A 71276-nucleotide genomic window follows, 5' to 3' on the forward strand; every position below is an offset into this window, starting at 1 on the left:
GAGTGAATGACTGATGGCACATCCACCTGGTCAGGCCATGGAGTGTAAAGCCAGGCTGGGATTCATCCATTGCAGCTAATCCCAACATTACAGCCCTGGGGTTGTGTTTCCCAGAACCCCTCTGACTGTGACTCTAAGTTGGTGGTTGGGCTTAATTCCACACAGTCCTACAAAGCCATGTGAGGCAAATATTTTATCCTCCTGGGATTCATGGCTATTCTTTTAAAGGAAATGTTCAAAATGAATCATAGAATCATTTAGGTTGGAAAAGACCTCCAAGATCATTGAGTGCAACCCTCGACCTTTTCTATTTTTTCTCAGTTTAGAAGACTCCTGTGGTGGTAACAGTCATGAATTTGTGTCATGTGGTGCTGGGGGAACTCTCTCCAAGTTTTAATTCCTTGAAAACATTTGGGATTTTTTTTTGAAAGAAGTTTTGTACTGTGATGGTTGCCATTAAGGACTTCGCCCCATAAGAACCCAGATCAATAAAGGCAGAAAACAAAGTAAACTCAAAAGACGTGACCTTTAACAAATATTATGGTATGAGGTAGGCTCAGAATATTAATATCTGAGATCATTAATAATAAAAAGGAGCAAATACCTCATTTAATTAGGAAAGACCTTGGAAGATTGAAAAGGACACAGGTGAATGAACAGAAGAACTAATGATCTGAGTTTCTGATAGGCAAATCAGAAAACCTCTTTTCAATGGAAAGATGGAAATCCAGATACCATAAGTTTTCAAAACACAAAAGATCAAACCATGGGCTATAAACCCATGTAAGTGGGTTTATAGTATGAGGTAGACTGTGTCCTGAGCCACTTTTGTGGCCAACAACCTCCTGCTGACAGTTTTGACAAAGAGGTTTTGCCACCCACTGCCTTCCTAAGCCATCCCACCCTGTCACCACTCCTGTGGCTTGGTGGGAGCTGCCACGAAGTGCCTTTCCCAGGTAAGGATTACTTTTTGCCTGCCTAGAAAATCTGCTGCTAAAGATGTGAAGGGCAAATCCTGGCTCATCATGGTGAAGAAGGTCGATGTCCATCCACCCTCTCCAAACTCCCCTGCACTGCTGGGTGAGCCTGGCTTCCCCAGCCCTCAAAAAGTGGCCAGGCCTTTGTACCCAGTGTGAGGTGAGAGAGAGTTAATTATTACTTTCTAGAACAAAATGCGAGACCCAGAGGTGAGGTTTTACTGTCTGGGATAAATCAATACATGGAATTTATCTTGGTAACATCAGAGAGGGCTGGCAGTCAACACAGCTCTCCACAGCAACAGCCAGAGAGGGGTCAGCAAAGGCTGGAGGACCCCAGCTGAGACATCCTGACTTCCCAATGACCCTCGGTCCTGCTGCCTCTGCTCCTTCTTTAGTGTCCCCCTTGAAACATTTCTGGCTGCATCCCCATCCTTCCCACCACCTCAGCACATTACCCGTAACTCCAATGGGCATCACCTCCAATGGTGCCTCTCTCCCATTTCTGGGCTGTGAGTCAACACATGCTGAGGATATCACAGATGTGCAGCTGATTGTCCTGCTGCTGATTTGGCCCTCACTGTTTTTCATTAATTAACCCCCCAAACCTATGAGGATTTGATACTTGCTTAATCCAGGGCTTAAATGCCAGTGCTGAGTTAGGGCACAGCATGGGGGGGTGCTCAGCAGGGAGGAGGAAGGGGAAGCTGAAGGGCAGGAGAGTATGTTTAGAAGGGACTTTCTGCTTCCATTTCCTCACTGCTGGTATGGATCCTGATACAAGCAGCTGTGTCAACCTTTTAATTATAATAAAAAAATATATATACATATTATATTATATGTAATATACATATTATATGTATATATATATTACATATTTATTTATACATATATATGTATATTATTCAAAAATATTTTCTCAGTTGTGCCTTAGGCAGGATTTCAGCCTGCTAAACCCAGCTGCAGTGAGCAGGGGGTTGATCAGAGCCAGCCCAAACCCACCACCTTGCCCTGCAAGCACTGTGTGCCAGCTGAGCAGAGCAAAAGGCAGGAGGGCAGCAGAGCTGCTTCTTCTCTTCCCCTCTGTGGAGGTGTGTGCAGGACAGCAGTGCCCCAGTGCTGGTCACACCCTCACAGTGGCTGTGAGAGGTCCCCATGTGTGGCAGGCTTCCTTGGAGAGGGACTCAACAGTTTTAAATAAAACCAACTCCTTCCCAGCACAGCTCATGACAAAGAATCCCAGAATCATGGAAAGATTTGAGCTGGAAGGGATCATAAAAGATTACCTAGTCCAAACCCCACAATAAGCTGGGACATTCTCAACTAGGGCAGGTTGCTCAGGGCCCTGTCCCACCTGGCCTTGAATGTTTCTGAGAATAGGGCATCCACCCCCTTTCTTGGCAACCTGTGCCAGGGTTTTACCACCTTCATTGCAAAAAACTTCTTCCTTATATCTAATGCAAATTGACCCTCTTTTAGTTTAAAACAATTGTCATTACCCTTGTCCTATCAATGGGGACACTGCCAGTAGCTGACATTCAATTAAATATTGTATGCAAAGCCGACAACAAATTACAAATGAGCAGGCAGATTTTGAAGCTCTTCTCACTTCTCAGGAGCAGTCCCTAATTGCACAGAGCTTTGCAAAGCACTTTGCTTCCCCTTCCTATTCCAACGTGTTTACTTGGTCTCCATCATGCTGTGCTCCCACGTTTTGCTCCAGGCAGCAGGTAGGAGAGGTAGGAGGCAGCCAAGAATTTCTCCAGGGACACTTTATGGTTGGATTCTGCCAGGTGCCAGCTCTGAAACACCAGGCAGTTTGCACTCAGGCTTAGGAATACAGTGAGGACAATGATGTGCTCTTTGTACTGCACGATGCTATTTTTAAAAGTCCTGCCCCTAAGCTGAGACACAAACCCTTTGTTATGGCTCAGAAGAGACACTGTGTTCTCATGGATCCTTCCTCTTTCTTAAATTAACTATTTTTAAATTCTCAATGTGGTCCCTTTTTGTTAGCAAAAGCGCAAAAGGTTATCTCCAAACTATGGTCTAAACGTAGGTATGTGTGCTTACATATGTATGTCAATATACATATTTTTTGATGCATCACTTCAACTTTTCATGAAAGACTGAGATGCAAATAATATTCCTGAGGAAATCAGAATAGAAGCATTGGACCCAGCGATCCAGCTTTAAACAAACTGTGCAGCTCTGAGCATGCATACAATTATGCATATAAATACAAATAAATGACTTCCCAGTAATGAAGATGTTAATCACAGCGATTTCTTTGCAGTGCAATAACTCTATGCAAATAATCTTGAAATTTGCCTGAACACCTGTCAGCTCAATTGCTTTGACACTGTGTGCAACAAGGCAGTTTATTCATGGTGCCTTTGCAAGTCTGGGAATGAGCAGTTGTGAAGCACCTGAGACTGATTTCCTCATGGCACTGCACATGTGGATGCCTTTAAATCCAGTTTGACTAAGGGGCAAAGGAGAAATTTCCTTGGAAAGTCTAATGCTGTGGCTTTTCTGGCTCTGCTAAGGATGGAAAGCCAGAGCTTTTCATTGGAAAAGACACATCTGAGTGATGGAAAGCTATGGAAAATGTGATTCATGATGAGGTTTAAATGTTGCAGCTGGAAAGTTTGGCTGGGTGTGGAGAACAAGATGATCCAACCACCAAGAGAGGAGAGATAAAATCACCCAGAGTATTTTTCCCAAACACTTATTTGGCTGTGAATTCAAAATCAGCAGTTCTGGGTTAATGTTTAATTACTGACTATCTATAAGGAAAGGCTCCTTCTCTGGTATATCTGCATTCAGTGGAGAAACACACACCTGAAAAATCATACAAAATTTGACCTGGGATATTCTGGCTTCCCTTCCCAGTTCCAGGTTTGATATGAAATGCCCAGCCAGAGGCAGATGGCTGCACCATGGCAGCAACCTCTCACTTCCCCTGCAGCTCGTTCGTACTTTGGCCCAAGTGTCAGGTGAATGATTTCCCAAATTCCCATTCCTTTCCCACACAGATTTTTTACAGCTGCTGAGCACACAGAACTCAATCCTTGCTGTTTGAACATCCTCCACCCCAGCAGCAGCACCAGGGCTCTCACCCAGACACCACAGGCTTTGCCTTTGGAGGACGTTGGCAAGAAACAGCTTTACTCACATAAAAGGAAACCATTTCACACCCAGCGACCACTAAACCAAGGAAATCCTTGCCACAAGATCTGTCAGTGATGAAAATTCTGAAGGGGTTTAAGAAGAGATTAGGCCAGTTCATAGAGGGTAGGGCTCTCAGGAGCTCTGGGGCCCTCAGGCCTGGTCACCTCAGCCTCTGCTTCAGGAAATCCTTCCATCACTTATGGCAATGGAAATAATAGAAGAGAAAGGATCATCCTCACCCTGCCCTGTTTTTTAGTGGTGCTGTTGGAAAGTTATACTGGGCTATGGACATTTTTGTCCAGACCCAGTGTAGGTATTTTTCTGGGGTTGCCAGATGGAACCCTGTGCCCGAGCTGGTTGTGTGTGGCTGTTGGAAGCCGTGGTGAGGAGACATCAGGCTGATTTTATGGTTCATGGCTGATTTTATGGGGCATTTTACAATTGTTTGATGCTGGCACAATTTACTGGTTCAGGGCAATATCATTTCACCCAATACATACAGGAGTTTCCATTTTATAACACTGCCCAACAGTGTTATCAGGGAGCTGCTCCTGCCACACCTTAACCAAGTCAAATGTCTGGCACCACCACAAAAACCCCAAATCTTTTAAGTCATGAGGTTGTTTCAATATTTTCTTTATCTTTTTTCAGTCTTTGGCCATTGGCACTGACGGTGTTGAAACATTGTGAGTGAACTGCTCAGTGGTTTTGGCTCCCAAACTGCTACAGCTCTGGGGGAAGATGAGCTTTCAGAAAGATGTCTCTGTGCTGTGATGCACTGCCTTGGTCTCCCTTTCTGTTTCTGGGGAATGTGACCATGCTACAGACCCTTGTAGCCAGCCACAGGGTATTCCTGGTTTTCTGAGCCTACCCCTCTGATTTTGCCTTGCCCCAGGGTTCAGTGCAGCCTGTTCTTTCACTGACTTCTTTGTCCAGACTGCTGGGTTGGGAGATAAGAGCCTCAGAGTTTCTGCCCAGTGGTCCTCACAGCTTCTCATTTTCATCACCTTCATCTCCTTTCTGGCAGGTTTAGCTACTCAGAAATGCCATTGCCATAGTTAGTCCTGGCTTGAGGCAGGAGGTGGAACAAATGGTCTCTCCCTTTCCTTCAGTCTGCACTATCATCCTTCCTATTTAGGTTTCATGGTTGGGGTGCTGGGTTATCCCTTGCAGTGGAGAGCTGAATTTAAAGTAAGCACTATGTGATAGTCCTCCCTGCCTTTGGATCCACCAGCATCCAGTGAAGTGCAGGTGATTCTGGAAGTGCTTTCCCCTTCCTCCTCTTCTCAAAGGCCATAAGGCTGCTTTAGGCTTCAGGTCTGACCCTCATCAAGTAACTGTGCCATCAGGCTGTTGGCGGTGTACAAAGCAGGGGGGTTCTTGCTTCAGCAACTGTCCTGGTGGAGCCAGCTGAGGGCTGTGCAGAGTTACAGGCTGGTGCTAAGGCTGCCGACTCTGTGGCTGCTGGAAACACCTCCAGCAAGCTTCCCCTCAGAAACAAGGAGACCAAACCCAGCCAGGCTGGAGTCTAAGGCAGCATAGTGGAAAAAACTGTTTTCAAATTCAGCTCATTAAATTCCCAGCACATATGTATGCTCCAGCACAGCTGGGCTTAACAAAACCATAAATTTAGACCATCTGATATCTGGCCATAAAAAATGATGAATTGATGACTGAATGAATTATTTTGCTCTTTTATCCTATCTGGATGCTGATCTACATTAACAAAACCACTCGGTGCAACTTTTCTAAATTGTTTTTAAATTGACCTAATTAAGAAGTAAGAGTACATAATGGAGATGTAGTTAATCCAATTTAACCCTTCCTTAAATCAATTACACTAGAATTCAGTAATTTGCAGTCAGAAGCTAAAACAATTTAAGAAAGAGTTGGGATGGGTTAAGAACCCGTGTAGTGCAGGAGAACACACTGGTTCAAACCACCCATGGCTATAGCTGCAAATATCACCTGAGCTTCCCATCTGAGTTAGTCCAGATTCAGCTCACCTCATTTCTTCTGCTGCTCTTTCTTAACCACTAAAGGGGCCTTTAGCACTTTAATAAAGGGTTTGCTTTTCTCTTCTCCCTGAAAGGAGAGAAGGTGTATCAACTTTTTTATCATTTTAAGCAATGCTGCCATCCCTGACTAGTAATTAGTGTTGTTAAAGATAATCAGTAAAGCCAAAATTATCATTACATGGCAGTGATTGGGCTAGATAGGAGAGTGCCCTCCAAACCACCAAGACATCATTAATTAGGGTTTAATAAGTACATTTGCTGAGGAATGCATGTGACTTACAGAAGATTAGGTTGAAGGGATGGGGAAATCCTTGTTGTGTTGCTCTACCCCTCTGGAAGTGGCAACTCCATCACTCATTGCCTCCTTGTTCCTTTGATGAATTGAATTCTTCTCCAACTGGTCCATAAAGGCACCACCTCCAGCTCCCTCCTGGCCTCTTTCCAGCCAAGTATCAACTCTCTCTTCCAGAAATCAGGAAGCTAAACATAAACCAAAATGAGAGGGAGAAGTAGAAAAGCAAGCAAGAATTTACTAAGAAGCCAAACAAGATAAAGCCCCAGGAGAAACAGAAACAGGCAATGAGTGAAGAGGAGATGGGAACAGTCACTGGACCACTCCACAGAGACACCAAACAGACAAGTGTCTGCTGCTGCTCTGGGCAGGAAAGCACCTGGGCAGAAACCACAGCCAGCACAAGCTCCAGACCATGCCCGTGGTGATGAACCAGTGGTATGGCAGGCAGAGCATCTCCAGGTACAGAGAGGAAACCTCAGCCTTGTGAAACCAGGGGGAAAAGGTCACCTGGGAGACAGCATTAAGGGAGGACAGGAGTCAGCAGAGCCTTTTACAGACCCAGCACTGTTAAAAAGATGAGGGTATGTGTCTGTTTGTGCTGTTATCAGAAGCAGTGCCAGGTCACTGTGCAGTCAGCCAAACAAGGTCCTGCTACTGAGAAAATAGATTCTGGTGAAGATTTTTTGTTCATGAACAAAGAGAACTGAGGGACAAAAAGGCGGCAGTGAGTCACTGCTGCTGTGGAAGTCCCAGAAATGGTGGCTGGGAAAGGGGGATTTAAGGAGCAAGGTGTTCACTGCAAGTCTGGTTGCTCAATACACCTGGCTGGAAGCCAAAGCATGGAAAGAGAAAGTAAACACTTTCTGCTTCACCTATGTGCTGCATCCGTTGTACAGTGTGACACACCAAGCAGGCTGAAGGCCAACAGAAGGCACGTCCAGAAAGCTGCTGGAAGCAGGGCCAGGCGTGCACGGTGGTCTGAGCAGAGCTGGGTACACTGTGCAGGCTGGCAAACCTGATTAATGTAGGAGACACTCACATGGCAGTCAAACCAAAGGGATGCTGCCAAGCTGTGAGGAGAAAGTAAATCACGTCAGGAAGGTGAGATTCTTTGTTCCAGTTGTATACTGAAATCTCCTCATACATTCTTCCAGTGCCTGCAGAAACAAAAAAGTTGCTGTAGATGAGTCAAAAGTGAACACCAGAGAACTGCATGTGACCTACCTCACAGGTCTGAACAAAGTAAACTCCATCCTTAAAGATGAGGCTTATTTCTGAATTATTTTTACTGCCACAGAAGCCACAATAACTGTTGGGGAACAACTGTATTTCAAAAGGACCACCACTGATGCCTAGGGATGCCACAACTTGCCCTCAAAATAGGGAACAGAGAAGGATCTGGCCATCTGTATGCAGAGCATCAGGTAAAAGCAAGTGTGAAACAATGACATGATTGTTGGTATTAGATGACAAGCCGGTCTCCCAGCTAAGTCTTGTTGTTGCAGATGTTTTTGGCAGTGTCATTTTAAGCAGACAGCCAGAGGAGCAAGGCACTGGTTTGTCTCAATTTGCTACAGGATGGCTGGAGAAATATCACTTAAAGGGACATGTGCATTACCATTTTTAGTGTGCCACTGATGATAATGGGTCATTAAATTTTTAAGATTTGTTGTTTTTTTTTTCCTTAGATGACCTCTGTTTAATGAAAACCAGTGGCAGATTTACTGCAAAACAAGCTGTAGTCATTAGAAGTTTAAAAGAAAATAGAGTTGCTCTCAGGTGCTAAACCAAGACTATACCAACATCCATTGACTTTACCCAGCCCTTCTGGAGGTTTACGAAGCTGGTGGTGAGAAGTTTTCATGGTTTGAGACTTCTGGGACTTCAATGGAAGTTCTCTTTGTCCCAGCTTCATCCCCAGTGAAGAATGGGATGACACAAGCAATATCAAACCATGTTATTTGCAAAGATAGGAAGCACCAAGGGTGCTTAAACTGAATTAGGTATCTTCATCAGATCTTTTATAAGAGTTGCTGCTGTATTAAAACTCCAGTTTTTTTAGAAGGGTTAAGTAAAGGTGGCTGATAAGTAAACTGAGCTCTGTCTTCTTACCACTAATTAAATGGTAGCAATATTGATTGAAAGAAAGTCAAATACCTCGTTTTCCAAGAGAGTTATCCACCTTACTCTTCATATCTTTCACCAGAAGCAAGGAACACCTTCCCAAACACAGGGTAAGTCATCAGCAGTATATAGATATGAACATAATTACTAGAGAATACAATTACATTATGAGTGACCTTTATAAATCTAATCTAATTTAAATAGCCATATTCCATGGCTTTTCTGTGTGGTTTGCAAACTGGTGACTCCCTATGAACTCAGATTAATTTTTATATCTCTGCTTGCTGCTGCTGCTGAAGAAAGGCTGTGATGAGGTGACTCACTGTCACACTCATGCACAAGCCATCTGAAACATCACATTTTTCATCTCTAGTTCTGCAGAGCCCTGTTCCTGTAATGACTTGTTTAATGAGCTTTTTTTTTTTTTTTTTCCCCCAGTTTTCCATTCTAGTCTTTTAATACTGTTCAATCTTGCTCAAGGCTTAAGACAAGGTCTGTGTATCTGCTTGCCTGACCTTGTTTATCTGAAATTTGATGCTGGTTTTTCTTGAGGTTTATCTGACCCACCCTCCAGGCCTCCCACAGAGATGTGGATATTTGAGCCAGGCGTTCTGGGCTTCCTTTGGCAGCAGCCAAGAGAAATAGGCATGGTTAAGGTGGGATTGATTCTCCTTCATGTAGCAAGGTCTGCAGCAGGGTGATAAGACCCCACACTATTATTAGGATCATACGTGTTGCATCAAACATCTCCTAAAATCAAGGGGGACATTTGCAATGAATTTTATAAAGTCTTTTCATTACTGGCTGTGGTGGACATGTTTGTCAACATAACCACAGCAAGTGCAGTCTGTTGAGAGACAGCAAATGCTCTGGGAGTGTGTCCCACCAATATTTCACTCAAAGTAATTCACAGAAAACATCCTTTCATTTAAAGACTGAGCATGGCCCCTATGGCCATGGTGGTGGTAAATGTCTTCAGTGCCTGCTGTTCATTAGGGAACAGAAAATTAGGATAAAAAGCAATTCTGGATTTCCCCTGAAGCCACTTCAGCCTTGTGCTTGTTAATGCATTGCTTTTCTGTAATGCTTGTAAACTAGTAAACTTCAGAACAGTAAGTTTTTAATAGTGACATAAGTGCACTTCCATTTGGGGAGGGAAATAAACTATAACGATGTCAGGATGTTTATACTAAAATATTTGTGGCTTTCCTGGTAAGATGCCTCTGTGAAAGAAAACCTCATGCAAACAGAAAAGTTCATACCCCTAATTAAAGCAGTAATAATCTTTACAAGGGATTATAACACCAAAGGCCAGACTGACATCCCTAAAGTCCTACTGATAAAGCTTGCTGCCTGCTGCCTTGCTTTCAGCTGTGCCAGAAAACCTCCTGACAAGTGAACTGGAAGCACTTTCAGAGGCACGGCCGCAGTGTCATTGAGCTGCTCTGGCGCCCGCTGTGCTGCGGTAGCGGCACCACTGCAGCGACGCTGCCATGCCTTAGCTCTGCTCTGCTTGAAGTGTTAAACACCATCCTAGGCCTACAAAAGGGATTCTTCATAAAAACTAACTTTAGGGCTAAGAAAGGACTCACTGGTCTCTAATCAGAGGAATGAAAGAAGCCTGTAAAAGGGCATTTTAGCAAACAGTATATCTTTTGCATTAATTGCAAAATTTTGCAATTTAAATGCATAATTTTGCATTTCCCATACATTTTGGAAAGACTTCTCTTTCTGCTACCATTCTCAGCAAACAGATTCCTGGCCAGTTAAAATCTCAGCTCAAAATAAAAAGGGCTTGGGTTGACCTCAGGTTGCATCCCAGAGAAGGAAATTTCTTGGCTCAGCTCAGAGTGCCACGGAAGGAAGCGCTGCAGGCACTGCTGGAGAGAGGGGAACTGCTGTTTGGATAGAAGGGATAATGGGCTAAAAGGAAATATAGCAGGGAAACAGCAATGCTGGTGGAGGAAATGATACTGCAGCACAGCTGGGGGGAAAGGAAAAGCCAGGAAAAGCTCTGGTCCCTCTGTCACACCTGGTGCTGCAATGCAGGGCAGGGATGGGCAGCCCTTGGGGTACATTAGGGACTCTGTGACATCCCTCTGTATCTGCAAGGCAGAGAGCTCTCAGCAAAGCAAGGCAATGTCAACTGCTGCCACATTCACCTGCTCCAGAGTACGTCAGTCCATGCTAAGTATTCCCCATGATCCTGTACAACTGGTGTCCTGTAGTTGACAGCTCATGGAGATCACATGTGCTACTATGCAAGGCGTAAAAATAATATTCAAGAGAGATGAATGACAGCTTTTTTCTGATAACAAACAATGCAAAAAACAACAAAATGTGTTTCTGTGTTTGTTTTAAAACGCAGCATGCTTCCCACAAATTATTTTGATGGCTTCTCACTCAGCCCAGCCTTGAAAGCAAAGATTAAATCTGCAGTATTTTCTCTTGGTTTGGCCACAGATCTGTATTTGCATTGCTGCTTCACTGAGGCAGCATCTAAACACCCAGGACCTCCCAGCCTTTAGCCACAATCTCTCAGCAATAAACCTTGCAGCAGAGAGTGTTCAAAAGCAACACACATTCCAAAGATGATTTTTTAATAGAAATAAAAACAAAAGGGAAATAAGAACAGACAATGAAAATTTAAGTCAAAGTAAAGACAAACAGATGGAACATCCAAAGCAAGGAGAAGGTCCAAAGATGCCTCCAAGCAATCCTGCAACTGGGTTTTCAGGTTACAGGCTTTTGCAGGAAGAATTCTTCATAAATCTATTACAGCATCAAAACCACATAAGTCTGCTTCTCCAGCTGAAATGCCACATCTTAAGCAAGTCATTTGGCAGCAGTGGGAAGGGTAAAACTGGCATGTGTTGGCTCAAGGCACTTGGTTTTGAACTGGCTCACCAGCCTAGCTGGCAAACAACACTCCTCTCATCTTTCAGTGCTGATTTATCCTGGCACAGGCACAACTCTGGCACAACTTCAGTGTTTTTAGCGAGCGAGCATGATTTAACATTTGTACAATTCTAGGAAGAGCAGTTTCATTTCTGCTCTCAGGATAAGATATCTTCCACATGCAGGAAGTGTTGGTGGTCTTACTACAGTGGAGAGGGTGGCGGGTGAGTCCACCCTCTGAAGGGGGATCCTAGAAGCACAGCTGAGCCCCCAGCTGTAAATGCACACCTTGCCTCCTACCTCTGCATTTTTAGGGCAAGACATGGGCACCTACTTGTCCTTGCTGTAACATCTCCCCAGATTTAGGAGAAGAAGTGGATGGACATTCTTTTCCCCAGAACTGTTGAAGCAAAATAATCTGGTTTAACAATGACTTGGAGTGGCCTGTCTTGATAAGTACTGCTTAAAAGCAAACCTGAGCCTGAGAATGGGGGAAAAGAAAGAAATAATAAAGAAGATGTTTTGGACCTGTGCAGAAGATGATCTTGTCATCCATGATCAACACATGATGGCAGACAGGTAGGTCCCAGATCACACGGCCCTTGCTGGAATGCAAACTTTTGCTGGGGCAAGACTTTGAGATAATAGCCTTGTTTTGGGAGAAGAGGGATCACTTATGGGATTTCTATGGCTGATATATGAGAAGTGCCCAGTGCTGCACCAATAACCCCATGCTCTCAGAGCTTGTGTCCTTCCCCTCAGGACACCTCACATCTCCACAGTGTTTGTTTTGATTTGTTTCTCACACTGTCTCCATTTTGCTTGTTCTTTTTCAAGTCTTTTAATTGTTTTGTCCTGCTCTGATTCCTATTATGGCACAGTAAAACCGTGTGCTGTGCAGAGCATGCTATATTTAATTCGTTATGCAGTTCAGAGAAGTAAAAAAACTTTTCAATAACAGATCCTCAGCAGATCCTGAAAACCCTGCATAAACTCTTGACACGGACAGGCACTATTTATTCAACGTAAAACAAAGCAGGACCCTGTCTGCCTGTGGCACATTGTCAAAATACGCTCTTCACGCTTTCTACAGCTGAAAAAAGCCTTGATGGGTTCTGGTAATTGCTCTTGCATCTGTCAGGCAGTGCTAAATCAGCTCTTTCCTCCTCCTCATTATTCCTTTGGGCTTACAGAAAGCAGAGAAAATGCAATACATGTCAACAAAAACAGACACGTTTGGGTGTGTTTGGTTGGTTGGAGGTCAATGGTCACCCTTCAGTGCCTCTCATAAGCAAAAATCCCCTTCTTCCCAAAACAGAGACACAGACTTTAATCTCAGGACATCTCCTGGGACCTGCCCTGCAGATGCACCTGCAGTTCAGCAGCTGTAGCATTGCTGCCCAGTTATGCATGATATATGTTATGCCCAGACAGAGTTTAACCTAGACTTCATATGACATAAAAACACTTTTGAGATAGCATACACTAACACAATCAACAGCTTGCACATCTGCTCAGTTTTCCACATCTTACCACTGCCTGAAAAGAAGTCCTTCCAGCCCTGAAGCAGAGCTAAAAAAGCACTTTCCTCTTTTACAACAGCTTTACATCCACATCAGCGTGCCAGTATTTATGCAGGGCAGCTGTAGCCCCAGTGCAGTTCTCTATTTTATCCAGCCACTGTCTGTGGCAGCTCAGCTGTACTCACAGCAAGCTGCCATTCTGCTCCTCACCCAAGGAAGTACCTTTCGCCTCTGGCTCATCTGGAACACAGCTCAGGCAGCAGAAGTGCTCGTGGAGGCTGCCAACAGGAAAGGACAGGAGGTTTCCTTCAATCACAGCCACTGCAGATCTGGTTCACCTCAAGCAAAGCTGCTGTGAAGATTAGTGATGGTTTTCACACCAGAGCTTTTCAGTTCACAGTAGGCTGAATCAGTGTAGACAATGGTTCTGCCCTGTGAAGTTTGTACCCCAGACTGGCTGTGTTTTGTGTGTCTGACAATGGGGATAGACAAATGCAGGCTTTCCACTACTTGGCTGAAAGATATTAATCTATGACATTTAAATGTACACAGGAAAGGAAAGGATGAAGGTGAAAGGAAGGGATTGCTTGGGAGATCTGATTGCAGCCCTCCTGTGAGGAGGTCATTGAAAAGAAGGAGGCTGTTCTTGGGGTCCATGGTGGGAGGATGAAGAAACAATGGGCATCAGTTGAAACACAAGAGAGTCTGACCAGATATATGGAAAAGCCTTTTTACTGTGACAACAGTCAAGCAGGGGGGCAGCTTGCCCAGGGAGGTTGTGCAAACTCCATCCTTGGATATTTTCAAGTCCCAGCTGGATAAGATCTTGTGGAACTTCATCTGACCTCGGAGCCAACCCTGCCTTAAGGAGATTGGAGAAAAGACCTCCTGAAATCCATTCTAACCCAAATTACCATATGCTTCTAACGTGCCTCATTTCTCTGCAGAGTAGCTTATCTACTAAATGGTAAACAACATGCCTTGAAAGTTTGCTTAACTGATAAAGAATGGCACAAAACAGACTGTGGTCTGTGGTGTGTACATACTTCCTATTCAACAATTCTTTTTTTAGGTCCCTGCTTCATATATACCAAAGGTTACAGAGGATGTACTAAGCAAACAGGATGAACAAAATCACAGTGTTGAAATTTAAACCAGCAGGCGATAAGTGCTTGCATTTCATTCTGAAGAAATCTACTGATTTGCCTAAACTAAATTCAGGAACAAACTGACAAACTGTATCAGTGATTTTTATTGCATTTTAAAGATAACTGCTGCAGAAACTGCACGGGAATTAGTAATGTTCTAGAACAAGAAAGCTGAAATTCTCTTAAATACAGAAGAAAGCTTGCTAAACAAATCTACAGCTCTTTTTACTTGACATTTTAGATTGATTCAGTTTTCTACTTTAATGTGGGCATTTCCAGGAAGGACTGCACCAAGGGAGAAAGAAGGAGAGGAAGGGAGCTAGAAAAGTCTTTTTGGCTCAGGCTGCTATGATTGTATTTAATATTTCTGGAAATGGCAGAACACAGATAGTCTTGTGGCCATGGTTCACTCCCTGGCCAGCCAAGCCACAGAGGAGGAGCTGTGACAACCTCCCAAAGCTGTTTGTCACAGTGGGCTGGATGCTTCTCTCCTCAAAGCCTGCTTCACTGCAGGTGCTCCTCTCTTAGATTTCTTAGAAAAACTCTGAGACATCAACAGTATCATAAAACAATTTAAGATTATTCTTGCTCTCTGTTACTAATGCTTTGTGGCACTAGGAAATTGCTTAATTGAGCATTTAGAAAAGCATTAATATATTTTTCTCTGCAAATGCATTATTAATATATACATTACAATCTCTGCTGTTAAGGCTTTGTACAATTATTAATAGACTTAAAACACTGAACTGCATGAAAACATTTTCTGCTAAGAAAAAGAAACTCAAAAGGACACAAATCATACCTGGTCTAGCATCATTATAAATTAAATATTTATATTGGTACTTCTGCACTCCAACAGTCCTCAGCCACTGTCTGCACCAGTTGAAATGGGAAGTATGAATATTTCTAATCTGTTTCACATTAATTCACAAAGCCAACTTAGATGGTTGAAGAATAACAACCCGCTTTGCATCCACCCCTTTAGACCACTGACTTCTCCACCCTACAATATATTGTTTTTCTCCAGAGCAGCACACTACCTATAACATCACTCCTCCCACGTAGGTTGTATTTAGGATTGCACTAACAACTTGTATTCTCCCGGAAATGAGAAAAGCACTACACCTACAAGAGATAATTTGTTTTTAATGCTTCTGGGAAGAATACATTAAAGATTTTATTGAGATTTTTTTTTTTTTCTCAAAATAGTAGGCAGTGCCAAAAATCCATGTGGGCTTAAATATAGTGCTAAAAGCAGTGAATACAGTGAAAGGCAAAACAAAAAAAGGCAGTAAAAAACCCCTACGCAATTATTTAACAACCAGAAATAGTTTGGGGAGATTATGACAGCTGGATGATCTGGAGTTGGGAGGTAAAAATAATCCTAAATCTATAAAAACTGTTATTGGGTTGGCTGAAAGCTCCACCCAGCCCAGCAGTTTCAGACAGATGTGAGTAGGAAGCCAGAAAGAACTGGGAAAACATGTTCTGTACTTCCCCAAAACGTATTTCCAGCTCCAGTAACTCACAAGCCAAGAACTTGCTGAGTTAGATCAAGAGTCTTTGATGATTTTCCAGTTGCTTTTTAAGCTCATGCAAAGTTTTGATACCCACTATATCCTGAAGCAAAGACTTCTGGCTTAACTATAGACTGAATGAAGCACTATCTCATTTTCTTTGTTTTGAACCTTTCAAGTTCTCATTTCATTTGCTGTAGCTCAGTTCTCATGTCTGATAAGTCAGTGAGCAGCCTGGATCCTGGTCCTTATTTGGATCTCTGAAGATTTTACACAGACTTTGATATTGTCTCTCCTTCCCTGCAGACTGAAGAAACTCAGCTGAGTCAACCATGATCCCTTTCAAAGCCCTCCTACTATTTCTGATAATTGTATTGATTTTTATTTAATCTATTCCAGTTCTACTATACTATTTTTTAACTAGAACTGCACAGGCAATTAAAGATGCAGGTGCAAACAGGGATTGATACAATTGCAGTTTTTTCTCTATTTCTCTCTTAATAAATTTTAACAATAATCTTAACAGTTCTCAGTTTTCATCTTGATCACTGCTGAGCCCTGAGTTGATGTTCTCACAGAACCAGCTTTCACAGCCTCAAGGCCTTTTTTCTCACTGGTAAAAATCAACTCAAAGTTCCTCAGTATATATGTAAAATTCAGGATTTCTTTTTCTCATATGTCAGCCCTTCATATTTATCAGATTTCATTTCATCTGCCATTTTGCCACCGACCCTGTTAGTAGCATAAAATCGTTCAGTTTTTCTCAGTTAGCCCTACCCTGAATAGCTCATTATAAGCAACATATTTTGTAAATCACTACTGGCCTCCATTTCGATCAGTTATTTGTCCAAGTTTCATATCCATTAGCAGCCTTGTTTTTTACTTCCCTTGGGGAGGAATCTTACTGATTGCTTTTGGAAGCCATCACAGACAGTTAATTGAACCTTCATGGTCCATGAGCTTCTTGACTTTTTCAAAGAAAGCTTTCCTGAGACTACTTTGCTTTCAAGAAGCCATAATGACTTTTCCTAATGTGTCACCTTTCTGTGTGGCCACTAAGTTTTTTCTGCTCTTCAGCATAATTTCTACTCATTTGTCCATCAAGGAGATTGGGCTTCCAGGTCTACAGCTTCCATAATCTCCTCTAAAATCCTTTTAAAAATCTGGTGTCACATGAGCAACTCTCCAGACCCCTCTGATGCCAAGGTAACTTTAAGTGAGAGGGCAGAGACAGCAGTTAGTACCTGAACCACTTTGTTTCTGAGCTGCTTGACAGCTCGTGGTTGAACACCATCTGGTCCCAGCAGTTGGCTGCTGCTCACTTGCTAATGTGTTCTTTCATCTTTTATACTTGCACTGTAATCCAAGACATGTTTTCCTAATTATTCCCCTTAAAGATGCTTCCCATTATTGGAGTTCACCCATGCTCATCTATCCCATTCACAAATGCAAAAATAAATTCAGCCTTTCTTTCCTGGCTGTATCTTCTCCAGATGTTTCTTCTGTGTATGAAACAATCTATCTGCCTTACAGAGCTGTCAACTCCAGCAAGCTCCCTGATTGGTTCTAGAAAGTCTTGCTATTATTTCTCATAACTTTTGCAAGCTGACCCTGAAACTTCCTTCTGTATCCTTCTCATAATTTTGTACTTAAGCCATCAGAGGTTACAAGTCCTTTCTTTTACCCCCTTTTAATGAAAGGTGTGTCTTGTTCTATATTGCTCTGCTGTTTTTGAAAAGAAAGCAGAACACTGCTGATTTTTTTTGGTCATGGTGCTACAAGGGTATTGAAACCAAGGATGCTACAGTTCCTGCTACAGCGTGGGTCTTTGTCAAGAATATGACACTCTTTAAGACCAGGGATTGCTTTTCCTCTTCTGGTTTCCCAATGAGCAGTCACAGATACTTTCTAAAATGTTAGCACCAGCTCTACTCCCTCCTGTGACATTTATCCAACTTAATTTCGGTCGGCCTTCATTATTGAAGGCACTTATGATTGTGTTTTCTGCCTCTCAGGCTCTGATCTCCCTGTCTTGTTAGCTGGACTGCACTCCTAGTACTGCATTTTTCCTATTTATTTCTGGGACTTCAATCCACTGAGACCTTATTTATTGACAGAAATACCTGCTAATGGGAGAATCCTCTAAGCTTTCTTTAAAATACAGCATCACTCATCCACCGTCATGCTTTGTCCTGCCTCAAAAATACGATGCATCAAAACTGATTGTTCACTTTTCCTATCAGATTTCAAAATATGAACATAGTGCATATCTTTGCTGCATCTTTGCTGCAGCTGCTTGCAAAGCCTGATTGTCTCCTGGCCAAAGCCCAGTGTGACAGGCCCTGTGACACCCTTGTTCGTGCCTGGCTGTACACTCAGGGTCTTTATTTACATCTGGCTCCATCTGAGAGTCCAAACTAATGAACAGTTGCTTGCAATTATGGAGGAGGACTAAAGATAAGAGCTAATCCTCAATTGTGTCAACAGCTGAAATAACAGAGCAGGGAATATTTTGTTTCTGACTTGTATATGTTTTCTCTTGTTTCATACCAAAAGTGATCAAGGATCTGCCGTGACTACAACTCAAACCATCAAACAGCTGACAAAACAGAGAAGCAATATCTCATCCGCTGTAGAAAACAAGAGGTGTAGTTTACCAGGAACTGTGAAGAAATGACCATTATAAGGATAGAAAACATATCTGTGTTTATCTTGTATAAAATTTGAAAGCATCTAAACTGTCCTGCTTCAGGACGTGCACTCATCTATCCCTTACAGTGAGGGAATATTTATACACTGGTCAGAAAATGGTGGTTGTATTCAGATCTCCTTGGGCAGCAGTTCTCACTGAACCACATCACTCCTTTTGAATTGAGAATGGCATCTCAGCAACAGTTTTATCCCACCTTCTTTAAGGGCAACCTTTTCCCCTGTCTCTCCTGACACGGCCTCTGCAGTGCGTTATGCACTGTACTTCCAGCCCTAATAATCAGCAGCTGCCGTGCCTGGAATCGCTGATTGTTTTGCATCAATCATCTAGGTTAGGGAACTATTTGTAGATACCATAGCAATAAGTCAGATTAAAAAAAAAAAAAAAAAAAATCCTAGCATCACGCAGACTGTAATGACTTAATCCATTTTCCTGCTTCATCAGCTTTCCCTCATCCGGTGCCCATGCTTCCTCGCTTCCTCGCTCCAGTGGTTTTCCAGCTCTTTATTTGGTGTTTCAACTTGTGACTTCCAAGGCCATGGTCAGATGGCTTTGCAAGGTCGTTTCCCTACCCTTGCAAGTCAAGCAGCCGCTTACACGAGTCTACAACTAAACCAGACTTTTGGAGCTTTTTTACACATTCTGTGGCACAAAAACGATGATTCCCTAAAACAGCTGCGGAGAGGCCTGGAAGCACCAACGCGCCAAATCTCCTGGGAGCGTAAGGCACAATAAAACCAGCTCGGACGCTGTAACTTGAGGGGATCGACCTCGTTTTTCCACAGAGAGCGAGTGAAGGCACCGGCAGCGAGATGAGGCGGCGGACATGAGGAGGGGGCAGCGGGGGCGGGCCTCTTGGCTGGGGGAGCTGTCGGGGGAATCTCCAAACCCACGATTTATTGCGGGGTGGGGGGGAAGTGAAGAAAGCGCTTATTTGCAACACCGCCACCGCACAGCAGCGGCGGAGCAGAGCGGAGCGGAGAGGAGCAGGGCGGGGGCCGCGGCCCTCCCGCATCCCCTCAGCGCGGGCGGCGCCCCCGCCCCGCGCGGCGCCGCGCTCGGCCCCCATTGGCTGAGCGCCGCCACGTGCCGCCCCCGCCGCGCGCCGGCCCCGCTACCTGCGGCGGGGCCGCGCCTCAGAGCGCCGAGCGCTGCCCGCAGCGCCCGCTGCACCGCGGGCACCGCAGCGCGGACAGCGCCGGCCGAGGCCGATGCGGCGGCGCGGGGCCTGCGGGCTTGGGCCGGAGCAGTCGGCAGGATGTGCCCCACCGCCAGCGCCGCAGCTTCCAGGTCTCTCCCCTCCCTCCCTTCCAGGCGGGGAACAGCGGGGATGGGGAGGTGGGGGCTGCGAGTTCTGGAGGAGGCGGGCGGTGGGAGTCGTGTTTGCCTTGGGCTGGGGGGAGAGGACGTGTTAGCTGCGGCTGTCTTGAGTTGTTCCCCTGGAATAAAATTTATAGGCTTCTGCTTCTCTGCGGGTTCCGATAGGCGTTTGGTGAGGGATTCTGTCTTTTCATGCTTGGAGTGATGTGAATGCAAACCAGATACGGCTTCTGCTGTTGCTGCCAAAACCTTTCTGTTTGCTTCAGTGCTACTCACGAAAAAGAGGTTCCTTTTTTTTTTCCCCCTTTGTGCTGAGATTTGTGTTGTATTTATTTTCTCTATTTCAGTAAGTAAGATCAAGCTGTAAGGCTGCTGGAGGAGGGATGTTTATTTTGCAGCTCTCTTTAGTTAGGGAAATGATTAGGAAATGTTCTTTAAATTACTCGATGTAAACAGCTCTGCGGTGGAAAATGACTTGTGTTATTCTGGGGAAAAGGGTAGATAAAGATGTATATTCATTATTTCTCTAAAGAAAACTCATTAAGATAAGTGCTCTTTTATGCTTCTGGAGTGGATACATCTTTTTAAACTGCAGTTTACAATGGGACTGTGCAGATTCAGTTTAGAGGGGGTGTTTTCCATGCAGACTGTGTTATTCCATCTGTTGTGCTGCAGTGAGGCTGCAGATCCCTTTTGGATCATGCAGCAGGAAACCTTGAGCTATCTCCCAGGCACTCTGCTAGTCAAACTCTGGGAATTTCTTTTAAGAGGTCAAAATGCAGCTGGAGAGTTAGGTCACAAAAGCATTTTGGTGCATTGTCTGCTTCCATGGAGCTGGTGAGAAATGAGCTCATCCCTTATCTGGTTTCCTGCAACATTTTGAGGTTCAGCACCCTTTCTTCCGTAGAGTTCCAGCAGATTGGCCAAATGATTGATAGGCAGTTAGGAGCAGGATGTAGGAAGACAAAGTGTGGTAGCAGCAGCTTCCTTTTACTGAGGAGAATGGGCTAAAAATGTTCAATTTTGTTTGCTTTGCATCCATCAACTGTGAAACAGGCTGAGACTGCTCCAGAGTTGAAGCATTTGGTGAGCAGGTTGTTTGTTTAGATTAAGAGGCCCTGGAAGACTTCAGTAGTTCCTGAGGTATAATAAAGGCTAAATAACTGAAAAGGACTCAGACCATGATTCAAACTTGCCATGGTGTAATTCTCAAATTCCCTGTGAGTCTGAATGAAACTTGCTCTAACAGAACAGGTTAAAGCATCCCCAGCAGTGCTTCAAAGCCAACTGGACATAGGACTTCAGGATTATGGAGGAGTCTTCCCTGTCACAAGCAGCTCTCACTGATAATGTCATTCATCAATTATTAAAGACTTCCTTAAAACTTGTGTAGTCTGTTATTTTCCATTACTCCTGTGGCAGGACTATTCCTTTGCTGCTCAGGAATCTTTTGCCCGTAGTCCCTCTTTATGTCCACTTTTTCCTGTGTGCTAAGATTATGCTTTTGTTTGAAAGGTTTGGTTTTGGCTTTGCTGTTTACATGTTTGATGTATCTAAGGACAAACTCTCAGTTCTTGTTTTGCAAAGCTGGACAAGCCAAGCTCTCTGTTCCCCTTGGGAGAGGCTCTTCCTTTACCCATCCCATCAGCACTCTCTGCAGCCTGTTAGGTCCTGAAGTCTTATATTCAGAACTTAAGCATTAAAATTGTTTACAGCAATGTTTTTTCCTGTATTGCAATTTAAGTTTTTGCCTTTTCTTTATGGGAGGTTTTTGGCATCTCCTCTCTAGCTTCTGTAAGCTCAAGTGTGATTTTACTATCGTGCCTTGGAATGTTAGATGATAGTGTGGTAAAAATTCTGCTGTACTATTGACATTGTTTGATAATCACCTGGTTTTTTGGTGCTATTCTTTTGCATAATTCAGATGTCATGTGAAACATCTTGGCTGTGTTAAGTCTGCTGTTTCCTTAGCCCAGTAAAGATTAATGCCCTGCCTTTTCAGATAGTTTCTTTTAAGAAAGATTTTTTTCCCCTCAAACTTCCCATCTAAGGGGAAAGACCTAATTTATTTTGGCTTCCTAGCAGGGGCTCAGAAATCTCTTCCTCTTGTGCAAGATGAGCTTGCTCCAGGTGATGTCCTGGTGCACTGTGCTTTCTTCCTTCCCTTCCTGGCTGGTGTGGCTTTCCCTCCAGGTGCTGGAGTGGTGCAGTGCTTCCTCAGGTGTGGGTCTGTGGGCCTGGGGAGGAGGATGAGGCAGGGGAGATGTGCCGAGGAGGGATTTTGGGTAGCACCTGCCTGCTTTTACTCTGCTGCTTACTCACTGTGTGTTTCTGTGGCCTTCAGCAGATGCTGAGGGGTGCCTGACATCAGGCTCTGAGCATCCAGAGCAGGCAGGCCACTGTTCCTTACACCAGTACCACGGAAGGGGAAACTGGGATTTGCTCCAAAAGGAAAAGGGACAGGAGGGTCTAAAAGCTTCCCTTGTAAGAAATAAACTTAAATTTTTAATAGCACACTGTTCATAACAGCAATACTTTTAAGTTACCCATTTCTTCCTGCTTGGCTGGGATACTGGCTTCCTGTGGCTCCTTTGTGAATCAGAAAAATTCCAAATTCAGATGCTGCTTTTGTCACAGGGCATCAGCAGCCTGCTTAAGTGTTGAATCACATCTTGTTGATGTTTCTTGTGTTTATGTTTTATGTTTTTTTGCTCGCTTGAGAGCACCTGAAGGAGGTTTCAGAGAAAAGCCTGCAAAATCTGACTAGAGAAGAGGGTGCTAAGATGTGAAATGAAGAGAATATCCCTGTTTTGAACATTGAGCTGTCATTTAGAACCTCAGTAAGAGTTCTTTCCCCATATTATTATTTGAGCAGGACTGTTTTGATTATTTTGCTAATGTCCAAAAAGCTTCCTGTGAATGATGCCAAGAGGAAGTGATGGTGTTACACTCTGAGTATCTCTAGTAAAGCTGATAATTTGGCTGTATTTGAGCTGATCCCATTTCTTTTGATGTTCTATCTGGATGACCCAAGGCTAACAGGAAATTGTAGCCTAACTCTGTGTATCCTTCCTAAAGGAAAAGACTCAAGTAGACACAATTATGTAAGGTCGTTAAAGACTTTGTGAGTTGCTGGTTGATGTTGCAAAGAGGATGTAGGAGTGACCCATTAAACAATTAGAAGAAAACACAAGTAGAGTGTCACAAGGCAAGGATAGAAAAATCATCATGCCTTGCGGGGTTTCACCCCCGGATTGGGGTGAGCCCAAAAGATGGAAAAGTCCCTCCTCCAACCCGTGCCTTCGAAGAAAGACTCAGTAGTCTTCTGTTGTCTGTTCTCAAGGTTGTTTATTGTTGGTTATCTACAAGATTCTTCTCCCTGAACTGCTGTGGCCCGTTCAGCAGCTCAGACAAAGGCACACTCTGCCTTCCCAGGAGGCTGGTGCCATCTTTTATATCATATATTACGTACTACATGTTTATGCTTTTTCTCCAATACCTACTATCTATATTGAATAGTGACTTTCTACTCTAAACCAATCTGTGAGTGCCAACACCACCAAAGACATGGAGGTTAGGAAGGAGAAAGAAAGAGGACAGGGCACACCCAAGTCCCTCCATCTTAGAACTCCTGACCCCCATGTACAAAACTTGGACCCCTGCGTACAAGGCTTAAAACCCCCCTGTACAGCACTCAGAAATCCTACCCTTTACTTCGTGACTACTTCTACTATGCTATCTAAACTTTTGTGTGTGTGGCTTGTAATTCTTCATACAGAGTTAGTAACTTGCTCCACGGGCTAAGATCCAAACCCCACGTGTGTCTTCGGCTGCATGCCAGGGTCTCAGAGCCCCCTGCCAGCGGCTCTGGCCATCCAGGACACCCAGAGGAGAATCCTGGGTTCCGACATCTCCCCCTTCTCTTTGCACCAAAAGCACATTTTTGACAGCCTTATTCATGGCCTGCCACATGCACTGAAGAATGCATGGCTGAATGAGCAGAAGAATCACAAGCCTTATCAAAATGTAAAACTATCATCTAACAAATTTTCTACAATATCACTGATTCCCACACCCATGCAGAAACCCAAAGTCTGCAATCTTCTGTGGACTGGTGAAGCACAATGGTTGGAATCTTTGTGCAGTCCACATCTGTGTGTCTTCTTCTCCTCTTGTCTTGCTCAGCATTTTCTTACATTTGATAGAGTTTCACATTCTTCACTGAAATCCACTTGTACTTTGTATCTGTTAAAACACAAACAAATCCACGTCCCCGCAGGGACTGGAGTATCCTCTCAAAAACCCAGAAATGGAGAATAGGTCTTGATGTGAAAATGAAACCTTGATCTGTTCTGTTTTGCAAAATTGCATAGAGAAATGCAATACAACAGTAATTAGAAATCAACCAAATAATACAGACTATCAATAACACGTGTGAAATCACACAATTATCAAGCACTACTACATTGGACTGTCATCCCAGAGTCTGCAACAGCTGATGAACCTTAAAACAACAGAAGATTGAAGAAATCATGTCCGGATTCATGTTTCTCCAAGCTTCCTTTCAAAACCAGCTCAGCTGTCATATATGGTCAAATTGCCAAGTCAAAAGGACTTGAATACTTTTTGATGCAGAAAACTTCTGGGTTGATTGTCAATCACTCCACCAAGTAGAGCTAAAGCTTGGCCACAGCTCGAACTCTAATTGGTGAGTATCACTTAACACATTCTAAAACAAGACTCTTAAAAACAACAGTTATGAATAAGAAACCTTAGGATTAGAAATCTTTCACACCATGAGATAACATGATAGGGATTCTTCAAATACAACAAACCTCTTCTTCAGAGATGTGAACTTCGTCACAGTCAGGATTGTGAACCTGGATCTGGACACTGAGAGTGAAAGAAGTGCAGCTGCATGAAAGACTCATTACCTAATACAATATTGAAACTCAAAAACCTAAGAACTTAATGTTACAACTGATTTCTCTGCTGAAGTACCTCTGTAATAATGACTGAAAAAAACCATGAGACTGGCAATCTGGATAGAAAAACCCAAAAAACATGTGAGTAGTTAAGAAATCAAAAAACAGGATCCTAAAGAGACACGTGTCTTGCAGATGATCACAAAAGAGATAAAAGATTATCACACAAAGACATGAAAGCCGGCTGTAAATACAATACCTTAACAATACCTTAACAATACAACAATACCTTAACAATAATTATTATCACAAGACAATCTTTTTAAAGCATTCATATAACATCAACAACCATCATTATTTATCATTATTACTTATAAAAATTAAAAATAACAAAGGTTACAAACTCAATACCAACAATTCCTAGAACTCTGAACCATTGGGAAATCAGCTGATGATCCCACAGACTCTTTACATGATGTTTTGTTTCCCTAGGAAGCATTTTTCACAGTAGAAAAACAATAAAATCCCAAGAAATGACTGATATGAAAATACCTATTTAGAAATTCAACCCTTAAAAAACTTTGTTTGACTGCAACATAGAGCTCTGCACTTATGGCATTGTCCATGTCTTCTGCATCTGAATCATGGTCCTCTGGCAAATACTGTTGCCATCACTTCTGTGGAACCTGCCTGTGAAAGAACTGAACCAATTGCCCCACATAACATCTGCTGCATTTTTTCTGGAGTTGATCCTGTTGAAAAACTGGATAAAACACTGTGAAAATTCTCAGAAGCTTCTCATCCTGCCCTTGGAAAAGTTTCCAGACCTGTTTTTCCCCAAAAGCCTGCCTGGAATTCTGGCTGCTGTGGTTGCCTAGCAACTCTGACAGAGCGGTGCCTTGAAGGACATCTCCGCCCTGACCTTGTCCCGTCTCTGCCTGTGCCCTGCTCTGCTGTCCACTGGGATCCGCTTCCCCTGGCTCCGTGCCAACGTCCACAACCGAGCGCGCGATTCTTGTCCCGTCTGTGCCCGTTTCGCGTCTACAACATGCGAGCTGCCCCTCCCCGACCAGGTAGGGTTTCGCTCCACCGACACGCGCGCGCGCACTGGCGCTGCCGCCCCGAGACGAGCATCTCCGCGGATCTCTGCTCAGTCTCATGAGCTCAGTCCTGCCAGCGGCGCTGCTGCAGTGCGAGAGCTGCCCCCCCCCGCCTGTCGGGCGGCCGTGTCCGCGGCCGCGCGGGCTCTCAGCATGGAGCGCGTCACGGCACCCTGGGAACGCGCAATCGCCGCGTCCGTGCTTCCCGCCGCCGCTGCCTCTCCTGCCGCCGGCACTGCGCATGCGCGCGCCGCGGCCGCAGCTGCCGCCGCCGCCGCGCCCCCGCTGCCGCTGTGGCCCCCCCGCCAGCCTCCGCAACCCCCGCCGCCGCCTGTGCGGGTCCCCCGGGCTGCCGGCTGACCGGTGCCACCTCGGCATGGGTTCTGTGCCAGCCGCCGAAAAGCAGCTCCTTCTCCCGTCCTGCAATCTCTCTGCCCCCCATCCTGCCGTCGCCTCTGTCACAGGCTGCAGTTCTGGGGAACAAGCCACAAAGAAGGCAAAATCCCAGTCCTTCAAGCCGCGCTTTCCCACAACTGGAAGAGGTGCGCCTGGGCACCCTGTAAGTCCTGAAGGTGATAACGATCCCCCCCCCCCCCACCTTTTGGTGAGAGTCAGTTCTGTTCCTCCTAATTTCATAACAGTAAACCCCGTCTGCGGATGGCTAGACAATTCCCTCTCTTGCGGATGGCAAGGAGGCATCCCCCCCCGACTGGGAGTCATTTCTACTGCCTGCTGATAAAAGGTACCCCCGCGGCACTCCGCGAAATTGCCTCCCGCATTACTCTCTCTGGAACCAAAAGTTTCAAGGCCTTGTTTTCTTTCCCTGTTGCTAAATGATAAAGATGTCCATTAATCTCCCTGAGTTGTTCCTGGGAATATGCTTTCCCCATGTTCTTAGTTTTGACTGTTCTCACCAAGAGCTGAATCAACGCAAGGTCGGTCCGGAGATGGTCCTGGTCCCTGTCCAGCAGTTTTTCAGGCGAGGAATTCCAGACGTGCATTTCTGATTTTCTTCCTCTCCGGGCTGCTCTCGAGGTGATTTTGTCTTGGTGATGTTTTTGTTTCGGGCTCTCTGCTCTCTCTCTCTGGAACTTCGGAGTGTGCCTTCTTCCCAGATTGGGTTTGGAGGTCGTCTGATGTTTTTATATCTTTGCCTCAGTCGTGCCCACCCAGGGACGCCAGATGCGGGGTTTCACCCCCGGATTGGGGTGAGCCCAAAAGATGGAAAAGTCCCTCCTCCAACCCGTGCCTTCGAAGAAAGACTCAGTAGTCTTCTGTTGTCTGTTCTCAAGGTTGTTTATTGTTGGTTATCTACAAGATTCTTCTCCCTGAACTGCTGTGGCCCGTTCAGCAGCTCAGACAAAGGCACACTCTGCCTTCCCAGGAGGCTGGTGCCATCTTTTATATCATATATTACGTACTACATGTTTATGCTTTTTCTCCAATACCTACTATCTATATTGAATAGTGACTTTCTACTCTAAACCAATCTGTGAGTGCCAACACCACCAAAGACATGGAGGTTAGGAAGGAGAAAGAAAGAGGACAGGGCACACCCAAGTCCCTCCATCTTAGAACTCCTGACCCCCATGTACAAAACTTGGACCCCTGCGTACAAGGCTTAAAACCCCCCTGTACAGCACTCAGAAATCCTACCCTTTACTTCGTGACTACTTCTACTATGCTATCTAAACTTTTGTGTGTGTGGCTTGTAATTCTTCATACAGAGTTAGTAACTTGCTCCACGGGCTAAGATCCAAACCCCACGTGTGTCTTCGGCTGCATGCCAGGGTCTCAGAGCCCCCTGCCAGCGGCTCTGGCCATCCAGGACACCCAGAGGAGAATCCTGGGTTCCGACAATGCCTCCAGGACACTAAGGTTGCTTTGTGGTATTCCTGGCTCCAGGAAAAATAATTTTCACCTGTCATCCTGTTGGTGCCTTTGAGAGTTTCTGTCAACTGCTGTGAAATTCTCATTTACTCCTTGTTTCACTTTTTACCAATTATATCCAAACAAATAGGGTTCAGTAATAAGCTCTCATTTTCTGAGGAGACAGATCTTGACCAAATGAACTGCAGATCATACAGACAGCATTGTTTTGAATTTTTATTGTCTGATAAAAAGGCCTTTCTGGCCAAAATTCATTTTGTAAGATGTATATTGTGGCTCCTTGTAATCCTATTATAGGCCAAAATTTTTTCTGCTATCACAAATGTATTCTTCAATTAACCAAAACCACTGACTCTGTTCATTAAAGCAGATGCCAAATGCTTTTTTCATTCAGTAGTAATAGGCACTAAGCAGATAATATTCAAGTAAGATTTCTCAAGTGTCTAAATGTCAAAGTGCCAACTTTACTGTGGGATTTATATAGTGGTAGATGAAGAAATAATTGGCAGAAGTCTCTAATTTTTAAATTAACTTCACGTTTTCCTGTGGTGAGATGTCAGTCCCTAATCTGCCGCAGCTCCCTGGATGCTGTCTCATTATGTCTTGTGATAGGAAGTGGTAGGATGTTGATCTCGAAATTATTTGAAGATAAACATCTAAGAGTTTATATTGCTACAAATCATGGCACAAAAGTCTCTCATGCTCTAGCATGTTCCTAGTAAGTCTCCCTCAGATCATTAATATCACTGGAATTTTTCCTCACACTTGTGATTTTAAAGGATTTTCATCATGCACCATTGAACAAAAAATCCTTTAAGAAGGTATTTCAGCATTCATTGTGTCATAGAAGGAGATTTTCCAATCAGACACAGTTCCTTTGGGATAACTTGTCTGTTGTTCTTCTTTCCCCACTTTTTCTGAGTATTTTGTCAATATGGGCAAATGGGAGCATCCAGATGAAAGGCTTTTTACTTTCCTTGTATAGATTTTAAATCCAATTTCAATGTGGGGGCAGGTTGTTAGCTTTCCTGATCTCTTAAACCTGTGTTTAAAATTCAGCTGAAAGATTTTGGTTCATTTCTGCAGAGGTCATTGCAAAGTTAACCTGATGAAGTCCATCGAGATTCTGCGCCTGTGCCAGGGCAATCCCAAGCATGAATCCAGGCTGAACAGGGAATGGATTGGGATTACCCATGAGGAGAAGGACTTGGGGGTGCTGCTGGATGAGAGGCTGGACATGACCTGGTCTTGTGACAGGGCAAGTGGGAATGACTTCAAACTGAGACAGGGCAGGTTTAGACTGGATATTAGGAAGAAGTATTAACACTGTGAGGGTGGTGGGGCCCTGGCACAGGTTGCCCAGAGAAGCTGTGGCTGCCCCATCCCTGGAAGGATGGGTTGGAAGGGGCTTGGAGCAACCTGGGACAGTGGAAGGTGTCCCTGCCCATGGCAAGAGGTTGGAACTGGGTGATCCTGTGATTCCATGAAAGCCAGGCAGTTCTTTACTGCACTGCAGTCTCTGGAGTGCCTCTTGCTAGAGGATGTTCTTTTACTTTCCAGCTTGGTTGTTTTGTAATAACAAATTCTTCATGTCACAAGAGATTATGTTGCCAAATTGTTTTTGTATTAAGAAATACTTTGTGTTTTGGATGGATAAAAATACTTTGGATTGCAGTTGTAAGGCAGCAGTTTAACTGTACAACACTTGTAGCTGTGGAGTCCTTTGTGTTTAGTGGCATGCACAAGTAACTCTCCTTAGCTTCAGCATTTTTTACTTTGCCAGTACCATTTTCCCAACTTACTGTTATTGGGATTAGGCTTGACCCACTATTGGTTTAAGAAGATTTGTCTGTCATGTTTTACATAAACAGATAGAGATTATTTGCAAAATTTCTTGTTTATGATTTATTGTTTCCAATGAAGAGATGATGATGCTTGAAAGCATGGGAAGGATCTGAAGATATCATGCTTTGATAAGGAGACTTGGGAGGGAGAGTCCCTGAGTAGGGACACCTTGGGGGATTTGGGGGCCTCCTATGCCACAGTAGGTAAGCTGGTAAGAAAAAGTGTTTACTCATCAGTTATTTTGTTCTTTCCACTATTAGAATTGATGATTAGCAGTTGTATTCATTATCAAAATTCCCTGAATCGAGATTGGTTTGCCAATTAAAGAGAATTGAACGGATTGTGGGATGGATGCAGGAAGGAATTGGGAGAGTTTTATACTGATTTTTGAATCAATTTTGTAATGATTGTCTTAAAGTAGGACAGAAGCTGAAGAATTTTAAATTTTTTCATATTCTTTGGTATCATCTGAGAATCTCTGCTTAGTGACTGGCTTTGAAGCATAAACCAAAAAATTACCAACTAATTAGTCATTCCTTTCATTCTCCTTTTTAATGTCTCAGCCCTTACATTTTGATTGCTGTGGATTTCAGTCCTGCAGAAGCAAACAAAATCAATCCTAACTGTAGATGTCACCAAACTGTTTTTCATGTTTTGACATAAATTAGTAACATTCTCTTAAAATGTTTTACCCATTTTGAAAACCCTAATTAAAATGAATAAATTGTCTATTTGGTCAATCATGAGGATAGATTGAAATGTGTAATCTTTTCATGGGCCCAACTCCTGCAAGTAGTCACAGACATTAATGTTGGAGTTGTCAGTTTTTTGCCATTTGTTTTTTCCAAATGTGTCCAAAACCAATGTGTAGTTCAAGTTTTCTTAGCTATTATATCTTAACTTCTTGCATGAAGTTTTGTGGTATATCTGCGGGATTTTTTTTGGTCTTGTTTAAAAGCCACAGAACAGGAAATTCATACAGAATTCATTACTGAACAATAACCACATCTCAATGAAAAGTGCCTTGCTCAAGTTTTCTGTGTAAAAACACCTTCTCTGCTTTTCAAATTTGTTTCTCTTTTGAAACAAATGTTGCTTAAAACCAAGTAGCTTCCATCATATCCTTTACTGATTTTGGAAATATGTTCAAGTAATTTACGTGTCTCTGATTTAAGGGAAGAGGCATGAAGTCAGCACGTGGCTTTTGGGTATTTTTGCATTAATTTTAGTTTCTGTTTCAATGCCTGCAGGAGCTCCACCATTCATGATTTGTAATTCCTTTACATAAGTGTGACTTTTGGGTTTCATTTTCTGGGGGCTTTGCCCTGCAAGCTTCTTCATCTTGTTACATGAACTTCAAAGGCTGCTTTGTGCAGCAGGACCTTGCTATTGCCTGCCTTGTCAACCTGGGTGTTCCCACTGCTTCTGGTGGTGCTGTGAGAGGGGAGAGTTCACGTGGAAGCATCACCTGTGTGGGGTTGTGGTTCTGGGGGCTTGATGGGAGTGTGGTGAGGATGCAGGTGTGTGCATCATCCTGCACTCATGTGCAGGCTGTCTGCTCCTGTCCCCGTGCCTGCTGACAGACCTTGGCTTTGTCTTTGGGTCAATCCAGGTGCTGAAATGCATTTTCCAGGGTGTGGCAGTGGTTATGTACAACTTGATACATGCTGCTCTTTAGCTTTTAGCATTCCCACATGAAAAGACTTCCTGAAGGCTTAAATTAATTGCTTCTGAACTACTCCAAGTGTGGAAATGTTGTCTACATAAGAATAACAATGAGACAAAAGTAAATCATGGTGAAAAGAATAACACCGCAGAAAGCTTTGGAGTATATTGGATTAATGGACAATTTAGCCTTAGTAGCAGCTTTGCACAGATCAGTTCAGTAGATGAAACAAATTTAAATCCCTTGAGTCCTCACTAATTACACCATAATGAGTAACTATAGAAGTGTCAATGCAAAATGTGGTCTTAACACCACAACACTACTGAGCTGTTTTGTAGACAAATTCAGACATTTGCATTTATGGCTCTCAAAACAGCTGTAGCAGGGCCCCATCCTGAAAGAATGTAATGGTGTTTGCATGCAACATCTCTTTGGTCCTCCTGGGGTCTTGACTGCTCTGGTTCTCTCTGCAAACTTGGAGATTTTAATTCAGGAAGATGGTGGGAAAGGTGCACTCTAAGGTGTTTGTTACTGCCACCTTGCTCTTTTGGACACTCTTGCACCATTCCAGCCAGTGAAAGGGCTCATTGACTTGAATAAGAGTGCAGGATCTAACCCTGAGTAATTAAAAAAAAATACTGTGCTGGACAGATGCATTTTGACTTGTGTTGGTCTATATATATTGACTTGTTTGAGAAATGAGTCATCTGCCATGATCATGAGTGACAAAAGACAAACTGAAGTGAACTGTTGTAAAGGAAATGAAAAATGACATTGTCACTTGCTTGTTTATATAACAAAAAAAGTCATTGGGCATACTAAGAGTTGGACTTGGAAAGGATGTACTGAGGTGATTCATTAAATTCTCTGTTTCATTGTTTCTTTTTGCACATCCCGGATGAGTGAAGCAGGGAACAACTGGAATTTATTTTGCTCAGAGGCAGCGATCATCTTCTGATAGCACTAGCTATTGCAGTCTTGCATTCCTGTTTTACTCCCTTTCTGTGTTCATCACTCTCCACCTCTTCAGTTCCTTCTTTGTCTTTCAGAATCTCTTGCAGCCTGGTACCAGGTTTGACTGATTCTTTTATGCAAAATCCATTCTGACCTAGGTTCCTATGGACTGTGATCAAGTTACCTCTTTATGTTTACCTGAGAAAGAATTAATACCTGCATTGTTCTCTGGTGAAAATAGGTGAAGCTTGTTTCCTGCTTTTTCATTTTTAAAAAGGTCCCATTTTATGCTTCTCCCCAGCTGTGTTTGTGGAGATCTGTGGGGCTGACAGATGTAATTGCTGCCTTGTTTTTTGTTGTAGCAGCTGTCAGTGGTCACATCCCTGCCGTGAGCCATCGGTGTTGGTGAGTGATCCCATCCCTTTCCCAAACAGTGCTGGGTGCCTCTTGTTTGTGCTGGTGTGAGGCAGTGTCCTCTGAGGGGATCTGGTGGAATGTCCTCTCTGTTCTATATGGAGCAGTCCTGGAGCTTCCACATGGTCTGCAGGCTGTGTTCACTCTCTGCAGCATCCTCTGGTCACAGCTCCTGTTATGTGATCTTGCTCCAGGAACTGGGGCTGCTCCCTGTGTGTCCTCACAGTGTTTCTGTGGATAGCTGTCACCTCTAAGCTGTGTTAGTGTCCAGGTACTGGATGAGAGCTGCTGAGTTGACTTCTGTGTGTAGTGTGGCAGGAGGGATGTGTGTTGTGAAGGTGCCAGTACCAGTCCTGCTGGGTTGGCACTGAATGTCTCAAGGTAGAGCAGTTCAGGTTGGTGGTCCCTAACTGGCCCTGGGATATGGTCCTTGTAACAAATTTTTGGGCATCTTTACCCAGGTGAACTTGAATGATTTGCTGCCAATAGTAGCTGAGAGCAAACTGATGTGGATGACTGGGGTGGTAGTGTCAACACCCAGTTTTGCACCCCAGTGCTGGTTTTATTCAGTGGTATAGATGCAGCCAGTAAAGATGAGGTGTTCCTCTGAGAAAATAAGGAGCTATTAGGGCTTCATAGGTTCCCTGTGACCTACTGTTTTGTCCTGTGTCCTGGTGTCCTGACAGGTTGTGTGGTAGATGAGAGCTGGATTTGATTTCCAGCTTAGCTGCTAGAATTCTGGGGGACTGGGGGATATAACTTACCCCTTAAATTGCAGTTTACCCCTTTTCAAGACAACCATGATGGTAGTGACTTCAGATTTTATTCCAGATCTCAAAGGGGCTGTAACAAAGGCCTGCAAACGGGTGTGACAGTTCAGAGTCTGTGCAATTAGTTAATAGTCAGGTGGGGAATTTGAGGTTCTTAGTGATGCCATAATAACCAAGTTACTTGTTTTTGAGGTAAGTGGTCAAATTTCCTGCTGGCAAAAACCATTGGGGTTTTCCTGCCTTGCTCTGTTTTGTGGGTTGTAATAATTTGCATGTGACCTTGAAAGCATGACTTGACTGTTGCCTGCTCTTCAAAGGGCTTCAGATGCTATTGTTGATCTTTATCTCTCCTTGTCCCACGCTCACAGGGTTTTTTGGCATTTGACCTTCTACTGTGATAATCAGTAATAATTTCTCTCTGTGCAAAGAGACTCACTTTGAGTCATCTTCTGAATTAGATACCCTTGAAATTTCAGCGATCTGGATTTGATATCTGGAGGGGGTACTTCTGTCTCCTCAGCTCCTTCATCCTGGTGTTTAAGAACATCAGTTGTTTGTCCAATGTTTTCAAGTGGCTGTACAGGCTGGTTCAAATGGGTCATATCACTATAACCAATGAAAAGAGGTGGAAAAGAGAACGAGGAAGATCATCCCTAGAGGAAAGCCTTCCCTTAGTCTTGCTCTTTTTTAGAAGTTCTGTGACAGAACTCGTGGCAGGAGAACAGAAGAGGTGAACACCTTTGCAGTGGAGAGCAGAGAGGGTCAAGTACTGCGATCAAAGGAAGGAGCAGGGCTGAAATCCTCCCCTGTGGAGGAGCAGGCTGCACCTTTCCACGGTTGGCTGATCAAAGGGAGTGCTGCTTTGGGTGGGGAGGACAGGAAAAACCCTTGCCTGTGTTCCTTCTCCCTGGGAAAACCAGCAGGCTCATACAGGTGAACTCTTCCTGGGAATTCCATTCTCACATCTTTGGTTACTGGCAGCAGCCTGGGAGAAGATTATGTGCCAGCATGCTTTTTTTTTTTTATTCCCAAAATGAATATTGGAGCATGCTGACATAAATTGTGGGAGCAGCAAGATTGCTTCTTGTCAGCTAAGGATCAGTGCCCTGCCCATCTGTGACAGAGCACTGTGCTGTCCTGCTGGGTTCTCCCATGCTCTGTGCAGGGAGCTGTGCTGTGCTTCCCTGGTGCTAGCACCCTCCTGCTCTTGCAGTGTGCCAGGAAGAAATTCCCTCCACACCCTCTCTGGTGCCTGCTGTTGAAGTTGCTGGCCATGTTGTTGGGGCTGCTGAAGAGGTCAGTGGTAGATTTAGAGCAGTGATGATGAGATACATTTGTTTGGCTTTGGGGAAACCGGGGAGATGATTTGAAACATGGGCTCCTGTTTTGAGGAAGGCTTGTATGAGTTTTGTATGCTGAGAGCATCCTTGAAGCCTAGTGGAGGGGCATAGCACAGGGATTTGGTTTTCAGTCAGGGGTCCTGAATACTGAAGCATATTGTTTAGAGTGTTTGATGGTGACTGATGTAATTGGCAATCGTTAGACTTCAGGCTTATGAAGCATGCAAAGACCTGGCAACATTTTCAGAATCATGTTTTGGTGATGCAGCTGAAATGAGCGATCACAAGGATCACAAGGAGCTCAGGGGCAATTCAGTATTCCTGGCACCATAACTAAGAGTCACAGTCTTCTCTGGGAAACAAAGTTGTCACTCCATGGGTGTCCTGTGAACTTTTCTTCAATTCAGCAAAAGTTATGATCACTTTTCCTTTCTTTTTTACAGCAGTGCTGAGTGACAGTAACTCTGGGAGGCTGAAAAGTGATCATTCACCTCCTGTGCAATGGTGTAGGGTGGCTGCACATGAAGATGAGAAGACCAAGCTGGTTTTTAAAAGGTACTCGCAAGTAAGTGTCATTGTCACAGCTACACAGAGGACAATTGTTCTACCCCTAGCCTGGGCAATTACAAAATGGATGCAGAAATCACAGGCTGTGAATGGAGGGTTGAGCACACAGCTTTCCGTGGGACACTGAAAACATTTTGTGGAGGCCAGGATAGCTTGTTGTAGTACCTGTCTTCCCAAGCCAAAGTGAGATCCTAGTACTTCACTCACAGGTATTTCCAATCTTTTTTGCAGATAAATAACAATTCTGAGGCTTCTGTACAGTCTGGTAACTGAGGGAATGGAAGGCCAGTGGATTTTTAGTGGGTATCCTGGGGAGGTTGTTTTCATGTAGTTATTTTGTTATGAAGATTTCTGGAATGCTATATCAAAATCCTTACTCCATTGTTTATAGCTTGACATCAAATTAGAATTAAAGGGTTTGAGCTTAGATTCAGGACCATATTTTATACCTAAAACATTCACTACTGTGATGCCATGTCATTTTTTAGGTCTTAAAGCTAAAGAACCCAAAGACAAACTGTTACATGCACAGGTGGATATAACCTGAATGTTGCAACCCCAGCTGAATCTGGGGATACTTGATAAACGTAGGGAGGAAAACCAGCCTCATTTGTCAGCTGTGAATCTCCTGCTTTCTGCCTCTTGGCTGATCTCCAGGGGCTGCTGCCTGACATGCTAATGAAGCTCTTAGATCACCTATCAGTGGAAAATGTTAATTTAGTTAAGTGAGATATGAGAACAGTCCTGCTTTTCCAGTGGTCACCTTGTTTGCAGCCTGTACTGCACACTGAGTGCTGGGATTGCATCTGTTAGTTCACATTTTACAAGCTTTTAAAAAAAGAATATTGGAAATTTGTATTAACTTTAGAGTTTCAAGAAGCATTGGGCACTTAATAACGTGTACATTTTTAAAAGACATTTAAACAAATGTCCAATCCTTAGGAAACAATAGGAAATGCAAATCAATAAGAAAGCTCAAACTACATACTTGAGCAACCATCATAACTTTTACCAAATAATGATGTAAATATTCCTCAGATGGGTTTAAACATGAAATGAACTACGTGACTTTTTGGATATCAACAGTGGTATTCTTTAGGAATGAGAAATTAGTAGCTCAAAAATATGAATAGTCTGTGTTCTTCAATTTTAAAGTTGGTTGGACTTTTTCTGCTGCATGTTTTGGGGTGTGAGTACCTAAGGCTTCTCAGCCTGATCATCTGAGTGTTCTGCATTCTGGCCTGCCAGTGAGTTGAAGGTTTTGTTTCAGTGGTGGCCATTGGCCCAAAATCATCCAATTTGAACTTCCAGCCTTTTTTCCAGCTTGCATGTAAATATGTTTTCTAAGATGTGACCTCTAAAGAAAAAAAAGTCACTGTTGGTTTCATTATGTGAGGAGAACTGTTTGACTCATCAGAGATGCATTTAAAATACATGAGGCAGGCATTTTCCTTATCTAGGCATCTATATTTGTTCACACTTTTGTGCAGATAACTTTGAAGAGTTATACAAGACTTGAAGTGAACAAAGCAAAAGGAATTTTTTTTTTAAATTCAAATGCAAGTATTCACATAAAGTTCAACTGTCTTAAATTTGCTTTAAAATATTGATTTAATAGTTGATTGAACATCAGAAAAAAAGATTTTTTTTTCTCTCCTACCCCTCACTGTCCTTTTTGTTTTTAGAATTCTTGCACTGTTTGTGGTTGGAGGGTGCTTCCTTTATATCCTCAAATTACATCTTGACCCTGAGGAATGTGACAGAACAAAAATGCCATATGTGGACCTCGATCGTGTAAGGGTTGGTATTTTTGGCTTTTTTTTCATTTGGCTTAAAAAAAAAGTTACTAATTGACAATACAAGACTTACAGGGCTCTACAACAAAGAACTAAAATGCTGGAATTATCTATTGAGCAGAAGTATATTTTGCTTCGTCTCATGCTGTAAACATTCTGGTTTCTGTTCTTGTAGAATGACAGCAGAAGCACATAGAGAAGCTGAATTTTTAGGGGTAAAATTAGATAAGTGTGGCTTTAAAATTTGAAAGGGACATATCATCATCCCATTTTGTCAGTGCAGATGACACTGGTGATCAGAAGATTGATGCAAATGAAAAGTAACATATTAAAACAAAAGTAACATATTAAACAAAGGGAGTTTTTTGGGGTTTTTTTTTCACCTAAGCCAGTTTCCCAGTCTGCTTTGCCTTGTAGTTGCTCAGATGTTTTTGGAATCACAGGGCAAATGTCCAACAGGGTGCAGCTATTATTTCATTTATTCATTCAAGGTAGCAGCTACTTACTTTAGCTACAGTTTTCCATGCAGCTTTTGAAGAGGTGTAACAGACACTGTTAAAGCCTTTTCTACTTATCCTGTTTGCACTTTACAACAAAAACTTAACCTGCCTTGGGCTGTTACATTTCTGTCTTTGAATGTCTCAATGCTGATAGGCAACTTCCAGCAGAAACCCTCTGTTAAGATAGTCTAATCTTAACATTACTGCACGTGCATCCTCCCACACTTGGCATCATCCTCAGTGCTTATCTTTCTGAACCTCTGTGCTTCCCCTTTTTTCTCACTTGACTTAGTTATTTTTTTCAGTAACATTGTTGATTCTGAAGAACAAACGCATTAAATCAAGCAAACTCAAGGCTTCATGGACTGTATTTATTGCTGTATCTGAAAGTACATTGTGAACTTGTTCAGTCATGCTTTGCCCAGTGTGGTGTTCACGCAGAAACCTTCATAATGGTGGTAGAGGAAGTTCTGTAGGTTAATCTTGGTTAGGAAAAAACCCCAAAAAACCAGCAGCAGAACTTGCCTCCCAGCTCTTTCAGATACACACTATTGTTTCTTAACAGTAGAGGGGAACTAAATTAGCAGTAGATTTGAATCTTGTGTCTTTGATTCCTGTGTTTGCTCATGGGTTTTTTTTTAATTACACTGGAGGAACCTTTGCTTTTCTCTTTTTACATCAGATACCAGCTTGCCACTACAGATTTCTAAAAACTCACACTAATAGTGTTTTGTTCTTATTATGAGCTGGATCAATGTGTAGTTCTGTCTGTCACTTTAATCTTTTTATGCAATATGGAACTGTAGTGTCTTATTTTGGTGACCAGTCTTTGAAAGAAGGCCTGTAACATCCCCACCTGGCATTCCTTTTAGTCATTAGCACTTTAGAAATAGTTATGGAAGAAGTGTTGCTTCATTCTGATGAGTAAGCAAGTCCAGCTGCTGTTGCACAGAGCTTTTATTACCCAATGGATGTGTCTCTGGTGGAATCTCAGAGCAGAACTCGGGGCATGCAGTTGAGCAGAGTGGAATTCCACTTGCTGCTAAATTAGACAGGTAGAAATATGTCTAGGTTTTTTTATTTGGTGTTGCAAATGGTGGTACAAATGGCTCATTTTCACTTAGCATTTCTGCTAGCCTAATATATTCTTTAGAAAACCTCGTGTCTAGATTAAGTGATTGAGTGGAGAGGAATTCCTCTACAGGTTTTCACAGGCTCATATCTACATCTGAGCAAATGCTTCAAAATTGTTATATTTCCACACTGAAGCTTTCTTTATAACACCTGTGTTTGCTGAACTGTTGGTGGTCAGCTGGTGGCCCACGTTTTGAGGACTTTGTGTCTTCCTGCAGCTGGCTTTCCTGGCTGAATCCTGTGTGTTTTGTTTCAGAGGGCACAGCAATTTGCCAGCGCCGTGCTGCAGGAGCAGTGCCGACCTTCCTATGCCAAGAAAGAGATGAGAAAGTTGTTTGCAGAGAAATACAGCATAGACATATCTCCCTTCGTAAGGAAAAATATGAATGAAGATGAAGCTTTATTTAAATATAAACCCCCATTTGGATTTCACAAGTTCTCTGAAAAACTTGAAGATCTCCTTGAACTCTTACCTGAGCACGATTTACCAGAAGATTTGAAGTCAAAGCACTGTAAGCGCTGTGTCGTTGTTGGCAGTGGAGGAATTCTCCATGGATCAGAGCTGGGTCACTTATTGAATCAGTTTGATATTGTTATAAGGTATGTCCTTTCCATTTTAGAACTCCAGCTACTTCTTTATTACTTTGAGCCAGCATTGTTTTTTAAGGGGAAAATACCTCCAACATTGATGCAACTTGTAACACTGTTTCTGAAAGTGCTTTTGAGAAATTTGCTTGGGACTTGGTGGAATTTGAAGTCTTAGGAGGAAAAGAAAATGTCATGTTTACAGGAAAGGGATTCAGTGTCATTATTTGTGGACTTCAGGTAAAAAAATCACATGGGCAGAAACTAGATAGAAACTAGTGACATCACAGACAAGTAGACAGTGCTGGGTTTATCCCTTCACATTTCAGAGCTTTCAAATCTTAAACTTCAGCACTTAAGGACTCGTCTCTGCTTTTTTTCCCCATGGCTAGTTTGGATGCTTATTTGAAAGATTTTTTTATGACAGCTATTTCAAACACAATAAAATTTCATTGGTGTTTCAGTACACAGTTTGCTTACACACTTTATAGCACACTTATCTTCCCTTATCTTTACGAGGTCATTGACTGTTTTCTGTGATTGCCATGATGTCTGACATCTGAATTACATGCTCTGTATTTGTGCCTTCTGAATATTACAGTTTGAACCATCCTGTTTTGAATCATGTAAAGTCACAAATAAAATTGATACCAGCATTTTCTCAACTTGTTTTGTAAACTGAGGCTTGCTCATCTTATCAAGGAAATAATTCATTGAATCAATAGCCCTTATTCAAATGTAAACAAACCTTGTTAGCGTGTGGAGGGGCAGAGAACTGGCATTAGCTGTCCTCTGGAATTAGGGATGGCAGGATGAAGGTGATTTTTCTGTTGATGTAGAAAAGTTTGCAGGACTTGAGCTGTTCTGCAGAACTCAAGCTATCCTGTGGAACTCAGGGAGGGAGATGATGCCATTCTTGTCAGCAGTGTGCCAGCATCTGAAGTTTTTGGTGAGCTGGAAATCATATAAATCCACAGGATGCATTACATTGCATTGGAGGGATAATTTGAGTGATTTTTTATGTGGAATACTTGTGAATGTGTGCATATACAAATATATATGTATGAAAAGAATAACACAGGCAACTTCCTGTGTGTTTTCTTCTTCTTCCTCTTATAAGCCTCTTTGAGTTGACAAAGCAAGAGATATGAAGTTCTGAATGCTGTCTTAAGTCACTTCACTCTTCAAGCTTCTCTTTCCCAAGTTCTGCACTTGTGCCATTTAATCTAGAAATAGAATTGGCTTCCTCCCAAAGATAAATGGGCTGGAAGAGTGCATGAGGCAAGAACATGGGGGTTGTGTGCACTGTAGTCTGTTCTGTTAAAAATCTGTGGGCCAAATAACAAGTTTTTGCTTAGTGTCTGATATTCTAATGGGATTGTAACCTGTTTATTTACTACCCCTCCATTGTGGGTTTGTTTTCCCCCAGGTTAAATGATGCGCCAGTTCAAGGCTACACGGATCATGTTGGTAACAAAACAACAATAAGGATGACTTACCCCGAAGGAGCCCCCCTTTCTGAGCATGAGTATCCTCCTGCAAGCTTGTTTGTGGCTGTCCTGTTTAAAGGAGTTGATTTCAACTGGCTTCAAGCAGTGGTAAAAAATGAAACCTTGGTATGTATGTTACAGTCTCATGTACCTGTATTTTTGTTTGTTTTATTTTCTGACGCTTAAAGAAGCTGATTGATCTGTTACTTCCTGGCTTATCATGCTGAGAATCTTTTATATAACCTTGTGTGGTTTTTTTTTTAGCTCTGTCTCCTAGTTACAGTTGGACCAGCATTTGTGTTGAAGCCCCATGCTGACAGTAACACTGCTTTTTTTTTTGTGGAGATGTTGGTGGTTTGCATCAGGCTACGTGACATACTGAGCGTTTGCTGAAGTGGAATTCATTTCACGTTTGGTTTAAGTGACTTGACCAAGTCTGCAGAGCCCAAAATAGAAATGAGATTTCTGAATGCTTGTCCATTTTTTTAGCAGCTAAAGTCTGTACTGCTACAATGGGCATACATGGAATTAAAGTATAATTGAATATTTGTCTGAGGTTCCTAAATTATTAGGTTGCTTATTTTTCACTAAACATGTAGAGAAGTGCTGAGATTTCTAAGGAACTGATGGAAGGGGTTGATGTTTCCATATTAATGTGAACTGGTGGCTTCCACCTCTTAATCTGCAGGCAGATAATTTCAGCAAGTAAAAGTTACTGAGAGAGATTTAGAAGGCAGCCTGTCAAGTCTTTTAACAGTTTGATCTCTGCTAGTTTAGGTACTCCAAATTCCTTTCTTAATTCTGTGATTTTTACAATGTGAGAAGGTGTGTTTAATCTTGACCATGACTGTCTACTACTACACTGAAAAGTCAGGAAGATGCTTAAGGGACTGGAACATCTCTACCATGAGGAAGGACTGACAGAGCTGAGAGAGTTTAGCCTGGAGAATAAAAGGCTTGGAGGGGATATTATTAATGTACATAAATATCTGAGGGGAGGGTGCAAAGGGGATGGAGCCAGGCTCTTTTTGGTGGTGCCCTGTGATAAGACAAGAGGGAACTTGTTGGGTTAAATATCCATGGACATCTTTCTTAAAATCATCTAGACATGGTCCTGAGCATCTGGCTTGAGGTACCTGCTTGGGCCAGGGGGGTTGGACCTTGTGATCTCCAGAGGCCCTGTCTGACTTCAGTGGCTCTGTGATTCTGTGAGCTGCAACCCTACTTCTTTCAAATAGTCAGCTGTCAGTTGGCTCAGCTCTCTGTGCAAGCACTGGCACTGAAGTAAACTGATGCAGAGCATGGTTGGGAAAACAGGAGCATTGCAACCTGTATTTGATCAGTTCAAGCTGTTGTTCTTTAAAGCTTATTTTAAAAAATACAGGTCTATGTTGGAGCTGGATCAGTTTATCATTTGCTTAATGTTGCCCATTTCATGGAAAGACTTGCAGAATTAGTGTGATGCAGTGTTTCTTCTTCCACTAGCAGGCATCCAACTGACTGCAGTGGCATGAGATCAGTCTGGGTTTCTGAGTCTTGTGTAAACGCTCTTCTGAAGGGTTGCATTTCTCACTAGGTGGATGCTGTCAAACAACAGCTCTTCAGAGCCTGAGCACAATTGTTTTAAATCTGATGCTTGCTTCAGAACGCCTGGTTAATGTTGGTGGGAAACTGCTTCCTTTCCCCATTTCTTTAAATACTGTTGCCTGCTCAGCTGTGCTGGGGTAGCCTGAAGAACCCATGGGTACTGGTGAATATGTTAACTGATAAACACAAAGTGCAGTCAAATATTCAGAATAAACAGCTATTCCCTCTGCTGTCCTCTCTACAATTCCTGATACTTTGAAGGTTTTTCCTCTTTTGGGTCAGTCATTTGATCTGTCCAGTGATATTTCCAAACCGCCTTAGCTGTAAACTGCTAAATTTTTCAAGGTCACTGGTGAATTCTGTAATTGTATGCTGTGTTTGTCTCAGAGTTTCCCTCTGAACTAGATTTTTTTATTTCTCTTAGCCTCTGTGGGAGCGACTCTTCTTTTGGAGGAAGGTTGCTGAGAAAATTCCTTTCACATCAAAGCAGTTTCGGATTCTGAATCCAGTCATTATCAAAGAGACAGCTTTGGACATTTTACAGTTCCCTGAGCCTCGATCAAAATTCTGGGGCTGGGATAAGGTAAGAAGTTTCCTTTCACCAAAAGGAGACAGTAAAATACAAGGTAAACAAAATAAGAAACTGAAAAAAGTTTTGGGTTTTACTTTCTCTGTGCAGTTTCAGAGCTGGTCTCAGGTAGTAGGGAAATTAATGTGCTTTCAAAAGACTCCTGTGTTTTCTCGTGCAAAATCAAAGTAAGATTTCACCTCACCTTTTTAGATGAGGTATTTTCTCTGGGTATGTTGATATGAAATGGCATTCAGATGCAGTGAGACATAAACTCATTCCAGTGTTTAAAAACGTGCATTTGATGTATGTTAAGCCTGTTAAAAACAGCCCTGTTAAGCTAAACCAGCCATCAGCTGTAGCCACATGTCTCCAGCTGCAGGGAGAGCAGAGAGAGCCTGGAAACCAGGGCAGTGTGAAGCAGCCTTCCAGCTGCTGGAATTGCTGTGTGTGCCAGAGAATGCTCAGTAGCAGCTGATGGGCATTTCCTGCCTCCATGTCCTTTACTCCAGCCATGGTACAGAGTGATGAATTGCCTGGTTTAATTATACACTGCAATTCTGTTACTTTAATTGCATGTTTGAGAAATTGAATGTCAGTAGTTTTCTTGAACTACAAAAAATACTGACTAACCACCATCTTTTTACCAAAATGTGAAAGCACTTAAGATTATTGCACAATTACTTGAAGGATCTTCTCACATTTCTTTATCAAAATAACTCATACCAAGCTGAGTATGTTAATGGTATTGTAGTATATTTGCCTCTTTCACAGGTTGTTCAGTGAAAAGTCATATTGTGAAGAATACTGTTAGAGGGCGTGTTGTTGCTCAAGACTTAAATAAGTGTACATCAAGAAATGTCAAGTTTAGCTCTCTGTCAGGGGCTGCTTGAATGTTTGAAGTGAAGGATCACTTGCAGATTAACTGCACAGTGATAGGGCATCTTGCCTTCACAGGAAAAGTATTAGTGTTGACAGCCAAAAGCCAGATACTTAAATTGTATTGGTATTTTGCCCTGGAGTTTTTAGTTTTACTTGATCATTGAATTGATTTTTAGTTGTAGTTTTAATTTATTTCAGTTTTAAATGAGGAGAGGGAATAGACAAAATCATTAAATTGTGTGAAGTGTTTATAAACCTAAAGTAAAGGATAAACACTAAAGTGTTTATAAACCTAAAGTAAATGTTTGAACTGAGACAATTTCACTTTTCTCCCTTTTTAGAATGTACCTACAATTGGGGTCACAGCAGTTGTTCTGGCCACACATCTTTGTGATGAAGTGAGCTTAGCAGGATTTGGATACGACCTGGATCAGCCCAGCACACCTTTGCACTATTACAACAATCTCTGCATGGCTGCCATGAAAGAACAAATTATGCACAATGTGACAGGTGAAACAAAATTCCTGCAAAAACTGATCAAAGAAAAAGTTGTCAAAGACCTCACTGGAGGGATACACTGTGAATTCTGCAGCAAAGACAGCTAGTGACTGACTTGCAGCGTGGATGGGATTTGTTACATTTCCAGAGGTTCAGCTGGATCAACCCTTTCCCTCTCTTCAGTTCTTGAAAGTGTACATGAAATGGACGTGGGATCCCTGCTGCCTTTTTTAATGTCCCCTTCAAGTTGTCAGACTTTTAAATTAATTTTCCTGTGAGACTTTACTTTGCACATTTCTGTGAATAGCTATGTAAATATCTCGTCAATTCAACTTGGAGTTGAAAGACATCCATTGAAAGTATTTAATATTTTAAGTTGTCTGAATAAAAGCAGATTTTTTTGTTTTCAAATGTATATGGAACACACGTGGCTGGCCTGAATTGTCTAACAGAATGTGCAAGAGTTATTTTCTCCTGATCTGCTGTCTTTGTTGATCCAGTTCTTGGTATATTAACTCCTTTTCATGCACGCCATGGAAAGAAAGGCATATGCTTCTCAAGTCATGCATGTCTTGAACTTGAGCGTTGCATTTACTCCTCAAATATTTATATTCTTTTGCTAATACATTTTTTGGGGGGTGAAGGACGAATGTAGGAGGGGAGTTGAAGGAAAAGGAATTGTTGTGGCAACAACTGAGTAGTAAGTACTTTGATGTTCATGATTGATATTAAAACCATTGATGTATTCATGTTTTGGGTTAGAATCCTGCTTTGTGAAGCACATTTGGGCCCAGGGCACTCTAGAAGAGGATTTAGCCAGGGGGAGGCTTTAACCCAAACCAGGTCATTTGTCATTTCCATTCCTGAAGACCTGCCTAAATGTTTCTAACTAGATGATTTGCAGCAGAGTTCAGCTACCCCAATTAAAGAACTGGCATTAATACAAAATCTGCCCCTTTTTAAAAATTTATTTTTTGAGTGACTTGAGAATTGCTGGTTCTATAAAACACTAGTTTGTATCAATCATTTAGCAATTCTAAAATCTATGACTAGGTTACAATTTCCACTGGTTAATTTTATGATCCTTAAGTAATTAATTATAGATATTGTCACCTTAATAGTTTGCAATGCTGATAACCCTTGTGAAGTCCTGTATTGACTATTTAATTGGAGAGGTAGGGTTGTTGGTTTTCCCCAGATCAGTAATTGGGTGAGTGTATAAGTTAAGAAGAAAATCACTTTAAGAAAGTAGCCTAATCTAGTAACAAGGTAGATAACTGCTGAAAACAGCAAATTTAAAAAACAAAAAGAGAAAAGAGAGCTATAGATGTATGTTCTTGGGGGTGGAAATCAGTGCACTGCAAAGGCACTGGGCTGTGCAGATCTGTAAGCAAGTTTTTCTGTTTATATTTTTGTTATTAGTAGAGTATCAGGTGTGACTGTTTGCACTGAGGAATGGTGTTACTCAATCTACAGTATGAGAAAAAAGCTTCCTTTGGCAGTGGAAGCTTGTCAGCAAATCAATCAAAGGTTGGCCTAGAAACATTGTTCTTAGTCACAGACTCTTCACGTGGTGAATGTTCCCACTTCTGTTATGGACAAAGAGGTGAATCAAGTTGTAGTTCCAAATTTTAACAATACTCATGTGGAAATGCAAAATTCGGGGAGTTGTGTTTTGGGTTTTTATTCTGTGGAGAGCAGTTCTAATGAAAGATAATGTTAGCATGGAGGAGCAGCAGGCTGATGCTCACTGTTACACAGAGAGGCAGCAAAAGGACATCAGATCATAACTGAAGAAGGTTGTGGACCTCATCTTTCCTAAGTCCCACATGTCTGCAGGTCCTTTAAAGTCAGTTGTGGGGGCTGAACAAATTTGAAAATCAGGAATTCTTATTTCTGGCACTATCTGTGTTCATAGCAATAATATTAATCTAGCCTCCTCTTCCTTGAAAAGTGTTAATTTTTATATTAGCAATAAAGTTCTAGTCTTTTTCTTGTAAGTATATTATATTATTTAATTTAAAAATATTTCATGTGTGAAGACTTTTATACAAATAGTCCTTTAGTTAATATATTAAAATGTGGTAACTATTTTCTCCTGGTATTTAAACTGGAAGCAGAATATGTTGATTTCATTTAGTATTAATGAAATATTGGACAATTTCAGAATGTGTGTGTTGGGAGGATGTCTTGAATACACCAGAAGTCTGTATTTCTGAGCACGTGGTCCCTCACCACTTCATTTTGTTCAGCAACTTAAAAATAATCAGTTGAATAATGTAAATGCCAATAGCTTTTTGGAGATGCTGTATTTACTGTCAAAATTGCAAATTGTGTGGATGTAGGTTTAGATTTCCCGCCTGTTTTATGGCTTGTGATAAAACCTTGTTCTCCATGGTAGTCTGTGCAGACTGGACACTCCGTGAAATGGCAGCAAAAAGCAATAAACTGATGAAACCACTTTCTATTTATGTATTTGTTGCTCAGTTTGCCATTTGTTCTCCCTCCTTTATTAAGGGTTTTGCATGCCTTGCTGATCCTGTTGAAAGTCTTGATGCAATCCCACATACCCTGAAACAGTTGAGATGGTAGCTGGTAACTTTTTCTCTGTTCATTTATGTCTTTTTAATGCCTGTCAGTGGAATTAGCTGTCTGATGCTGGGAAAAGAGAAATCCTCTCAACACTGACCAAATTGTGGGCTTCCAAGATTTTGAAGTTAATGTGGATGAGAATATTTTGGACTGGGTTATAGCATTGGCCTTAAAATCAGGGGTGTGTTTCCTACAATGGTGTAAACACTGCAGCTTCTGATCTGTGCCTCAGCTTTGCTGGAAGTGAGATAAGAACAAAGCTCTGTGTGTTCTGTTACCATTTCACAGATTTATGCTTTGCAAAGAATCTGCATCCTTTGTAAATGGGCCTTAATAGTGTTTGGTTAAAAAGTCAGCAGAGATTTTGGGAGCTGTGATAAAGCCATTGTGTTCTGCCTTGAATTCCTCTTTGTAACTCTCTTTGTAGGAGCTATCACAGCCAGGGATATGCCTTATCTATTCTGGTGCTGAATGTTTTCATGGTTGCTGTACAGGAAGTTGCACAAGGAGACATGAAGAGCTGGCCTGACTGTGGAGTGGGGAAGTGCCAGAAAGGGCGACTGCAGTCCGTGATGGGTTGGCATCGAAACTGGGTACTGAACTCATGGGGACTGTTGAGATGCTGATAAGGAACTGAAGAGAGTTCAGCCTCTCTCTGCATGGATGTGTGTGGATAGCTCCAGCTCTTGTGCTGCATCTGGAACTCCTGCAGGAAATGGGAGGGCACCAGAGGAGGCAGCTGTGTAGCATGAGTCTGATCCTTTCACCTGTGCAAGGGAGGATGAAGGAAGAGCACCTCTGTTAAGAGCAGCTCAGATGTGATGCTGTGCCTTCCTTCCTCCAGCCTGCCAGCAGCAGATTTTGTATAAATGCTTCATTTTACCAGTTTAGGAAAAGGTTCTGCCCCCAGAGGGTGGCTGGGCGCTGAACAGGCTCCCCAGGGCAGTGGTCACAGCACCAGCCTGGCAGAGCTCAGGGAGTGTTTGGACAATGCTCTCGGGCACAGGGTGTGACTCTTGGGGATGGTGCTGTGCAGGGCCAGGAGCTGGACTGTATGATCCTTCAGGGTCCCTCCCAACTCATCTTGTTCTGTGAGTCTATGAAATGTGTGTACACCCTGGTCAAAAGAGTTTTGAGCCATTTGCCATCAGTCCCACATCTCCTGAGGTGCTGGAAGATAAACAACCCACCCCTAGAGTCTCTAAGGGGCTAATGCCCCTAATGCCTTATGTCTCTTATTGTCCTTTTGAGCTACACAAATGGTGCTTTTCTTGTGACAAGCAGTCCCCTCCTTTCTCTGCCTCTGTGACCATTGTATTTTCCCTAAACAACCCTGTGAGCAGGGACTGAAGCACCCACCCATGTCCCACAGGTGATGTGAATTGCAAATGGGTATGGAGTGTTGCACTTCAACATGTCCCCAGCCAAAATGGGGGTCATTGCAAAACTTCCTGCGTTCTACAGATGTATAATCCTCCCCACCACTCCCTGGGAAGGAGTTGCAGGGGCTCATAGCTCTGTGCTGGTGTTGGACCTGTACATTGCCATGAGGGAATCTTTCTGCTCCAGCTCTACCTGTACTCCTTGCTCTGTACAGCTTATTCCACCTGTGTGCTCAAAGCAACAAAATCCTTAATTTAAAAGAATACAATAAAATGCCTTCCTTGAAGGATGACAAGGGATCTTTTGTGGGGGGCTGCTAGTGTGTGTTCCTCACAAGCTGCACTCTAAACTATCACATGTGATTGACTTTCTCAAGGACATGACAGCATCAGTGGCTGCTCTGATGGTCAAGGTAGGAGGCAGGAGTTAAATCAACTTTGCAGTGACTGCTCCTCTAGTTTATGTGGGTGTAAAATCCAGGAATTGCCAGCACTGGGTTTTCAAGTGGGGAGTGCTTGTTCCAGCCGATTTACCCTTTTCTTCTTGTCCAGGCACTTGTGCATCACCTCTTTGTGGTTTAACAAAAAACCCAAGCACACCTGTGACTGGATCTTGACTGAAATTCTCATGCCTGTCGACACTTGTGTTTTCTGTTCTGTGAACTGGAATTAAAGCTGCTCACTCTTGGAGAGTTGAGCAGGGCTCAACTTCCGTACTTTACCTCCTTTTGGGGTCATCTGCCTGATCATTTGTTTTCACAGCCTCCCTCTCCTGTGCTTGGGCCAAAACCAACTTCTTCCCAAGTTCCTGCATATGCCATAGAGGAGAACAAAGGCTTCTTGTTCAGTGCAGCCACTCCTGCTCCCTCCTCATGGGCAGTGAGGAGCCATGGCCTTTGCAAGGAGGCATTTCCAACTTGCAAGGGAGGGCTTTGGCAGTGGGCAGGCACTGGAGCTGCTCCTGGGAAGGGGCTGCCAAGCCTCAGATAGAATGTGGTGGGAAAGTTGCAGAAAAACCCGTTTTCCACAAGTTGGAGTCATCTCTCTGAAAAGGGGAAATTGGAAATTCAAGCAGCTGTGGCAGCGCTGAGCATCAGACACTTCCCTTCCAGTGATCTTTTTGTTCCTGCTGCATAGCTAAAATAATTCTGTAGCTCAAGGAAGTCTTGAGCCCTAGCTCGGGCCTTCAACATATAAGCCAGTCTGGAGGGAAGCAGAAACACTGCTATTTGCAAATTTCCACCTTTTCCAGCCTTTTTCTACCTCATCTGAGCTTACAAAACCCCAAACAAACCCAATTTGCAGAAGCTAGAATTACTTTCTCACCATCTTAGGCTGAGTTAAGGATGAGATGTGAGGAGCTGGTGGAGCAGATAGAGAAGCTGCAATGGAGTTTTGTACTCAAGTGGTGTGGAGGCACTGGCTGCTGGGTTAAGTGGCTGCAGCAGAGAAACCTGAGCGGTTTCTCAGGACTTGGGGGGACAAGGGATATGGTGGGAAGGAGGTTTGGGATAAGCAGCTGTGGAGAGGCAGGAATATACACACATCTCATTTGACCACTTGAGTGCAGCCTTAGGAGTGTTTGCAGCAGTTCTGTAGCTGCCAGGATCAACTCTCTGTGTCACTGTGTGCTTGGGCGTCTCCTGCTGCTGTAACAGAAATGACCACAAAATTGCTCAACAAAAATTTCTGACCAACTTTTCCTTTCCACTGAGGAGAGCAGAAGCTCATGAAAAGCAGCTGGTGTGGCTTTTCAGGGCTTGGTGTTACTGTACCTATAGGAAAAGATCAGGATATATGTCCTGGGCAGTTTTATGACCCCACTGCTCTGTCCAAGAAAGAAGTGTACGGATTACCACAGTTCATATTGTGCCTTTTTAATGCAAAATCTTCACAAAGAAAGAAGAGCTGGTTCTATCATTGAGTAACAAGATTACCATGAGCATTTTAAGTTTTAGGGCTGGATAGAGTGGTCTGGGGTGATTTTTAAGCAAGGCCTTTCCTATTTATAGAAGGAGATAATTGGGTCAGATCATGGCTTAGCTCAAAACCCCAAGGAATTTTCCTCGGCATGGTCATGAGAGTCTGAACTCTGTCACCATTTCTGCTGCCTGGTTTTATCAGGCTTAGTTTCATTTCTAAGCCTACTCTGTGACCCATCTGGCACCTAACCTGTGCTCTCAGCTCTTCTTAGAAACCTGATTTAGACTGATTTGTGCTAGGCAAGGGACGCAGGTGCAGTTAGACACCCAAATGAGTCCCTCAGCAACTCTCAGGTACCTCGGTCTATCTCTCAGACCATCAAGGGAGATTTTGCCTCAGAAGAAGGAGAATTTGGGACTATTATTAGATACAGGTTTTGCTATGTTCATGCCTACACAGATGAAAGGAACTGAATGTGAGTTTGTAGCTCTGCAGCTGAAACTTCCTGCTGCAATGGGATATCCCCAGCCACTGCTTCTTGAGAAATGTCAATGATTTTAAATACCTGGGTGTGGATTTTCCCAGTTCAGTTGAAGAGAGAACAATTTCTCCAGGCTGAGCCTAGGAATCTTAGACAAAAGAATTCAAACAATTATTATCTCTCTTTCTGTAACCATTTTTTATAGTTACGGTTCTTCACAGCCTACTATTCATAGCTACCACTAATGTGAGATGTTTTCTACTTTGAGATCAATCTGGTCCCACTTAGCAAGTGAGACTATAAAAGCTTGCTACTTCTTGCTAATAAAGGTTCTTCTTGAGCCTTCTGATCCATCTGAAGACCGGAATCTGTCTTTCCATCCCTGACTCAACAGCATCACCCGGGTACCAAAAAGCTGCCCCCGTGCCTGACAGCTTGCAGATAAGAGATGCTGAATTTTACGCGGTAGCATAAAAGCAGATGAGGCGAAATGCCCGTGAAAGTAGCGCCAAGGAGGGCTCCCCTCGGTTAGCAAACGCAGCTTGGGCTCTGCTCCCCGCTGCAGTTTTGGGAGGAGTTTCCCGTCGGCAGCGGGGCCGGGAGCGAGGAGCGGGCGCGCAGCCCCATCTAGCGCCGCTCCCGGCTCTGCCCGGCTGCGGCCGCACCGGCTCCAGGCACCCACACGGCAGAAACCCTCTAAAACAAACGCAGCGCACGGAGGCTGGCGCTGCAATGTAAGCCTGAAGTGAAGAGCATGGGAATGAGCCGCTTTCCTTGCTTAGCACACGAGCGGAGCTCAAGATAAGGGCTTTTATCCCGTGGCTGTGCGGCTCTGGGGAGGGAGCAGTTTTCAGCCCTAGAGGGAGCTTTGCTGCGCGGGTTGTTGGTCCTTCCCTTTCACTGGGAGCTGGGCTGATGCACGGAGGTCTGTCCAGCCTGACACAATCCTCTATGTCACCAGAGAAATTTGGAGGGCAAAAAAACCCCCTGAGATCTCTGAAATCGTGGCTGGGAAGGAGAGTTGGACAAGCAGAGACCAGCTAGTCTGGAGAAGACCATGCAAAGGGTCAATAGCAGAGACAGTGATTACCTTCTTCCCTCTGCATCATTCTGGGGAAAAGACAAGAAGTAACAGACAAAAAAACCAAAAAAGCATTCTGGGAGGTTTAGGTTCAATAAGAAGGTTTTTCTAACAGGGGATTAGAGAAGCATTAGTGTGAATTGTGCTGGGAGGCCTTCCAGCACTGGAAAGTTTGAAGACTGTACTGGATAAGCTCCAGCCAGGACTTTTTCAGCTGCAGCTGATCCCACTGTGGACAGGGGATGGATTTAGCTGCCCTGGGGGAGGAAGGGAGTGTTCTTTCCAGCCTCTCTTTTTGCCCTTTTGATTTAGTTAGTGCATGATATTAGACACTGATACTGGGGCAGTGGTTACTCACCCTTGCTCCTGAGGCATTTTTGGATCTCTCCCTATAGGACATGCTTTGAAAAAGTCATAGAATGGGGGACAGACTCTTCCCTGTGGCTAAAGCTGGGGCAGAGGAGAAGTAATGCAAGTCCTTGATTCAGAAAGAGCTGTGAGCTGTGAGCTGAACCCCACCATGGCTGAAATTACAGCATCTTCTGGACTGATTTAAAATTATTAAAATTATTTTTTCCATCTTGGAAAAAGCACCTTATCAGCTTGAAGAGTTGTTATTTAGTTGGAGATGTGTCTTCAGGTATGTTTGAGCACTGGGGCTGGTACTTCCCTATCTTACTGAGTGGTGATTGGGAGTGTCAGCTTAGAGGAGGAGGTCTGGGGACAAAAGAGGTTCCCCATTGTGCTGAAATAAAGAGAAGGCTCAAAAATTGCAGGAAACCTGCTCTCTGCGCTTCCATTTAATTTCTCTCTCCTCCTGTGAAAATAATGTGTGAAATCTGAAGGAGCCAGTTGGAGCCAAAGGATGTAATCGACCCTGACACTGTAAAACACTTCCCTGTGAAATCCTGCCTGCAGCCTGTCCAGGGAGGCTTTGCTCCGTGGCTCATTGCACTCTCAGCTGGCATTTTGCTTCAGCTGCTCCTTGCACCTGCAGCAGCGGCGGCAGTGGGAGGAGCTGCCAGGGAAACCTGCAGCACAGTGGGGTGGGGTGGCCCGGGGGAGATGTGTTTCAGTCAGCGTACACCTGGTGAAGCCCCCAGGTGAGGGGACGGGTGGGTTCTTTGCAGGCACAAGCTTGCACAGCTGGGAGCTGCGCTGATTGATGCCCCAGCAGGGTGTGAGCTCACCCATCAATATCCACTGCAGCTGCTTCTGCCATGTCTGATGTCCCTGGGGAATCTCTTCCTTGTGTTTGAAGGGCCTCTGCTTTGTCTCTCTAAGTTTTCTGATCACTGTATCAGTGAAGAGAGAAAGAGAAGTAAAACACAACTGGTTAGGAGACTGGCCTGGAAATCCCAAGCATTTTTCCCAAGCTCTGCTTATCTGTGACCCCCCAGTCCAATCCTTGACTCTAAAGGGATTGTATGCATACCACTCCTGCTCTTGTTTTGGGATATACTTGCAAGCATGACTTGTTCTTGGCCCCTTAGCTAGTCTTGTGAGCCTGTTCTGACTCTTATTAGGGGATGCAGCCTGTCCCTGATCCAGCCCATGTGACACTGAAGTCTCCTCCCCCATGCTGGACTGCTTTGCTGGCTGCTGGTGACGGCTGCAGGCTTAGGGCAGTGCAATGACATCTTTTGGGCCCCCACTCCAGCTGACATTTCTTGGAGGTCTCATCCTTTTTAACCCCAAGCACATGTGGGCCAGACAGGGAGAACACCACTCTCTCTGTCCAAACAGTGTTTCCAGATCAGAGCTCTGCTGTCAATTCCCTCTGCAGTCCAAAAAACCACACAGAGTTGCCATAAAATGATCACACCTGGTAGTACAACTTCCTGATGGATCTGTGAAGAGATCCTGATGTTCGGCCCAGCAACTGGCAACCATCGACCTGCAGAGTTCCAAATGAAATACATTCCTGTGCAGCTTTCAGTCCTCTGACAGAGATATTTCCCAGTGTAAAGCTGCCATGAAAATGTGAGCCAAAAACATATCAGTTCTCAACCAATGGTGCTGGGAGCAAGGCTGCAAAATCCAGGAATGAAGCAAATGCACCTGGAGTGGTTTGATTCTGGTTCTTTTTTTCTCCACCTGTACCAGCTGTTAGGCAAGAACTGAATGGTGCTCAATTCATCATCTCAAAAAAGGGCAGTGTGGAAGAAAGGAATGGGAGCATCGCAGGGAGATGTAACGTGCATGTTACCCCAGCAGGTGAAACTGCAAGCCTGCAGTCACCCCCTGTGCTCCCAGCTCCCTGGAAAGAGGGAAGCACACAAGAAAGTGTGTTCTTATACAGAAACAAGGAGGCAAGGAGGAGTGGTGAGGCCCTTTATGCAGCTGCTGTGTCCAGACATTGCTCCAGGAGGACCTGCAGTTCCAGTGCTGCATTCCTGTTGGAGAGCTGATGTGGTGGTTTTTAGGATTTGGTGAAGGGAAGGAGAAATCTTTATGTTTCAGAAGGCTGGTTTATTATATTATGATATATATTACATTAAAAAGACCACACTAAAACTATATTACAAAGAACAGAGAGAAAGATTCATCAGAAGGTGAGACAGGAATAGAAAGGAATGAATAACAAAGTTCTGTGACTCCCAGAGAGTCCGAGAGCTGCTGCCTCCTGGATTGGCCACCAAGCAGAAACATCCCACACTGACCAATGGAGGAAGCACCTGCTGCATTCCACAGCAGCAGATAACAAATTGTTTACACTTGAAGCTGAGGCCTTCTCAGCTTCTCAGGAGAAGAAAATCCTAGCAAAGGGATTTTCATAAAATATCATAACTACAGAGAACCATGCTGGAATACCTCCAGCCTTTGAAGAACACTAGGGGAAGTTTTAAACTGATGGATCTTTTAGCAGGTCAAAATCTGCTTGTTTCTGGTTTTGGTGTTTTCTGTTTTTTGGGGTTTTTTGGTTTTTGGTGGTTTTATTTGTGGGGTTTTTTGAGGTTTTGTTTGTTTGTTTGTTTGTTTTTATTGTTGGGTTATTTGTTGTTGGTTTGTTTGTTTATGTCTTTGGTTTTTGATATCTGTGAGCTCAGGTTGAGTTGGGACTCTTGGGCTGGGTTCCAATTCTAATATGAGAGCAGTTTGCTTTTTGTTGATGTGCCTGCAGGCAGGGATGCCCACAGCAGGCAGCCAGGTCAGAGGGGATGTGGCTGCCACTCAGCATGCTGCCTTTGCTGTAACCTGCACCTGGCTTTCACTTTGTCCTTGAACAAGTCATTGGTAAGTTGAATGACAAGTATTTCTTGCTTTCTTTTCATTAGGTTTACTGAAGAAATGAAGATTATATACTGTGACCTCTGCCTGCTGGTCCCCCAACTAGCTCATGGCCATTTTTAAATAAACTTTACATATGGGGAGAGTTGTTAAAGGTATTACAAGTTCATGAACAATGTAAAAATCTCTGTCTGGGCAGGGAAGAAATAAAGGTAAATAATTTCCCACCCAGTAAATAATTTCCCACCCAGTTTCAGCAGCACTAGATGTGCTGCTTGGTGCAAATCCAGGCTTGCTTAATTCTGCTGCTCACAGACCTTCTAACTTTGGCTTTTGCAGTTTTAGGAGTGAATTTAGGGTTACAGAAGAATAATCCATGGGGTTTCTCAATTTACTAGAAAAGAGGATGCTTGGAATTTCAACAGGGAGTCTTTGCAGGCAAGAGTTCCATCCTCACCAGACAGAACTGACGGATTTGATGACTTCCTTGGTAGCAACGAGCAAGGAATCATTTTAGGGTTAGAAAACACAGCCCAGCCTCATCTCTGGGCTGAGCTGGAAGGAATGGAAGGATCAGCAGAAGTGGGGGTGTGCTCACTAATGCTCTCACTGCTGTGGTTATCCAGCTTGTGCTGCTTCTCCTCCAAAGCTCTTCCTGAAGGGAAATCCTGTGGACAGTTGCACTCTCCTTGGAGAACCTCACTTGTCATTGGCTCTGTTTTTCTTCCAACAGGCAAAGCTTGGTGGACATAAATCAAAAGGAACAAGTGGAGTGTGAAACAGGCCACTCCACTATGTGTATTGGGGGAATATCAGAAAGTCCTTCGCAGCAGCCAGGAGATTCCAGGTTTGGCTGCAGGACTATAGTTCATAAAAGTTGCTGGGATAGTTCTGGTTCTTTTTCCCCCGAGAGAGAGGAAATCTTTTTCTCTGTCTCATTTGCTGCTTCTGCTGATGCCAGATTTCCCTGTGTGAATGCATTTCTTTTCCTTCACACCCTCAGATAGACTTTCCATTGATCGCTGCCCAAGTTTGTGGCCTTTAGATCCTGGAGCTCAGCTCTGAAATAGCCTCCTTCCACATGAAAAGGGGTGAGGAGCTAAAAAACAGTGGCTTTCACTTTTTTATCAATTACAGTGCTTCCCAGGCTATGTGGTTAGAGAAGTGCAGAGCTTAGGAAAAATCCAGGCTGAGGACCTGGCCCCAGCATCAAGGATTTCCTTTCTGAGATGAGCTGTTGCTCTGCTCTCCAAAGTGAGGATCTCCCACTGTTTTATGTGATTGTATTGGGTTTTTTTTTAATGTCACACACCTCATTTAAGGGGCATCTGCACAGAGTTTTCTCATGGAAAGTGCAATCATTTTCTGGAACGTGTTGCTGAGGAGTATTGCTGAATCCAGGCACTTATCAAAATTCAAAGGGAGGTTGGATATTTGTATGGATCACAGCACTAGTCCGGACCCATAAGGGATTATGCTAACAGGTTTTGGAGCAGATCTGAACAGTGCTTTCAGCCCTTAGCTGCTCTCTTGTGCTTAGAGTTTAGGAGGAGGCCCTCATGTTCAAGAGGTTGTAGTCTTTGCCCAGCAGAGCCTTGTGTTGCTTATGAATCAGTCCATCCATCCATCCATCCATCCATCCATCCATCCATCCATCCATCCATCCATCCATCCATCCAATGGTCAGTCTCCAGCAATCCCATACCCATCAGGGTAAAAACACCCAGCTGGTGAGTGCTGTGCAGTGAGTGCTGGTGGCTCCCCGTCACCCAGCTCAAGGTGGCCAGGCTTGAGGGAGCAAGTCAGAGCCAATCTGCTCATTCTCTCTTTTCTTCTGTTTTCCAATTTATGCCTGATTTGCTGCTGCCCAGTCCCATAAAGGGGAAGGGTGATGATGGTGGCGTGTTCCTCTGCTCCTAAAACCATTTACCTGATTTTTATTGCTTTACCAGCTGTCTTCCTTGTGTTTTGAGGGGATGCTCTGCTTTTTTGCAGCCCTGCGTGTTTATCTTGGCTTCCCTCTGGCAACATTTGTTACCAGGATGCCTCCTAAGTGCACCTACATCATCTGTCTGCCTTTTTGGTAATCACAGCCCTGATATATGTGAAATTGTGTCTGGCTGTGTCCTCAGTGCTAGAAAGCACCCACATGCTCTTGCTTGCTGTGCTGTTTAAGTAAGCTTATATTGTGGTCCAAGAGAAGTTTTTACTGGTTTTACACTGCCCAGTGTGTTTGTAATTTATGGGTGCCACAGGTATCTGCATCATCGTGTTTATAATTTATGGGTGCCACAGGTATCTGCATCATTGTGTTTATAATTTATGGGTGCCATAGGTATCTGCATCATCGTGTTTATAATTTATGGGTGCCATAGGTATCTGCATCATCGTGTTTATAATTTATGGGTGCCATAGGTATCTGCACCATCCGAGCAGGCTTTTGTGTGTGGGTGCCTCGGCACCGCGGCACCTCTCCCTGCTCCGGGTCGGGTTTCAGCATCTCTGCGTGCTGCGGGAGGGAGCCCAAGCCCGGCCGAGAGCAGCAGCAGCAGCTTTGCATCCTCCCCCGAGCCCCCCCAGCGCCGCAGCCCGGAGCTGACGCCGCTCAGTCTGTGCGGGACCCGCGGCGCTCCCCGGCAGAGGGCAGTGCCGGACAGACGGAACGACGGACGGACGGACAGAAGGATGGCTAGAAGGATGGATGGATGGATGGATGGATGGATGGATGGATGGATGGATGGATGGATGGATGGATGGATGGATGGATGGATGGATGGATGAGTGGGTGGATGGATGGATGGATGAGTGGGTGGATGGATGGATGGATGAGTGGGTGGATGGATGGATGGATGGATGGATGGATGCCCAACCTAGCTCTTCTCCCTCTTTAGGTGGGATTGGGGCCGGTTCAGCCGGAGCTCAAGCCCCGGGCGGGGCTGGGGGAGGCCGGGCTGGCTCTGTCTCCCGTTTCCACAGCCCGTAAAACCTGAGCTTGGTCTGCGTCTTTGCTAGGATGGGGTGTCGGGGGAGGGAGGGTTTAAATAGATCCCTGCACGATGCTAATCCTTGCACGATTCTTAGGGAGGATTTCTCTTTTTGGTGTAATTTTGAATCAGTGTTTCAGCATGGGCTGGGGGAGAACACAGATGAAATCCCATATTCTGATCGTGGACTTTTGCCTGAACAAGTACACTGAGTGCAGATTGCAGACTGAGACCTTGGGAGATGATACCGAGAGAAAACTGCCACCCTACCATATGCATAAATGTAATAGCATCTTTTTTTTTCTTTGACTAGCCACCTCCTCCTCCTCCCTTTAGATTCCCTGGTCACAGACTCTGTGCCTCAAAGCATTGCACTCAGGCACCACTATGCACCAGCAAAACCTGCGTGTTTTGCTCAGCAACCCACTGATCAGTGAAATTTGAAGCAGGAGAGCTGAAATAAAATGTTCAATATTAACCTATTAAAAATTCCAGGAGGGTCTTTCTACAAATTGACTGTCTCTCTGTTTGCCCTGAATAGGACAGTGTCCTCCTTATACTGCAGCTGCTCTTGTGAGGTCTCAAAAGACATGCAGCTTCAGGCCTGGTTAGCATTTAGATGGGAGACCTCCAAGAGCTTTGGCTGGTTGAGAAACAAGCACTGGAGTTTCAGTAAGTGGCATTTTCCTGTCCTGAGTCATTGTTGAACACGCGCCCGTTCCAGCAGCAGAAGATCTCATTCTTCAGTGCTGTCATTCTGGCACCCAAGAGCTCTCCACAGTTAAAGCCCATCTTGTCAACACCAGATGCACTGAGATACTCTGGGTGTTTGCTAAAGAGGAGAGACACATGTGCAGGACATGGTCCTGGCACCCATCACAGTGTTCAGCAATGGATGGGACCTTGGGATTCAAGAATTGAGCAAAAATTACATTTTTAATACAGCAAGGGTCAGATTAGGTGATACCAGAGGAAGGAACTTTTGAAGGAGGGGCTCAGATCTCCCTGTGCTTTTCCCTGTTGCTTGATAGCATCAAATTGACAGTAGCTGGTCCTGACCCTTCCCTCCAAGGGTTGCTAATAGCAGCCTCACTTCTCTCACCCTGCCTGTTCCTCTTACAGATATATCACTTGCTGTCTTCTGAAAGCAGAACATCTGTCCAGTCTATGCTTCCCCCAGACTCTTCCAGGTGGGAATCATTACTGCTGATTTACACCTGATAATTCAGAGCAGAAGATGGAGAAGATGAGGATGTTCTCCTCAAACAGGAGCAGGACAAACTGCACCTGGAGAGTTTCTTTGCTGGAATGAGCTGGATGTCTGGAGGGAGCCAAGGTCCATAAGCAAAGGGATTCATCTTGATGAGACAAAGGAGTTTTATTGCCAGAAGTTTATTGCATGGAATCTTTCCAGCGACACCCTGAAGGTCACCAGAAGCTTCACACAAATTCACAACTGGTTGCAGGGAACAGTATGGAGCAAGAGTAGGTTATTATTTTAGAGCAAAGCAGCTGTATGACATGGATCTTTCTTTTCTTCCTGTGGTCCTGTGTCATCCTAAGGGCTTACAGCTCCAAGATGGCAGTGTGCTGGCTCTGGGCAGGGTGACATACAGGAGACATCTTGCATACAGCAGGTATGGAGCTGGGTAACTTTCTCTGAAATACATAAAGCAGAGGGGAGGAGAGTGTGATTCTGGTGCTTCCTGCAGGGCTGGGGAGAGCCTGGCCCCTGTGGCCTGATCCTAATCGCTCTGTACTCCAAAAGGTTGCAGTGAACAGAAATTACACTCACCTGCAAAGGCTTCCCACGGGTGGGGACTTACCTGGTGACTGCTGGTGCTTCTGAGAGAGTGCAATATCAGATTCTTTCCATGGGCTATTTGCTGGGTTTTCCATCTTCAGCAGAAACAAGGAGCCAAATAACAGATTTTCCCTGATTTCATCCTCAGACCGATGTGGGTGGAGAGGCTGTATGAATTGCTGAGGACACAGCTGACGTTTTGTGGGGTTCCCAGGAATTTGGCATGGATGCCTTCTGCCAGGGCTGTTTTGTTTTAAAAGCAAATGTGAGCTCTTGGACCTGGCCCTGTGGGATGCTGACACCACCTGGCAGAAGGGCTGTGCTCAGATCAGGGTGACTGTGTGTTTAATTTTGAGCTGGAAGAGGAGAACTATGGTGAGTCCTGGGTCAGTGACAATGAGGTCTGGAGTCCAGATGTGCAAAGCCTGGCAGAACAAGACGGAAGGCTGTTTAGAGAAGAACATTTTGGAAGTCTGGGGGAGTGCACAGTGGGATACTAGATCTCAAATTAAATCTTCAGCCAAAAAGGGAGGAATCTAGCAGCAGTTTTATCAGGCTGGGCTACTGCAGGAATTGCTTTAGTTGCTGGCCAGGAGTGTTGCTGAGAAATTGGATCCTGCAGCAGCCTTATCTAATGGGTCAAGGGAACAGCTTCCAGATTTTGCAAAGTGGTTCCTCTCAGTATGAGGCAGTGGGGCAGTGAGCTGGCTTGGGATTGCTCTGTGAGCTTTTGAAGGTGCCCAGTGTTGAGCAGTGCTTTTGACTGAAGTTTGTGGCTCTCTAGAAGGATCACTGCAGAGACAGCAAAGACACAGTACTGCTTAAAATCTGCAGAACTTCTTTTGGGTTTGAAAGCTGAATTATCCTCATTGGTTTACCCCCATGGATGGGGTTGGTGAGGCACTGGGACTGGTTGTCCAAAGAATTTGTGGATGCCCCATCGCTGGAAGTGTTCAAGGCCAGGTTGGATGGGGCTTGGAGCAACCTGGTCTGGTGGGTGTCATCCGTGTCCGTGGCAGGGGTGTTGCATCTGGTGATCTTTAAGGTCCTTTCTGACTCAAGTCAATCTATGATTCCATTGAAAAAGGGAAGGAGGTTCTGCAGAAAATGATGCTTCTCAGATACAAAATCTCATGCTTCAGTGTTGGTTAGTCACACAGTCAGCTCCTCAGATATGAGTGCTGGTTGAGGTGGTTGGCTGGAGCAGCAGGAAGAATCTCCTGATGCAAGGTTGCCTCTGCACACTTCCCCATCTGTTCCTGTTACTCTTGGCAGGTGTTTAGTGCCTCCTGTGACAAGTCTTGTCATGGCTGCTGTGCCATGGATGAGGGACCCGTTTCCAGAACAAAACCCAAGCACTTTCCAGCACCATGGCTTTCTTTGAGTGCAGTGTGAGAAATGAGCAATGCCAAAATGAACAATGTGAAAATGTGAATAGGCAAACCAGACATTTCTAGTGTGCTTTTCTTTCTGCTCATGCTGCTCTTGGTGTGCCTCACATGGTGAAACCATGCTCATTTTTTAATTGGGTATTTAAATATTTTATTCCATTAAAGCAGGAGTAAAAGGGAAGTAAAAAAACAGTGATACAGAGGAAGACACTGCCCAATAACAGGCAGGAAGGCGCCTTGCGGGTGGGAGCCATGTCTGTACAAATCTCAGGTATTTCCAGGAGTAATCAGCAGCTGGGCAGATTTGAGGGATGTGAATTTTGAATTAAGCACTGAAAGTTTCTGATGTGTGTTTATCAGGTGCTCAGTATCTTTGGTGGATGCAGACTGTGGGAGGAGATGTTCCCTTGGGAAGCTCATCTGGGAGAGATGGTGAAGGGCCTTGAGGGGAAGCCATGTGAGGAGAGGCTGAGGGCACTGGGTCTGTTCAGCCTGGAGGGGACAGAGAGGAGACCTCAGTGCAGTAACAAATTCCTCGAGAGGGGAAGAGGAGGGACAGACACTGATCTCTGCTCTGGGGTGACAGTGACAGGACTGAGAGAATGGTCTGAAGTTGTGTCAGGGGAGGTTTAGGTTGGATATGAGAACAAAAGGTCTTCACCCAGAGGGGGGCTGGGCACTGGAACAGGTTCCAACAGGGCAGTGGTCACAGCACCAGCCTGACAGAGCTCAAGAAGTGTTTGGTCAGTGCTCCCAAGCACATGGTGTGACTCTTGTGTCCTGTGCAGGGCCAGGCACTGGACCCAATGATCCTCATGGGTTCCTTCCATCTCAGCATATTCTATGAGTCTGTGATACTGCCATGGCAGGAATTTTGGATATGACCCCCCATTCAACAGAGAGGACCTGCAATGGGTTTGCTGTGGAGGTTGCAGCTCCTCCCTGGTCTCGAGGTGTTTTCCACAGGTCAGCACTGTCAGATATCTTTGTGTTACAGGGATGTTCATGGAGGAGCTCTTTGGTGTTAAACTGAAGGTTTCAGCTTAGGTTCACCCACTAAATCAGGTCCTTAACTTAGAAGCAGCACCTAAGTTCCCTCTGAAGTCAACAGAGATGAATTGCTGTAGACCTAAGGTTTGAATTGTTGCCACAGGCTGTAAAGAAAATACAGAACAGTGAGACATCATACTAAAAATACAGAGGGATAGGATGACTCCAGTCCCCAGTCCTCAGCCCTCTTGACACTTGTAAAGCCTACTGTTTATCATTTTTGCCCATTTCTTTTTCAAGACTACACCATTAATAATGCTTGTCCCTGCAGGCCTTGGTGAGGCCCTGAATCCCATCTCACAAGGTGTTACACCAACACAGCTTGTTGCCATCCCATTCTTCAGCAGTGGTCAAAGTGCCCCTGTGAATCATGTAAAGGTTTGGATTTGCTGTTGTGGATTGCTGACATCAATGATGATAAACCTTGAGCAAAGCTCCAGCTCCAGGATCTCTGATGGATAGCTGAGCTGGGGACCTGTGCTGAACCTGGCTCTCATGCCACCCTCCCTCCTCCCTCACCCTAGTTCCAGGCCCTGGCTCACTGCAGGGGACCTAGTAAAGAAAAGCGGGGTTTAAAACAGTATCCTCTAGAGAAGCATGGCTTCTGCATGACCAGAGAACCACACCCTGCACCACAGGAGCACAACCCAGCATCTCAGCTCCGCCCTGGGAGCACCTTCCTTTGTTCAAAGCCATTGTATCCTGCCGGGGAGCTCCCAGGAAAGCTTTGGGAGCAGGATTTCAAGAGTGGGTGTTGTGGGGACCTTTCTGCCAGCAGGTGTGGGGCAAAAGGCCAGATGACACCTCAGAGCAGAGCAGGGAATGGGGCAAGCCCTTACAAGGGAATGTACAGTATGCAGGGCACACGCAGGCAGCGTCCAGCAGCCAGTACAGTAGCAGCCTGGAATAGCTTGGCTGGGTAGTCCTGCATGAGGGAAGGGTCCTGAAATAGGGTGATAGCCCTGGTGTTATTTTTGTTGTGCTGGAAACCACAGCCCTGGCATCCTGAGTGGCTGCTGGCTCCCAGGTGGCTGTGCTGGAGCGGGCGCATCCTAATGTGGCAGGTGAGGAAGTCACCTTCCAGCTGGGAGAGGAGAGGGATTCAGAGGCAAATGGATGCTGAGGGGCAGAGATGGAGGAGAGAGGCCCAGGAAGGAATCCCTCCTCCCTTCTTGCCCTGCTGTAGTCACCTTTGTCTCTAAAGTCCATACAACAGAGTAGATGCTTCTGTCAGAGCCACCATCTTGAAATACACCCCTCAAATTGTAAAATACCTCCTAAAGTGACAGTCTCCACAGGGAACTAACCAGTGGCCAACCCAATTTCTGGTTCAGTCAAAAACTGTCCCAAAAGCAATCCTAGGGCTGTAGCCTTAAATCACTTAGGACCACGGAGTTTATGAGGTCTGTAGAAACTTTCTGACCTCAGCGATTCATTTTTAGCCAAAAAAGCTCTGTTTTTTAAATCTCAGCATGAGGCAAACTTTAGCAGGAAAATAGTTCAACACTCAAAAGCAAATTTTGCAGAAAAAAAGGTGTTAAGCCTAAAATTTCATATAGGAAAGTTGGGAGGAAAGCTGTGCCAAGCTCCACGTATGAAGCAGGCTCTGACTTACTGGGTCCTCAAAATAAGTGGCCACTTTTATAAGGTGACAATGATTTCCAGATTGCATGCTCCTGCCTGCTGTGAGTGGGGATGGAGCAGGCCAATTTGCTGTCACTGGGCTCCAAGGTGGATCCCCCTTTCTCACTGCATCTGAAAGACAAGCAGAGCAAAGAAATTGGCTTTGAATTTGAGGGACTTTTGGGTCACCATGTGGTTTTAAGAGTTGTACTTGGAGACATGGCAGTTCTGACTACTGAGGTGCCTGCACAGTGACAGCAATGTGACACATGGTCATAAAGTGGGGAAATATCTCCAGAAGTAGAAGCACATTTAGCTGCAGTGCGTTCTTCTCCCATGCTCCTTTACTTAGGGAATATGAAAAGCATGGAGGGATCACCTCTCTTTGTCCTTCTTGAGAGAGTTCCTTAGGCAGATTTGGGGCTTGCTATCCTCTCTGGGAGAGTCTGGAGAAAGGGATGTCCTTTGGGTGCAGAAGAGATGTTCCCATGCAGGAATATTTGAGGATCTTGTGGCTCCCTGGTGAGCCAGGGGAGGCAGTTCCTGTGTTAGAACAGGGAGCTAAAAAATGAGTGTTTCAGATGAATACTGAGAGAGGAAGAACCTGTAGGGAACTCAGTTTTCACAATATCCCATCTATGAATTCCCCATCTACAGTTCTTGGTATGAAATGTCATGGCTCATTTATTCTTGTCACTACTGTGAGCTGCTGTGAATACTCTCAAATTAAATTACACTTTGTTAAAACACCATCAACACGGGCACAAGAAGAAAAAAATTCATGGGTTTGTCCTGCTCCTCAAAGAATTTAGTTCCTACCTTTGCAACCATTATCCAGATTTCTCTTGCAATTTCTCATCCTCCTTAGAAAGGACAAAATCCCTCCTATGGCACTTCCAGTGAACTTTCTGCCTGGAAACCCCAAAGCTGTGACTTTATTTAGAGCCTGAAGGGGCCAGCTCTGGATTGTGTCAGACAGGATGTCCTGGGACTTGAGGTCTTGAGAAGAATTGATGGATAGGGCAAAAAACAGAAAAAAAAAAAAAGAAAACCAAAAAAGGAAATAAAATGCCATTTTTATTTCCTTTCCCAAAGGTCTCCTTAACACCATTTCATTTTGAAACAAAATGTGCAAGAGCCATGTGCTGGAATTGGAAAATTGTCTCAATTCACAAGTGTGGGGTTAGCTCCTGGCCTCACACATTGTTTTCTCCAGGGCACACAACGAGGAGAATGTCTTTGGGCAACCCAGGAGGGAGAGGACTTTCAAATATTCCATCTTTCTTAAGAGGAGTGGGAGCACGTCCCTGAAGTCTGCAAACCAAGTACATTTATTTTGGAATAAATATTAAGCTAGTCAGACATGGGCTATTGCATGGTGGATTATTGCACAGCTGCAAGAGTGCATTTCTCTATGTTGTCAAAGTGAATAAAATTCAGTTATTTTCCTCTAGATGCAGTTGTAGATGCAGTGGAGCTTTTTGTGGCTCTTTTGGAATCAGGAGAATTACACAAAACAGTTTCTCTCTGATGGTTCCATGTTCACACTCTCTTAAATCTGATGTAATTCCTCACATTACCAGTCTCCAATGGTCAAAAATATCCTAAAAATACTTGTAGATCATGGAATGGAATAAGAACTGGTGGGGTTTTATGTAAAATGATTCTGTGCCTGTGAGAACAGCCATGGACTTTTATTGAAACAATGCATGTAATGAATGCTATGCTTGGTAACAACATCCCCAAGATTGAACCTAAAAGTGTGGAAAAATGTGATAGGGGTGTGGTGGGAAGGGTTTATTTGTCCTCGTTTAGGATGACTGGGGTAATACAGCTGGAGTGGATGTGAAAGATAATGTAGCCTAGAAGTGTTTACAGAATTAATTTGAGTTGCAGCACCTGAGTTAACCTGAGTATGGTTTAGGGATATCAGGGAACCTGTATTTCATATATGTTTATGCATCATGCACAAGCACAAATCTACCTCTGCAATCTCCTTGCAACAGAGTCCTGATGGGCATGAGCCCAAAATTGGTTACAAAAATGGCCAAACTCATGGAAAAATGTATAGTGGGCTTTTTACCCTTACCCATATTTCCAAACATGGACACTCTGATGGGACCTCAGCGTGGTGCTGTTGACACACCTAAAAGACGGGATGCCATCCAGAGGGACCTCCCCAGGCCCTGGGATCTGCACACAGCCCATGGGAGTCTCATGCAGTTTAACAAGGCCAGGTGCTGGTGTTACACCTGAGCCAGGGCAATTCCTGGTATCAATCCAGCTGGGGGATGAACAGACCAAACCCAGCCTTGCCAAGAAGGCCTTGGGAGGGCTGGTGGATGGAAAACTGGACATGAGCTGGGCACGTGCATAGGCAGCCCAGACACCATCCCTGTCCTGGGCTGCATCCAAAGCAGCGTGGGCAGGGTGAGGGAGGGGATTCTGCCCCTCTGCCCCACTCAGGTGAGACCCCACCTGCAGAGCTGTGTCCAGCTCAGGGACCCAGCACAGGAAGGATGTGGAGCTGCTGGAGTGAATCCAGAGGAGGCACCAAGGTGATCAGAGGAATGGAGCACCTCTCCAGTGAGGAAAGGCTGAGAGAATTGGGATTGTCCAGTCTGGAAAAGAGAAGCTTCAGGACCTAAATCCCTTCAGTACCTGAAGGGAACTTACAGGAAGGATGGGACAAGACTTTTGGCAAGGGCATATAGTTACAGAACAAGGGGTAATGGCTTCAAGCTGAAAGAGAGCAGGTTTAGATTAGATATTAGGAAGAAATTCTTTGCTGTGACAGGCAGAAGACACTGGAACAGGCTGCTCAGGGACACAGGAACAGTGTACCCATCCCTGAAGTGTTCACGGCCAGGCTGGATGGGACTCAGAGCAACTTGGTCTAGTGGAAGGTGTCGTGTTCCTGCCCATGACAGGGGGTTTGGAATGAGATGATCTTCAAGGTCTCCTTCCCACCCAAACCATTCAGTGATTCTGTGATGACATTGGGACATCTTAGGTCAAATCTAATATGTGTATCTATGTCTCTGTATTTGCCTGTGTGTCCAGCATATTGACACCTCTGCGTTCATACAAGAATGTGGGATGTAGGAGTAGGAAAGATCACTTGGATGCATGCTGTGACCTTTGGTGTTTCAAACAGCAGTGATGTACAGCCACCCCCACACCCACTCCACATCTTCATTAATTTAGTCAGATCCATCTGACTGAAAACCACTTTTTGTCATGTAGTCCCTACTGGAAGCCTGTTCCAGGCAAGAGCTTCTCAGAGGGTTGTTTTCTCTCTCTAATTTTTTTGCTTAATTTATTCCTGGCCTCTTCATACCCGTTTGTTCCTGTGCCAACATTGTCTTTTAGCTTCAATAGCTCAGCTGCCTCTCTGATGCTTGCCCCAATGTATTTATAGACAGCAACCGTGTCTCCTCTCAGCTTTCGTTCTGGGGCCTGGATGAGCTTTTTCGGCAGATGGCTACCTAGGGAGCAGAGATGTGCAGACACATCTCAGCTGGCCTGACAGTGGCTGGTGCCCATGGCAGCCCCAGGGTGTCAGGGAACAGTGAGCTGAGTGTGGCAGGAGCAGACCCAACAAAGAGCTGCAGGGCAACCTGAGCAGCTGATGTCCCTGCTGGCAGCAGTGCTGGAGTCACACTGCCGTGCCCAAAAGTTGTTGCTAACAACTGAGGAAGAAGCTGTGCTGGTGCTTCAGGAACCATGCACGACCCACTGGTGAGAGTTCCCAAAAACAACTGTTTTACTTTTTCTCTAAGAAGTTAAAGAAGTGGTTCAAGCATGAGACTAAACTGATATTTCCATTCAGAGATGCCTCTTCCTTCCATGTCACTCAGCTGGAGAGGTGGTGCACTCTCTGTCTCCAGATGGCTTTTAAAAGAATGTACTGAAGCCTGTCCCACTCTCTACAGTCTTGGTGGGACACGTGGGTGCAAAAAGAGGCACAAACTGTGGGAACAAGAGGTTTCTGCCCATCTTTTACTTATTCTGGTGTCTACACACAGTTCCTCAGACAGGGTGTGAAGAGATGGAGAGAACGGCTTTGCCACTGATGCGTTAGGTGACCCTGTGACAGCTACTGCACCTCTCATTGCTTTCTCATCACACCTTTGGCCTGTATCCCCCCTGGGGACTGCATACACTCAGCATACAGCCCACAGCACCACAGGGACCCTGCTTTTGGGCTCCCTATGACCTTCTCCAGCAGTGCCAGCAATCGCTTCCTGCGTTGTTTATTGTTCCCCTCTGCCTCTGAACCAGCTGCTCACATTGCAGAATTTACAAGAGCTGATGGTATTCCATAGGAAGGAAGTAGAGCTGCATTTTAGCTTATATTTATGTGGTTCTCCTCCTTCACCTATGCTCAGGGCTTCTGTGAGATCTGTCATCACTCAGCAGAAAGGAAGGAAACAATGAGTCCTTGCCTGAAAGTGATTTTTCTTTCACAGACACTTTGGATGAAAACAGAAATCTTCTTGGGTCTGTTAAAATGGAACTGAATCTGCTGCAGCTGAGGGTGACAGCAGTAATTTGCTTTTCCTGATCCAGCTTGTTTCAGCCACCTGGCTGCCCATCCTGCTGTCTCCTTTTTGGTCTCAAACTGTTCTTCCAGTGCAGAAAATGGAAATCCCAGGAGGAAACTGAAGCTCCCATAAAGCACTGCAGTGTGCATTTCAGGTCTGATGTTTTCCCTGTGGTCAAAAAAAAAAAAAAATTCCATTACAAAAATTATTTATTTTGAGGGAAGGTTAAAACATCAATGGAAATGTGACCATACATGGACAAGAAAATCCACCCTAGTTATGTGCATCCAATGTTTGCTGCCATGTTGTAGGAGTATTGGATGCAATCACTTTGCATGTTATGAGTTGGTTTGAGATTTGTTTGTGCCCTAATACAAAGGCAGTAACGCTATGCGCTTTATTTCAGGATGTATTGGAGAGTTCAGGTGAAGTTCTCACACACAGCTCTAAGAAATATCACAGTAGAGACCAGCTATAGAAAAAGCTTTCACCAGTGCAGAGTTTTTGCTTGGAATAGTACTTGGAGAAGATTATTTCCCTTTTTCATCTGTGTCTCATCTCTTCCTTTGACATCCAATCTGATATCACCACATGATTCTCCACCAGAACAGAACTCTTCAGTTGTGCCTTTCTTGCCCTGACCAGGTTAGCAAACTTTTGTTCACTGACCAATTTTGTGAGATTTATTTTAGTCTCCTTTGGCTGGAGGATGAGCTTCAGGAACATTTTGACATGGGAATGGAGAGCAGGGATTGTTGGAGCTCCGTGCAGCAGAGCCAAAGCCTGGTGGTGTGGACATCCATGTGGGGTAGGACAGATGAGCTCTTCTTCTCCAGTCTGGTGGCATCAACATGAGGACAAGCTGCAGCACTTTAACACATTAGCACCAGTGGGAGCCACTCAAAATGAAATAAAACGATCCTATTTTCCAAACAGCACTCAGCAGGGTCAGATGTTTGTCACAGGGATGGAGAACAAGATGGTTTGGCCTGTGAAGGTCAGGGGACATGCAAGGGGGTGCATGAGGTTGTGAGCTGCAAACACCCACGCTGCTGGGGGCTGCTGCGAGGTGCCCATTGTGGTGCTGTGACTCAGGGGCCGTGTGTGTCACTGCTGGGGCAGAAGGATGTGGCATCAGCTGGGGCGGGCTGAGCACCCCATCCTGCTGGAGCCATATCAGGGATTCCAGGCAGAAAGCAATTTATCATATTGTTGTGCTTACTTTCTCCTGACCTGTGTGATCAAGAGCAAATTGCCCAGGACAAAACAAAAAAAGTGAAAAAATGAAGGGGGATGGAGGTTACAACCTTCCTGCTTGCAAGGGGAGGCTGTAAAATGGCATTTGAGGGAAGCACTGGGTCTCTCCCATTGTGGGGCTGCCTGTGCTCACTCAGATTTTCAGTGTCTGCAAATATGTGCTAGAGGGAGTTGACTGTTGCATTTTTGTCAGCTCCCTCCTCAAAGGCAGAACTTGACATCCTGCTTCTCTTTCCCTCTTATTTGTCTCCTCCCGCCTCCCCTTTTCCCCTGTCCACATGACAGTCATAAAAAGATAATGGAAACAATATGGGAATAGTCCCGGTTAGAGCAGCTTCCTTGTGGATGAGAGCCACGTGCAGTAGCTGGGGAGGCTGTGAGGTCCCTTTGGAAAGCCAGCAAGGGCAGGTCATGGTGTCCTTGTTTCCAAAATCATCAGCGCTGTGCTAGGACTGTACTGGTGGAGGGGAGCTATTTGGATATCAGGCACTGGGCACTGCACTGGTGGGATAGGAAAGCCCAAGACGAGGTTATTATATTTGAACTGGGTTTTGTACTGAAATGCTCTTTAGGGCAAGGCCATCAGAGGGTGATAAAAGCATCCTGAACTCTCTCCTCCTCCCATCGTGGCCATGGGCCTTCCCAGTCCCTGCCAGGCAGGAGCTGCTGGGGATGTGCCTGTTGACTGTAGCCTGGCAGCTGTTTGCAGCCAGGAAGGACAATATGCTGATTGCAGAATCCGGTTTAATTACTCACAGCACATGCCATTAAGAGAAATTGGCTCGGTTTTCTCAGGAGCGACACATCTGAACTGACTCACCTTCATAAAACTTGGCTCCCATGCTAATTAGATGGCTTGGCTTAAAAAGATTGAGCCCTTATTCTGCCACCAGCTCACAGCACCCAGTGTTATTTAAAGATCCTGGATTTCCTTATATAAGAGTTCAATTGTTTTTTCAACAGAAAAAAAAAAACCAAAAAGAAAGACTCAAAAGAGAAAAGAAAAAAAGAAAAAACTCAACCCACCCTTTAAGCAGAATATAAATTTATACATCATTGAGTTCTTAATTTTCATGGAATTTCTCTCCCCCTCACAGACAGAAGTTGTATATACAGGATTTTAGTATTTCCTCTCCGGCTCCAGCCCCAATTTGAAGGACTGTAAAAGCTTGAACCGATTCCAATAGTGCGCGGTTTGCATGGTCTGTGCTACGCTGCAGAGTCAAAACAGCCCACACAGTAACAGACATGCAGTAAATCTTGGGAGAAGTGTTTCCTTTCTTCACACACACACACACAGAGGATTGAAATTCAATTATAGTTTTAAAATAATACTGAAATTTGGAGGCAGGGGATAAGAAAGCGAGCGGCGCTCCTCACAACGAGGAGCCCGGCGTGTTTTGAAGCGCGATCAGGTTTCAGGGAGCTCGGAGCTGATGATAACGTGTTCAGCACATTCTGCGGTCGGGCTAGTTTGCAAACATGAACTCATTATTACTGAATGATCAGAGCAGTTAATTGTCTTTGGAGAGAGATTTAGAGTCCCCTTGCACTGCGTTTTTTGCCTATCCCATGTACTTTTTCACGGATCTCGGGAAGAACAGAATGTAAAACTACAGATCATCAAATTAGCCTTTAATAATGCTGCGAGACCTGCATGCACCACAAATACACAAAATCCTTCCTTCTCCTCTGCTTGTTCTCCCTTGCACATA

At 44.3% G+C, this 71276-nt stretch overlaps 1 protein-coding gene across 12 annotated transcripts; it reads left to right on the forward strand.

Moving 5' to 3' along the window:
- The first annotated feature begins 12046 nt into the window (after window positions 1-12046).
- ST3GAL5 (ST3 beta-galactoside alpha-2,3-sialyltransferase 5) lies at window positions 12047-46690 on the forward strand. 12 transcript variants are annotated; one of them, XM_038135854.1, is made up of 7 exons: window positions 12047-12065; window positions 35052-35173; window positions 36861-36975; window positions 38862-39205; window positions 40620-40806; window positions 42692-42850; window positions 44059-46690. In XM_038135854.1, exons 2-7 carry the CDS (start codon window positions 35130-35132, stop codon window positions 44320-44322), a joined length of 1113 nt encoding a protein of 370 aa, XP_037991782.1. In that variant the 5' UTR covers window positions 12047-12065; window positions 35052-35129; the 3' UTR covers window positions 44323-46690. The 12 variants fall into 12 exon arrangements, with proteins under 12 accessions (XP_037991782.1, XP_037991772.1, XP_037991773.1 ...); XM_038135844.1 differs by lacking the exon at window positions 12047-12065 and adding an exon at window positions 18911-19105 and having other exon boundaries at window positions 35052-35163; XM_038135845.1 differs by lacking the exon at window positions 12047-12065 and adding an exon at window positions 18911-19105 and having other exon boundaries at window positions 35055-35163.
- Window positions 46691-71276: the final 24586 nt, after the last annotated feature.

The sequence above is a fragment of the Motacilla alba genome, chromosome 4 (assembly GCF_015832195.1).
Source record: "Motacilla alba alba isolate MOTALB_02 chromosome 4, Motacilla_alba_V1.0_pri, whole genome shotgun sequence".
In the NCBI taxonomy this organism is placed as follows: Eukaryota; Metazoa; Chordata; class Aves; order Passeriformes; family Motacillidae; genus Motacilla; species Motacilla alba.

Excerpts from the sequence above, each read along its gene's own strand:
- ST3GAL5 (XM_038135844.1), top strand. The coding sequence starts at position 18,931 with ATGGCTTTGCAAGGTCGTTTCCCTACCCTTGCAAGTCAAGCAGCCGCT. Across the intron at positions 40,807-42,691 it reads TGGTAAAAAATGAAACCTTG|CCTCTGTGGGAGCGACTCTT; the intron begins GTATGTATGTTA and ends TATTTCTCTTAG. Across the intron at positions 42,851-44,058 it reads AATTCTGGGGCTGGGATAAG|AATGTACCTACAATTGGGGT; the intron begins GTAAGAAGTTTC and ends CTCCCTTTTTAG.